This window comes from Pithys albifrons, chromosome 3, assembly GCF_047495875.1.
Source record: "Pithys albifrons albifrons isolate INPA30051 chromosome 3, PitAlb_v1, whole genome shotgun sequence".
Taxonomy (NCBI): Eukaryota; Metazoa; Chordata; class Aves; order Passeriformes; family Thamnophilidae; genus Pithys; species Pithys albifrons.
The window spans coordinates 73,622,863-73,694,951 of NC_092460.1; positions in this window are offsets into that span (position 1 = coordinate 73,622,863).

Sequence of the window (72,089 nt, forward strand, 5' to 3'; positions counted from 1 at the left end):
TTCTTTGACTTTAGTGGGTCTACACAGTGGGAAGCATTGATTAATTCTATACAACTTCATTCACTTTGCATCTTACAGTACAAACTCCAGACATAGATGTCATTCTCACTTGGTTGTACTTGCTACACAGAGAAAGCTACAAACAGTGTTTTAAGTTGTATATCATTAAACTGGAAAAAAATCTCTAACCCACTGGACAGAATGATTACATGGTAATACAAAGAAGTTCAAGTATCTCTACTGCCTGATGGTTATCCTAATGTCAGCCTGAATACAAACTCATAAACTTTAATTGAACTGGTAACTTACAGCTTTTAACTGATACTTTTATATAGAGAAGATTGAGTGATATTGGTGAACTTTGAACTCTAAAAAAATAAATAGTTCATAGAGATTAATTAATTCATTTAGATCATATCATGAAAAGGTAGCTGAAAAACTAACTTATTAGTTGTGCCTTGCTAGTAACATCTAGTATATCTGCAAGTTTCTCAATGTTGCTGTTCTGGTGTACGGAAACTCCTGCTGTAACACGATACTCCTTAAATTATCTATGATTCTGGTATTTTGCCTTCTTTTGTTTTCTAGGCTTTAGCACAGAAAGGATGGGCCCAATTCTGTGCCTGTGAGATCATTAATCTTTCCGAAATGGGAGAGTTAGTTGTGAATCAGCCCTTAGCCCTTTTTGTATAGGCACTGCAATACAAAAGAAAAGTTAATTACAGTGCTATGAAGTGTTTCTGAAGGGTGTTACAGATGAACATTTTACTCACCCTTTTCCTGATCTATTGGAAACTCAGCTTTTCAATTCTTCTAACAGATGATCTGCAGGAGGTCAGCTGGTCTACCAAGAGAAGTGATGTGTTCCTCTAGTTCTGGAGGTATATAAAGATGTTGCATTTCCTCTGCTTAAACCCCACTTTTGACCTTTGAAAAGATAGTTGTATTTTGTGAGTATAAGTCTCAAATTTTCAAAATTTTTGTTTGGTTGTTAGAAAAATAAAGCTAAAGGGTCAGGAAAGCAATTTGTGTTGTTTTATTATAAAGCTGGATTACACTGTATTTTGTTACTCGGTTATCTGAGGAATCTGTAAAGATCTTACAAGGAAAATTACATTTATGACTTCACAAGACTGTTGCTGAGTATGGAGAAGCAGAATATCAATATATCTGCTCTAACAGATGTGCAAGTGAAGACATTGCCTAAGTTGTTTTCCTATAATATCTTGAGGTTACAAAGCTACTCTGCATTGCTGCTTTCTCATGGTACCACTTTGGTAAACAAAAAGAAGAGTACAAGATTGATAACACAGTATACAGGAAAGACAAAAAAGAGGAAATATACCCACCAACTTTTCTATTGGGAAAGTGATGATACTCATAACCTTGACTGCACCCATTTTCTTTCTAGCCATTATTCTGTGTCTTTGTAGAACTTAGACTTTGCAATTGATAGAACCAACTCTTTAAAGATGCCACTTTCTTGTTTGGATAAACTGCTAATGTGTTGCAACTCAGTAAAGCCTACTGTATATCTTGTATATCTGATGTAACCTAAGAAGAAAAACAAGAAAAATCACCAGGACAAAACATTTCAAGGAAAAGAAAGGTAAGTTCTGTGTTTTCAATTCAACTGTAAAAGCCATTTTAATGAACTAGGAAAACAAATCAGAAAAGAAATCCCTCAACAACGTTAAGCAAACTGATCACAGAACATTTTTAATCTATGTTTAATGTAATTACACTTATAATCATTTGACATCCTTGACTTTAATTGGGATAGGAATATTCTTCTTCCTAGTATTTCTATTGAAGTCTTTCCTGAAGTGGTTATATTGATGTCAACTGCAAGTTGATTCAGCTGGAAGTGATAAGAAAGTTATTAAACAACTAACTTGAGAGGCAGGATCTAGAAAACACAGGCCTTTGCTTTGATAGCTCCAATTTGACTGAGGTGCAATAACTAGTCAATAACCTTTAGCAAGGATGAAAAAAAAGTTTTTAAGCTTAATGTGTAATTAGTAAAATTTCCAAGTGCCAATCTTTTTACAGTAAACATGCAATATTATTTTTTTAGAAAGTTTATTTTCCTATGTCAAGCAATTTTTTATGCATACAGATCCTATTTCTGCACTGCTTTGCTCCTGAAAATGTGAAAATTTCCTCTGCACATCAAAATTTTTCACAGCAGCAACTTTCTGTAATTGCTACTTTGACTCTAGCATAGAAAGTAATAAAAGACAGGCATAGCTAGAACTACAAAGATATCAACTATGTGTATTCAATAATGGAATCAAACAGGAAAACAAGTCATCCTTTCATTAACCTCATATATATCTAATGATTGTAATATACATTTCATGTTTGTTAGCATGCAATTTACATGAACTTCAAAATAAAGCACACTTCCTGCTTCAGAAATACTACCTTTTCAAGTTTGACAGGTCCTAGGACAGATAGTGTTTATGTTTGGAATTGCCATCTTATAGGTCTACAATCCACTTCACAGAACAGCTATGCAGGATTTAGAAATCTGAGCTCTGGTTTTCAGTGATTGTAAATGTATTCTTAAATACATGAGGTTTTTTATAGGCTTTAAAGAATGTTCCGTGGTTTGCTTCTCTAATGACATTTTTTTCAATAGACTAGCAAAACCTTAAGAGAAATATTAATCTGTAGAACCTGTGAAATTCAAAGATTAAGAATGTGACTTCATCTTAAAATAAATTCTCTGTTCACCCATGCCTTATCTCTGTAGCCAGAGGACATCTATACCATAATTTTCCAATGAACATTTTCACCCAAGGAATGGCATGTGTTAAGTAGTTCTGAAGCTCAAATAGTAACTCTTATTCTCTATTAGCTGACAAACAGCTTTTAAATTGGATTTTTATGTCCCACAGACCAAATTTACTGTGCAGAATGCTATGTAATTTCTAACTTGGCTATTAGTATATAGAAAATATGTTTATCTATCATCATTTTAAACAGGAAAAAATGTGACCTTCCAAATGCTGAAAAATATAGATGTGACATGAATTTATATTTAAGTATGTGTGTTTTGGAAAAAAATACATTCATATTCTGACAAATAACGATATATACTTATAGAAAGACTGAGATGTAAAAATTGAAGATTTCTAAAACTATGTCTCACCCACCTATTTTGCAGGATTTTGAAATTTGATGTAAATTATGAAGATGCATACACTCATTTTTACCTCTAGCAGTTCACAAAAAATCAGAAGTTAGTTTCCAGCTTGTAATTAAAAACTAGTGTGCTAAACAGATAAATGTTCTAAGCAGTAATTACTATGTAAAGAAAGAAATGCCATCTCTTGGCTGGTTGCAATAGTTATTTACTTACATTGCCACTGTCTTAATTAAAAAGAATATATTTGCATGTAAACACAGGTAGTTCACAATCCACATAACTTCTGTTTCTATAGGAGACCTGTGTGAATGAAAGAAATCTATAAGTCTTTTTAGGGAAAAACACCCTATATTCAAATTTTCTTCTGTGAATCTCTAGAGTATTCAGGGAGAAAAAATAAAAATATTTTCCAGTCACTCTGGTTTCTGCTTTACCAGGCCTACTTTTACTAGGGCCAAATTTCCGTATCACCTATAACAGTCCGACCTTACATAACAGAGACTGGTTTGGGAGATCCTCTGTGCACCATGCTAGAGCACCCCCACTGTGATTCATGGTGACCCTAGAGCTGGGCTTTGGGCTGTGCATGTTCAAGGATTCCTTTGCTTAGGCTTACTTACAGTCTGGCATGAGGTATTGGTTGGATACAAAAAAACAGATAATTTTCAACTCAGTTGAAAGTTTTAGATCATATTTCTAGTATATAGACTAGCCTTAGACATCTCATCCTCATCCATTTTCTCCTAATGCAGAAATGATTCAGTAGCTGCAGTGATGGCAATGCAGTATTTCTTAATGGCAAGCACATTCAAGCCACTGGTTAAACTGGTATTAATAGCCCTCTATTTTGTGAAGTCATGAAAAGCAGATGGTATATTCCTGATTTTGAACTTGCTAAAACTAAGAGTAGGATAATATTTAAGAACTGTTTCCTCAGGCAACTTCAACTGTGTGCTTGCATATACTTCATCTGGAAAAACATATTCTTCATCTATTTAGAGATTTTATATCTACATTAAAGAATTGTAATTTATTGACAAAGTGTGTTAAATTGAATTTTACAACATTTGAATATTTGAGATACAACAAAGAAAGTTATTACTTCTAGCCTGCAACCAGTTCTGGTTTTTTCTATGAATGTTGTTTGCAGGTACAATACTGAGCCTGTAGTGATAAAATTCTGTCACTAAATGCATAATGTTTTACAAAGTGTAAACTTGTTTTTTCCATCTCTACTCACTGTGTATAAAGAGAATTTGTGTTTAAAAACCCCTAACTCAGTATGCTTAAATAAAATAACACTGAAAAATTATTTTATTGGGATTGAAACTTTGGCATGCTATATTCCTTAGTTATTTGAAGCCTGGTAACAAGTCAGAAGGTTCAATAATATAAAGACAAGCCTTGACAAGTAAAACAGATTCATTCTACACTGCCAACATTTTGGAATTCCAAAATGCCCACAGGGACTCCTTTGTCTCCCATTTATTCAAGGACTCACATATTTCTATACCATTCTGTAAATACTGTGGTAAATGAGATATACTGAAGGTCAGAAAGAATTGAGTTCCAGGTCTAAGCCTTACTAATGCAACCATGTAGATCTGAATGACTTTTTTTTTTTAATTCTGGAAACACTATTGTCAAGTCTGTCAACATTTCACAGCAATAAAAATGACAACATATTTTTCCTGTGTTATCTTCTATGTGTTATTATGTGGAGGCTGGGACAGGTTTTTTGGTGGTGGGTTTTTTTCCTTTCCCTTTTTTGACACTATCTTGTTATATCCAGAGCTTTCTGTTTCTAGACAAATCTCCAACAATGCCATAAATATCTTTCAGGGAGCATGACGTCGGATTTTACTTGGTTTCCATTTTTTTTGCCTGCTATTTTTTGTTGTTGCCAAGACTATTGCTATTCCACTTTATTTCCACTATTAAAGTGCTTAAGCCTAGACCTTGTCAGCTGAGTTCTTATCTGATTATCAAGGCGTGAGAGGTTTTCTTTTTGAATGATAGTAATTTATCTTACTGGAGACAGAGCTTCCAAACTGTGAATCTTTGTATATATTTGAGTCTTACTGAGTTATCTCCAGCTTGGCTGACAATCAAACTGAGAAAGTATTTAGTAAGTTTGAGAAAAAATAGACCTTCTTCTTCAGAATGTTAACATATTTCCCATGACTCTTACTACTATTTGATCTTGTCATGTAAGTGTTATGCTATTATAGTGTCTACAGTGTAATTGAATTAAGAATTTTTCATTTTTTTGAAGAGGAAACTGCCATTTTCCACAATTTGTTTTTGCCATTCAAAAAACCATTTCTATTAAGCATTGCATTCCTTTTTTCACCATGTCACTTCAGTTTCTACCTGTAGTCTACTACTCCATTGTAATGAACTATTGTTTCATTTAGTGTATATATATATATTTATTAATGCCTGTAAAAGGCAAATATAAAGTGAAAGATATAAAATATGTATTTTAAAAATGTTTTAGGAAGAGTACTACAGCAATCAGTGCAGGTAAGGGAAAATTCATATAATGAAAATATTTCAATAGGGAAATTTCACAGACATACTTTACCCTGTACAGAAGTATCTGACTGAAAATAAAAAACATGCCATGAAGGTCATTAGTACTTTACTTCTCTCCTTCCTTTTATATCTATATAAATAACAGTAGAACTTATACAATATTGTTTTTAGATCACTTCCAGTATGTCAAACCTTTTTTCACATGATTTTATTTATTTGAAGGTTGTTCTGAACAAGGATGGGAGGCACAGACTTCTTTTGATCTGAATAAGAAAAGCCTAACAAACGGCCTAATGAAATGGTTGTCAAAATAAGGTAGAATAAAGAGTTAGACAGATAACAATCTGTCATCTTACATCACTTCAGATGAGAGGAGTCCTGCTTTCCCTACCAAGTGGACGATGCCTTTAGGATCCTCCCTTACAGTAAGATTGCTCACCTCTCCCTGAGGGGGAGGATTTGTGCAGCACAAGGCAGCCTGAAGGCTGTGCTGGACACAGTGCAACACAGTAAAATGTACAAATGTCAACCAGCTGTAATCATTGCATCCCATCCCCTTTATTGACATACCTTTGGAAAGTTTACCTTTCCAAAGATATTATAATTGCAGATTATATAAATAAAAGAGGTTTCTCAAGCCCTATGTAGAAGATTCAATAGATCACACCTGGCCCATTCAAGTTCCCTAACTCCTTGAGTGCAAGACTGCCAGTAGTCTGGTCTTTGTCTACTGCATTGCAAATAAAAAAAAAAAAAAGGAAAGAAAAAGGAAAAAAAACATTACATAGGTTTTACCAATTTTTTATATGGTACAGGACATATCTATCCTTATTATAGATTTACTGTATGCTATGACTGAAAGCTAAGACTAATAAGAGCTGATTTAAGTATGATTTTAAGGTCAGTCTCAATCCTGAAGTTTGTCAAGCAACTTACTGGAATTAGGGTACAAATAAACATGAAGAACAATAATTAAAAATGATTCAACATTTTAAAGGGACACCATAAGTGTGTATTCAAACATAAATCAGAAATTAAAATATTTATGGCATTGACTTTTGTTATGGGACTTCAGACCACCAAATTTTGTTCATATTCTATTACTTCATTTTATCTTGACCTTCTTCTTGCCAGCCACTTTCAATATCTTAGTTTCTTTGCAGCCATTTTCATGATCCCTACCATACCTGTTAAACTGGATGCTCTGCTCAAGCTGCAGCTTTGTAAAGTTCACTGCCCTCTACAATTTTAGCAGATTTGACACAGCCCATCACATGCACACTGTGAGTAACAATAATAGAACAAAGTCACATAAGATTGATTATAGTGGGTGAAATCAGTTGAAGTGTGCAGTGTTCTGGTGCTTTAAAATCACAAAGCTCTGTAGTAATAGATATATTCTCTGGTATATGTGAAAACAAGTCCATGTGGAAGCAAATTTGCAAGATTGGGAAAGAGTAATAAAAATAAAAAACTACGTTTCCAGTTAGTTTCTGTCAAAGAGGAAATCTAAAGAAATGATGGTTATAGTGTTAAAGGTTAAGGGTAGCAATAGCTGCTATTGTTGTCACCCCCCTCTGCTACTTCTTCAGTGGTAGAAGGATATGGACCAGGAGGCTGTGCAAATAACACATGGAGATTGACCATCTAGACTGTGCTTAGTGCTAGTGTAGCCAATGACAGAGTGAGCACTGACAAGATAGATATGTACAGCCTTGGCTTTTAGCAATCTGGGAGAAAAGTTTCATTCTGATGGAAGACATAGATTAATCTCCAAACACTGAAATAAATCAAGGAAATGGTGATGTTACAAGATATTATTACTTGTAAGTCTAGCTTATCTTTTTCATTTTTTCATACAAATTATGTAAATTTGGACTATCTTTTCTGAGGATAATGTAATAACAGTCATTATGTCTGGGAAAGAAATCTGAATCCCTATTCTAGGCCCCAGACATCGTAAAATCAAAATGCTCAAAAAGCTAGAATATAGGGTGGAAGAAGTCACAGAGACTATTAGTAGTTATATGCCTTCTGAAATATTCCTTCAAAGATATCCAGCAATGTGTTAATTGCTATCCTTCAAAAACCTGTAATTCTGTCTTTTCTGTGCATTAAATATCAAAATGCAAATGCAGTGCTTAAAAGCATTCTGCTCTAACGCTTCAATTATTTCTTGAAGTAGGTATATCTAATTGGCATATCTAAATTTTTTAGTCTAAAAAACATAGATTGCTATATATGTTTTAAACCTCATAAAAAAAAGTGACCTACTGGAATCAATGTAAATGGTGTACACATTCATTGAAGTTCCAGTGATGTAAAACTACCAATGAATTATATGATTACAGGAATTCTGGGGACTTGATTAAGATGATGCATGAAGATACCTGTAAAAGTAAGGAAAGTGCATGTATGTAAGGAATGGAAAATATTCTTGAGGACTTGGTAAACAAAAATCAATTGACAATGCAATGCCTAATATTTCCCAATTTCATAGAATATATAACGAACACCAGGTGTGTAAAGCACATTATGGTTTTGGCACTGTGAAAATTCCAATTTTCCAGCCTGTCTTTTCAGAGCTAATGTTTTGATATGTGTCAATGATCCACTGTGTATCCTCCAGTAATATTATAAAGTATACTGAAAATTTAGTAAAGGAAAAGGAAAAAGAACAATTAGGAAAATAGATAAGAAATTTAAATTAGATTATGAGGAAATGATAAGAGGAATAAGGAAATATAAAGAAAATTAAATGTATAAGGAAATATAAAGAAGACAACATCAACAAGAGACAGACAGGCAGGAATAGATGCAAAGCATCAAGGTATAAGCAGAGGTTTCAATTACATTTCATTACTTTTCAATCAATTGACTTTCTCCTCCCAAGTCTAGGGAAGACTTCTGACATCACAAAAGAAGCCAATGGTGTCCAAAGGCAGCTTTAACCCTGTGACTACATTTATGCCTGTAAACTAAGGTGTGCCAGGGTCCATCTTTTTATCCTGAAGCAAATAGGCATAGTCTTGTGCAGGTCTATCCTATAAAACTCCCTTATTCACTGGAAGAGGCTGGTCTTTTGAAGAATAGTCACTGATTCAATTTAAGCTCCAGGTGATGCCTAAACTTTCCTTGGGAAAACACTCCTTGGCCTAGGCTATAGAAGGACTTAGTACTTAATCCACAGGGTAACAAGATGGCCAGTTGAGCTATAGGGCCTGGGCTCTAGACATTTTTAACAGATTTGTGTAGATGTAGCTCCTATCTCTATGAAATCCCCCGCAAAAGTCACTTTACCACACTTGAACCTTATTTAGCATGTGACTGATTTTCATTTTAAAACAATTTCTTTAATTTCTGCCTTGTTATAATGTTGCTGAAAAGTTGTTTGATAGCTGAAATTACCTTTATAGTATGTATGATGTTTGATGCCCTAAAATCCAGATTAATGTCTTATTTTTCTACTTTTATTGGCATATGCTAAGAAGACAGAAAACAATTACTATATAATAAGGAAATGATGAAAACTAATATTAACTATGACAATAAGTGTTACAAACCGGTAGTGAAAAAGGAGTGACAAAAAGCTAAATGACCTAAATATCTCAAGATATTTAATCATGAATAATATTTCAGTAAAGATACAACTTAAAATCCTGACAATACAGGCAATTGATTGCATGCTTGTTTCTTATCTGTAATCTGCAGATGGTTTCTCTAGAAAAATTGTATTGTCTAGGATTTTTTGTTGTTGTTTTGAAGTCACCAACCAAATATATTCAGACTTCATACATAAAAAAGTTATCAATATCAGAAAAAGATCTGGAACAAAAGGTTATTCAGGTCCAGTGCCCAGCTTTCAGCAAAATTACTTTTACTCTTGATATGTTTTGATATTTATCTTCAGATATTGACCAGACTTTTTCTTTAACTGTAAACACATCACTAAAACTGAAACCACCAATATTCTTAGTTTCTCACATTGCACAAGCTACTAATAATACAGATAGCTACAGTAGCCCATAATTATCATTGTTCTTGATTTTATTATTGATAAGTATATTAGTAGATAAGTAATTATGAGAAAATCCCCAACAGTGAATGAATTATTTAATTCCTTGAGTACTGAGAAGTTGTTTGGGAACAGATTCCTGAAATCGAATTGTGTATGAGCTCTGTTTTTCTCCATATACAGCCTGTGATCCCAGGAAATGAACCTCCAGGAGCATCCCACAGAAGTGAATGAACCTCAGAGCATGGTAAAGTTCCAGCTGGTGCAATTTTGAGTAGCAGGATTTGACCTACTGTTGGTCACGTAGGAAAACTTACAGATGCTGCTTTAGAAGCACATCTTTCTGAGTATCATAATCTTGAAACTGGTAAAGTAGAACCAGGGTTAGAGGTACTTATGGTGTCCATCTTGCTTACCAAGATCTCAGTATTAACACACAAACATACATCACATGCATTACACTAAAGGTTCTTTGAAAATCATGGAACTTCCATAATAAGTCATTTTAAAATAAGGAGTGAGAAGTTTCAGGAGTATAACAAAAATGAAGAATCTTCTAAATTTACTTCTAAATTTGATTCCATATGAGGAAGGCTCAAAGGGATGGGTTTTTGAGGGGGTTGTTTTTGGTTTTGTTTTAATGAAAGTACTTTAGCTGTCATGCAGGCTTCAAAATTATATTTTCATTATATCAGAGTAAAGTGAGCCTGGACTTAGATTTTGGAGCATGGTGGGGAAACTGTGCATTTGTGCAATATCTGCTGGAAGCTGTATGTGGACTTGATCTGTCTATTTGCCTAACCTGTTCTGTGCATGTTTTACAGTTTTCTGGCAATTTCTGCAATGGGTTCTCCTTGCATATCCTTCCTCTTTGTCCTCAGCATTATACAGCATACTGAATATTTGTATCTATTTTATAGATAATAACGCATCCATTGGCTTGGTTTAATCACTGAATCATAATCCTTCTAAACTTTAAAATGTAACTGGAGGACAATAGTACCATATAAATCACAAGGTTGCGCATGCAGTCCTGCCCACAGACAGAATGAAGCTCACAAGCAGGCATTTTTCACCATTTCAGTTTCCTTTGTGAAAGTATTTGGTATCTAGGAATAACAATTTCACTGTGGACAAAGAAAATACTTCATTAGAGCTCTACAAAAAAGCGCAAAATATTAGCTATTAGATATTTTCATTGTTACAAATTACAGAGGATTTATCTTAAAATTGATATTGGACTAGAGGTATACTACACATCATGCTAAGGTTTTTAACATGTTTTAAAATGTAATGACTAGCACCTTTAAAATTTTACTTCCCTCCCTTCATGTATTTTATTTTCCTACAGATTCAAATGAACATAAAATGTTTTGAATAGATTATGTATGCATTTTTAATTAATTCATATTATTCAATTTTTGTTGTAGTTAGTACATTAGAAGAACAAAACACATTAGGAAGTATTTTCTTTTCCTTCTATAACCAAATCCCAAAGGTTTTGTGAGGCAAAAAGCACAGCTGTTATGCAAGAAGGGGAAAAAGTGGAAACTCAATATATTCTCAACTTTCAATTTTTACCGAAAGACTCCAGCATGGAGGAAATGAGAAAAAATGGTTTATTTCTCTATTCTATAAGTAATACATTTGCACATCTAGAATATATATTGATTAACATTTATCTGAGAAACAAGTGAGAAGTGATTTTCATCTTAAGTAGTTGTAGAAGTTGAATGGCACCCTTAACATGCTAAAAAAAAAAAAAAAGACCAACATCATACATAGGATTTCTTACAGTTTTACCTTTGCAGCTCTAAAAATGATTCATATAATAAAGTCATGGTCATTTTTTGATGCTAATATTTACTGTATTACTAGGCTTGCTTCTTGAATGTCTGTGTGCTCAGCTAGTTATAAAAATTCCCTCAACCCTTGGAGATGCAATATCTATTCAGATTTGGATGAACTGACTAACATTACTATTCTTTGACTAGCATGATTTTTCAATATGTTTCTGTGCAAGGAAAAGTTATCTTTCAATTTGTTATTTAGGGATTTAGATTTGCTATAAAAATAGCTAAAGGCAGAGTTTGCCACTATATGTCTGTTACTCTGACTGAATGCAAGAAATGCAAGAAATTCACACAGTGGGATCAAATTACCCTTTGCTTGCTGCCTCTTGACAAGCAGACTCATTAGGCTTATTCTTTGGGAGACTGTTCATCTCCACAAGTTTTCCTAACATTCTTCCTGAACGTTCTGTCCATTCTTACACTGTTACCTGGATGGATTCATTAAGATCTAAAGGAAATTAGTGATAGACTGGATCAAATAAAGGAGAAAAGTGAGATTTTTCGTTATAGACTGACAGTAGCACTTCCGAGCCTGGGACCAGAGCACAATGTCATCTACTGATTTCTTTGCAAAGTCTGTGAACGCTTAAGTGGTGTCATATATGGCTTATGGTGCTTCTAGTTTCAGGTACTGGGAATTGTCTCACTGCATGGCAAAAGCTGTCATAAAAGCCTTTAAGTTACACTGATCAAAAATGTTGCTTGTTTCAGGCTTGATAAGACTTAGATCATCCCTTGTGATAACCCTGCCATATTAATAGAAATTAATAGAGTAGGCAAGAATGGGTTTAGTCCTAGAAATCTCATTTGCCTTCTATAAAGATTTCCCTCTTCTGAAGGGTGGTAAGGAGATGTAAGCAATACACTATAGTTTAGATAAAAATTTCAGTGTGAAACTAATTCAGCAGCAATCCTCCCATCATGATCCTTATTTCAGAGAGCTGGATTGCACTTTCAGACTGTTGTCTGCCTTTTGTCAAGCAGATAAAGATCTTTTAAAGTTATTAGGGACTGCATTCTATTTGATTAAGTACTGTTAATTTTCCTGAAAATTCACTACCTTGCTATGGCAGACCTATATGGAACATACAAAATTGCAGAAGTGCAATCATCCTTTTGGAGTTTTAAGTTCAAGGGTTGTTGTTGTTTTTTGTTTTGGTTTGGTTTAGTTTGGTTTATTGTGGTTTGTTGGTTTTGGTTACTTGTTTTTGAGACCAATACAAGCAGAGTCTTTGAAGGTATCCCATATGCAGACCTATGGCAAAAACCAGCACTGCTTCTGGGTACCATTGGGGAAAAACACAATGCATTCTGGAAAGTATTGCTTTTGTAATAAGAAGTGAGAGATTCAGGATTCCTTGACTTCTATTTCTTGTTCTACATTGTCATCAATATCATGTCCTTTTATATAAATAACAAAATTAGTGCAGTGTAACACTTTGCATTCTGAGAAATAATAGACACAGTCTAATGAGCTGAGGGTTGTGCCAGAGGGTTGTATTTTAGTGGTCTTCAAAAGAGAAGAGATACAATAATTACAGTGAAGAAGTCATGGATAGCTAATAAAGGACTTGACTTGATAATTACCGTTCCCGTGTCTGTGTTAGAACGAGAGTGTCCTTTCTCTATAGCTTTTAGTTATAATTATATTGTGACATGATATGTCATTTCTGTGATATTTTTCTGCTCTAAAAGGTACACTGGAGACAGTTTAATTGCAAGTGTCACCAAATACATATTTGGGGCAACATGAAGGAGGGACTGAAGGCTGTTTACTCATGTCTCTAAACTGAATAGGAAGTAGCTATTTTGGTTATATAATTTATTTAGTGCAGGGGATGCTGTCTCTTTGGGAACTCAGTGAGACTTACTGGAGTGGTCCTCCAGAAAACTTTTTACAGGGCTGTAGTAGAATGAAGCAGGTGCAAGTTCCCCATACTTTGTGACATAGGAATAACATGCAATGTCCATTTACCCCAAGGTAATTTCCTACTAATTTGACATAAGAAAATTATGCAAAATTAGAAAAACAAAAGCATTTAACCCAGAGTCTCTGAATGGAATGTAGTCATGTGAATTCTCTTATCTAGTGAAGGAGGAGATCATGTCTTAGGGGAAGAGAGGAAGGAGGATGTTTGAACCAAACTCCCATTGGGATTGTCTGAAATCTTGCCTTTCACATCACTGTAGCCATTTACCTTCTTAACTAAAACTCTGTGAAACCTCTTCACAGCCTAGAGTTTATTCTTTTTGATACCAAACTAACTGTTTTTGATGATGACACCGGTGAAGGGTGATAACCACCATGTGCATAATCATTTGTTGTTTGTAGACCTGGCCTAGGACACAGGTCCTGATAAGTAGATCATTCATGCCATCTAGGTTAATATCCTTCTAAGGCAGTCAGGAACAACAGCTTCTGGAGCCTTTGTTCCACGATTGCATATGATATGAATTTCATTGTATAAAGTACCACTTATGTCACTCCAGAAAATAAATACTGTCTTCCTAGCAAGCAAAGACAACTTTGATCATTGTAGATAAATGGTTTGTTTCCAGCTCCAGTCAAATAGTGAATCTGTTTCAATCCTATTCAGTGAGTGATTTGTTTGTGGCCAAGTAGACCTTGATTCTATCTGAGTCCACACAGCACCAAGACTGTGTCAAAAAACAGCTGAGGGTAGCAAACACTGGAGCTGTGGAAAACAGCACAGAAGTTCAGAACTGAGTTAAATGCATAGAATAATTTCTCAGGTTGGAAAACAGCAGAAATCTCCTCATGAGTATTTTTCTGTGACAGAAATTGAGAGAAGGGTCAGGTAAGTAATGATTCTGTTTATAGAGAAACGAGTTAAATAATGACTTTTGTCTGAAGGCCTGGAATTGAGGTTATGGGTTACATAAATAATCGTGGGAATTAGCTGATTTTTTCTTCAAGAAATGAACTGATTATCTTCAGCTCAAGTGAGAGGAGGTGCAGCTAAAAGGTGCATTTTTTTAATTTTAAATCTCTTTTCCTTTCCTAAACATCTAGTTTGAGTATAAAAAGATAATTTTACTTTTATCCTGGAGTTCTTCTAGAAACTAAAAAATTATGTCAAGTTGTATTCATTTCCTTAGGGATACAATCTCTCAAGCAATGATGAATTCATTAAGGAAGTATGTCTCTGTCCGAAGTGAGGATTCAACAGAAAGTGGGAGTTCTCAGTGTGGGCACCTACCCATAGAGCTGGAGAGGTCTTCCTGGGGCTAATAACATGATTAGAAAGGGAATGCTCCTGCTAGTAGATAGCTGTTTGGTTCAGATCCAATGAGAAAGTGCAAGACCTGAAAGGTTTCTTTAGTGGTATTCTTTTTATTAAGTTGGGCCTTACTTCACAAATAAAGTCTAAAAACCATAGATCAGGATTTGTGACATCTATTTGCTTGCATTAATGTAATTTTCTGTTTGAATTGTTTCCTATGTATTGTGCCTGCTTTGTGTATTTTGTTTTCACTGATAAAAACTCTTATAGAGTCCTTTATATGACTTAATTTCACTTCATTTTATTTCTTTTATTTTCTAGCATATTATAAGGATTTTACTGTTCATTTCACATTATTTGACTAGAATAAAGGGGAATAGTTGATGATTCCACTATCTGCTTATCAAAGTCAGTAGAACTGCAGTGGAGTTTTACAGTGCTATACCAGTTTACATGGGTTGAAGATCTGGCCTCTTTTTATCTACTTTCATTCTGACAGTAATTAAGCTGTGAATCAGAATACTGCTCTTATCACAGTTGGCAAAGTCTATGGACAGTGAATCCAGGAATATAGCAATCTCCATTTAGTTATATAAAATCACTTATATATGTGTAGTGGTTTGGGATGGAATAGAATTAATTTTCTTCATAGCAGCTAGTATGGGGCTGTGTTTTGGATTTGTGACTGAAACTGCGTGGATAACAGAGGGATGTTTTAGCTATTGCTGAGCAGATGTTAGAGAATCCAGGCCCCACCAGCAAGGAGGCTGGGGGTGCACAAGGAGTTGGAAGGGAACACAACTGACCCCAAGTGACCACAGGCATATCGCAGACCATATCACATCATGCTCAGCATATAAAGCTGGGAGAAGAAGGAAGAGAGGGATGTTTGGAGTGATGGCATTTGTCTTTCCCAGGCACAACTGCTTATGGTGGAGCCCTGCCTCCCTGGGGGATGGCTGAACATCTGCCTGCCCATGGAAAGAGGTTTTGCTTTGCTTATGTGCATGGCTTCTGCCTTATCTTTAAATTGTCTGCATGCCAGTCCATGACTTCTCTTCCTTTTACACTTCTGATCCTCTCTCCTGTGTGGCATTTCTGTGAATTACAAATAAAGTCTTTTAATAAGTTGATGTGGTTTTGGTGATGCTCTTTTCCATAATCGGAAGATGAAGTAGAAGTGGTATTGAAGCCTGGGGAGGGGATATCTACTACTATACTTGTGAATATACTTACAGTGGTATCTTTTTAAAGTTTCTCAGTTATAATCCCTGATGGAATGGTTTTACATTATGTAACAATCTATATGCTGCACTCTCTTTCTTACACTCCTTTGAAATTCTTCCACATAGCCCTTTGCACAGGTTACCCCTTGTCACTTTAATTACTTTACATGTTGCCAGCAAGATGAACAGATCAGAGCCAATGTTTTCCCTTTCTGTCCTTCTCATATTGGACACCAGTGTTGCTTTTTGGGCTCAGGTGGAAAACATACTGCAAGGAATGTAGAATGCAATGAGAAAACTGCTTTTCCTTTGACTGCATTGGTATTTTTCTGCCCTCACAATCTGGGAACAAAATGGAACTGTGATTCAGAGCTGTTTTTCTTCTTTAAAAACATCCTTCACCCAAGGCCTTGGGTAAAGGCCAGTATATAGCCCTCAGGACACTGACATATTAGTTAGGTTTCTCTTAATTTTATTCTTAATAAAGCAACATATATGTCTGCCCTCTTCTGTCCTACTTTCAGTCAGATACTGCAGCTGTATCAAAGAAGTTATCTTTCCCTTCCTCTGTATAGTCCTGGTAAAAACACTGTTTTTCTTTTTTATTGTGAATGTGGTTAGAATATAATTTATCTTGTTTACTTGCTCTTGGAGAAATACTGGCTTCATTTTGGTCTTCATGTCATTTTCTGGCTACTAATATGGAAACAAACAACCTATCTGACTTCAAAAGGATATATAAAATAACAAAGATGAAAGACGGATGCTGAATAAACATATATTAAAGGCAAAAACGTGTCCCCTTCTACCTTCAAAAAATAAACTAGAAGAAACCCTGAAACCAAACACCATTTTTATTGTGTGAACTAATGTTCTATTAGTCATACCATTCTGAAAGAATGTAATTCAAATTTCTTAGAAGCTTCTTTTATGATGAGCAGAGATGGCAACTGCAAAGATGACCATCAGAGCGGGAAGGATAGTTACACACTCGTAAGTAAGCAATGCACGGTCCTGACTTAACGTAACATAAAACCACAGCAACTCTTCTGCACTTCAGGTATTGCTGCACTAAGGTTCACAGAACATGAATGGTAACAGCAAAACTTGTAAATCAGACAGACAGATAAGATGACAAGAATCTTTACAATACAAAAAGTTAGCATAATCTTCAGGTCCAATGTTTATTTTCCCACTCAATAAAATTTTACTTCTCAGAATTTAGCACAAGAATAAAAAGTAGTGTTCACCTTGAACTTCCACATTAAAAAAATTCATATCATAAAATAGGTGCAAACATAATGTGCAGAGTTTCAGATACATTTGGTTACAAATCTTTCCTTTTCAGGTCCTTTTTCAGATTTTTTGTAATTTATGTTTTTCTCCTGTCCTGTCTGGCCCTGTGAATAGATAAGTGACTAAGCAATTTGAGAGAACAAACAGGCACACTAATTGTGAAAATATCTTAGAAGTTTGGAAAAAAGTTAGAAAAGAAAATGAAAACATATAATGTTGTATGAGCTACCAAATATGGAGTACAGAGATTAGTAGATATAGCATCAAATCTGAAAAAAACTCCCCACATATTATACATGAAAATTTGCATTCTTTTCATGCTATAATTCTGATAGACTATTTAATTTCTAATAATATTTCAGTCATATTTCAGTCTGATATGGACTGCCCACTTGTTTTAACATCTTGATGAATTACTTGATAAATGTTAGAAAACAGTAAAGTCTCAGTTTTGACTTCCTTGTTCTTAAATTTAATTAGAAAAAGTATTGGTAGAACAAGCTTTTAGTAAAGAGGCCCTGTCTGCAACGTCAATATTGTATTGATCTCTTCCATGCATACAAAATTATGACTGTTACTATTACTGTTTTTCTCTATTTTTCTTTATTTTATGATAGCAAGGTTTTATGTTTCTTAAGATGGAATGGAACTTTAAAGGTCATGTGTGCACCTACATTTTATCAAAATACAGAAATATTCAAAACCTACTTAAATTCTCTGATATTTCTTAAAATAATCTAATATAATTTGTGCTCAAAAATATTTTTCTCTATTTTTTTTGTATCTTTGCACATATTTAAATTACAACAACCATATAAACTTCCTGTGGATATTGAAAGGTAGTTAACTAGTACAAACAAAAAGAAGGTAACAGAAAAAGACAACAAAAAAACCAACATAAAATTGCAAATTGAATTACCCTGAGCTTTGGCATATGGATAACAAATATTTTGATTGCTATTACGGGACATCTATGACTGTCATTCCAATTTAAAATCTAGACAAAAGGGGGAATCAATAAAGCTGTTCTGTATGACTATACTGTGCTAAGATTTTGTACTCTGTGTGGTTTTCACTGCAAGGAAAATACTTGCCCTGACTGTACTTAAGTAGTGTTGGTCTCTACATAAATAACAATAATGAAAATTCCTAGATTAAAATGGGGAGTATAATTTACATTAGTTAATGAAAGTTTTCTCCTAGATTAATTTGAGTTTATGTTAGTCACATAAAATTCTGACACTTAATTTCAAGTTACACACATAGATACTTTCTATTGCTATCAAAAAGAAATGTGAATCTTCAGGCAAATATCCATACCATCACAAGGCAGATGTGACTTAGAGATGTCCTTCCAGTAACTTTGGTATGTGTAGTTTAGATTAGACATTTGCTTTCCAAAGAATACATTAGGTAAACAAATGCTAGCCATCAAAAGACTTGTTCAGCACATCTCATACTGTTATATTTAATGACTCATCTCAGGATTTCACTATGTAAGAAGCAAGGTGAAACCAAACCAAAACACTGGAAGCTAGAAGAATGACATCATCTTTCCACTTGCATGATTCACAATTTATTAGGCATTATACTTACCTGCAGTTCCTATTAACATCTGAACCACTTTGGTGTCCTGGTGAGGACAGAGGAATATGCAAGACTCATGGAACAGACTAATGAGGAATCTTGAAAACATGAATAACTTGTACTCATTTCTTCTAGGTGCCACCCAGTAATCTCCATCTCTTTATCAGTATTTCTGTAATACTTTATTGTCACTGAAAGTAGCTTTAGACACAAAAGAAAATAAGCAAAACTTTTATTTGATATTCAAAAGACTAAATATATTAAAAATAGCCACTATATAAAAATGATTGAAAGAGTAATACATACTGCTCTGAAAAACAAAATAAATGCAGATGTGTTTTCTACAGTTTTCCAACTTGAGAATAGAGTCTTTACAGTAAAGCCAAAACCCTGTCTAACGCCCTTATTGCATTTGTAGTGTTGGTGAGTTTTGTGTGTTATACCTAATGAGAAACACAAATACACAGGGGGGGGTCATAGGTAATTTCTCTTGATTTTCTCTTGACTTTCATCAGCATTTGTTTCCACATAGTTTGTATTACCATGCAGTGTCTTTGGGATAACAGACCTATAGGAAAGCATGAATAAAATTGTCTATAGACTAGATAACAGGAGGTTGAAATAAGTAAATGGATTTCACTGTTAAGTAAAATCCTTTTGAAATTCCTTTGACTGTATCAGGGCTTAGTGTTCACAGCCACTGACCTTCATGTAGTCATTCAATATGGTTGAATACTGATTTTAGAAACATCTACCTTCAAAAAAACTTCAAGGAAAATAAGCACAATTTGATACAACATCAAGGTAGGAGACAAAAGTAGAGAAAAAGAAAACCTTTATATATTAGTTGTGGGTATGGCTGCATCATAAATCAGGGATCAGAAAAAGAGGGTCAAAGTAGCTGAAACTATATAATATTTTATCTAAGACAAAATATCCACTGCATTGTTTCAGCACTTTCATGTTCTCTGACCTCTTTATATCCCTTTGCTCATACTGCCCACCCTGCTGCACATATCTTATTTGGAGCAAACCTCAAAGCACATTCTAAGAGAAGGTGGTTCACTCAGAAGTCACACTTCCAATAGTCACACTACAACTTTGTAAAGAAATACCAAAGCTAGGATGCAGCAGTCCTTGACAATTTTCAACAATATTTTCTAGTCCTAGTGTACTCCACAACTGACAAGAGGACTGCAGTCAAAAACTCCCGAAAGGTTAATAATAGAAAATGCACCAGAATCAAATGAATGACAGAAATTATTAAAAGATGATGATAGTGAAGTCCTTACACTATGACAAGTTCTAAAATGTGACTATAAGTTAATTAAAGCATCATCATTTTTCTGAACATTGAAAAACATGCTTGTTAAGAAAAGAGGCTTAAAGTAGATGTATCACCAAAAGGAGATTTTTTTTTTAATGTGAGATGCAATTTTAGGCACCTTCACAAATTAGTTACATTTTGTCATCTCCTGGTCTAATTACATTCTGCATGGTCTAATTACATTCTCTTAACTATCTTTGTACTACTCTTACTGGAGATGTCCTGACAGTAAATATTTCTTTGTAAGCATTTCTTTTAAATATCAAGAATTCTTCTCTAGAAATATTATTGTACTGTATGGAAAGAAGAGGAGGAAAAGAAAGAGAACAAACAAAATGACATGGCCTGATCGTTGTTTATGAGAATATTTTCCCACCAGCTTTCTGTGGAAATAAGATTTGCATTTTGCCTTAAAATGAGTCAGACTACATTGCTTAGCACATATTCTCCCTTGTCAGACATTCCACTGATGCTTCATTCTGTAGACAGCTTTAATAAAAGACATTTCATCCTTAGCATGTTGCTGAAGTTATGCGTCATTTTCTCTCGATTTCAGATGACATTTATGCAAGCAAGAGTCCTAGATACCTTGTAAGTACATAACTAATAGGACTGTTAACTCTTTTCTTTCTGCATGCTTTACAGAAATTTCTACATCATGTTTTCTGTTGTGGAGATCATTTGTTATACCTGAACAATATTTAAAGATATGACAGTTGCAGAGTTTCCTCTCCTTTCTGGGGTTGCTCAGAGGGTCCAAATACTCCAATACATGGAAATAAATTATTAAAAAGAATTTTCATGTTTCTTTACATGAGATTTTTATCCATTACCGTATCTAAAGCAAACTACATACATGATGTTTTATATGCAGTTTTGATATACGATGTATTTCCAGTCACCTTTTAAAAATAACTGTATGAGTGTTTGGAAGCTCACAGGAAGACACATCCTTAAGGTTATCCAATGAAGGGCCTTTTCACTGCAAGGGGAAAATAAGCAAAAAGGGAAGCACAAAAAATTCCTACAAACATGCAGAGACATAGAGCTCCAATACATGAAGCATAACAGAGGCTGAGCCAAAGACAAAAATCTCCAGTTACTAGTTTAGGAGCCATCAAGAAACTCCAGGCACAGTCCTGGAGAGGCTCACTCTGGACTTTGTAATTGGTAAGAAGTGGAAAACAGGAAAAGGAGGATTTGGAATATTCAAGGTGTGGGCTCCCTGGGCATGCAGTGTCAACAACTGGAGGCAGCAGGATCTCAGTGCTAGAGACTAGAGTAGATGGGGTTCTTGACCCAGCCACTCAGCTGGGAATGGGGTATGTTCCAAGTGTCAGCTTCTGGATGGACTAAGGTAGAGTGAGAAGAGTGAAGGGCTCTGACCTGGCAGCTGGGGAGGATCATGAGTCAGAGCCCATGTGCCAGGTGCTGGTGGAGGTGCAAGTTTCTTTATGTTCCCCAAACCTGATATGTGTCAAACTGTGTGTTTAGTTGACTCAAAAACCTCAAGCTGGACCAGAGACAAGTAGGATGCCCTGGGTCTAGCAGGGGTATCAAGCAAAGGCCTGTGTTGATATTTGACAAAGAGTTGTGATTATGGGCTGCCTATGAAATGGGTGTGTGAATATGTGTGTGTCTGCTAGCAAGCACTTAGCTGGACTAGCTGCCTAGTAGGAACAGGTAAGAGATACAGGATCTAGGCTATGATGTTGGACAGGCAGAAGGGCTATGCCAGTACTTGAAGAATCCATGAATGTACTTGTGAATCTAGAAAGTGTTCCATGTGTGCCTTCACTAGTGACCTGGCAGGCTTTGTTTGCTGCTCCTTCAGCTATCAGCAGGTGACTCAGAGGGGAGTTGGAGGCGGTGCTTGCTCGTTAGCAGGAGAGTGAGAAGGCTTTAAGAACATCTCTAGGGAGCGCAAGCGACCCGGAGCGCGGCGAACAGGAGCGGGCAAACAGGGGCGTGGCACGTCTGTGAGGGCGTGGCACGGCAGTTTGCACGGCAGTTCGCACAGGCAGGGCAAACAGGCAGGGCGCAGAAGCCTAGGTATTTCTGCAGCTTTTTTTTTTTTTTTTTTTTTTTTTTTTTTTCTCTCCTCTGTTCATTTGTTTCTTTGTCTCTTTCTACCTTTCCCCCCAGCTTAAGGCAGTCATGCCCCCCAGAAAAATGAAAGCTGTTGCTCCTGTTACCAGTAGAGGTGTGTCAATACAGACTGAACCCTCTAAAAAGGATGCAGCCACTCAGGCCTCCGGCTGCATAGACTGTCTGAGCCTGGACCTACTACCAGAGGACAGTATGAGAAGTGCCTGCATACGATGTGAGCAGGTGAACGATTTGCTGGGTCTGGTGGCAGAGCTAAAGGAAGAGGTTGATAGGCTCAGAAACATAAGGGAGAGTGAAAGGGAAATTGACTGGTGGAGTCACACCCTTTCCACCCCTAAGGAAGCCCAGCAGGAGGTGGTGAAGCCCAGCCCCTCCTGCCATCAGGCAGACGGAACAAACCATAGGGTTGGGGATGAATGGAAACAGGTGCCTGGTCAGAGAGGCAAAAACACCCCCTCTCGACCCCTTTCACCTGCCAGGGTGCCCTTAAAAAACAGGTATATGGCCCTGGACTCGGGCAGTCTGTTGGAGGACAGTCAGGAGGAGGATCTATCTACAAGATCTTCTGGTTACCCCCAGCCTACCGGACGGGTTACGACTACAGGTAAGAGAAAAAAGAGAAGGGTTGTTGTAATAGGTGACTCCCTTCTGAGAGGAACTGAGGGCCCTATATGTCGGCCAGACCCGTCCCACAGGGAAGTTTGCTGCCTTCCTGGGGCCAGGGTGAGGGATATTACCAAAAAACTTCCTAAACTTATCCAACCCTCAGACTATTACCCACTGTTGGTTGTCCAGGTTGGAAGTGATGACATTAATAAAAGGAGTACCAGAGTAATTAAAAAAGATTTCAAGGCACTGACCCGATCTCTTCAGGGGACAGAAGCACAGGTAGTAATTGCCTCAGTTCCTGTGCTAGCTGGGATGAATGAGGAGAGGTTTAGGAAAGCCCAGCTTACCAACAGGTGGCTTAGGGGATGGTGCTATCGTCAAAATTTTGGGTTTTTTGATCATGGCGCGAACTCCGTGTTGCCCAGTCTCATCAAAGCAGATGGGCTTCATTTATCTAGGGAGGGCAAAAGAACTGTAGCCCATAAGTTGGCAGGGTTAGTTAGGAGGGCTTTAAACTAGGTTTGAAGGGGGAAGGGACGGCAACTGGGCTCTCCAGAGACAGGCCTAAGAGCATAGAGCCTGAGTTGAGAATGAAATCAATGGCCCAGCTGAAGTGCATGTACACCAATGCACGCAGTATGGGAAACAAACAAGAGGAGCTGGAAGCCATAGTGCAGCAGGAAAACTATGACATAGTTGCTGTCACAGAAACGTGGTGGGATGAATCACATGACTGGAGTGCTGCTATGGGGGGCTACAAGCTCTTCAGAAAAGACAGGCTGGGAAGGAGAGGTGGAGGGGTGGCTTTATATGTTAGAGAGTCTCTTGACTCTGTTGAAGTTGAGGTCAGCAGTGACAAGGTTGAGTGCCTGTGGGCCAGAATCAGGGGCAAGGCCAACAAGGCTGACACCCTTGTGGGTGTCTGTTACAGACCACCCAACCAGGATGATGAAGGGGATGAATTATTCTACAAGCAGCTGGCAGATGTCTCAAAATCTCCAGCCCTTGTTCTTGTGGGTGACTTTAACCTGCCAGATATCTGCTGGGAGCTTCATACTGCAGAGAAGAGGCAGTCAAGGAGGTTCCTGGAGTGTATAGAGGACAATTTCCTTCATCAACTGGTAAATGAGCCTACCAGGGGGAAGGCCCTGCTAGACCTACTATTTACAAACAGAGAGGGGCTGGTAGATGATGTAGTGGTTGGAGGCCGCCTGGGGCATAGTGACCATGAAATAATAGAATTTTCAGTCCTCAGGGATGTAAGGAGAGCCACCATTAAAACCTCTACCTTGGACTTTCGGAGAGCAGATTTTGGCCTATTCAAAGAACTGATTCAGAGCATACCCTGGGAAACAACCCTTAAAGGTAAGGGGGTCCAGGAGGGATGGACATGTTTTAAGAGGGAGATTTTGAATGCACAGCAACAGGCTGTCCCAGTGTGCCGAAAGGCCAGCCGGAGGGGAAGACAGCCAGCTTGGTTAAATAGGGAGATTCTGCAAGAAATCAGGGATAAAAAGAAAGTTTACAGACTATGGAAAAAAGGGCTGGCTACTTATGAAGAATTTACAGATAGAGCTAGGTCATGCAGGAAAAAAATTAGGGAAAGAAAAGTGGAATTTGAAGTAAATTTGGCTATTTCAGTTAGGGATAACAAAAAGTCCTTTTATAAATACATTAATAACAAAAAGAGGGGCAAGGAAAACCTCCATTCTCTGTTGGACTTGGAGGGAAATATAGTTAAGGAAGATGAGGAGAAGGCTGAGGTACTTAACACCTACTTTGCCTCAGTTTTCACCAGTAAGACAGGTGGCCCTCAAGACAACTGGCCTCTGGAGCTGGTAGACAGGGAGAGGGAGCTGAATACCCCTCCTGTATTCCAGGAGGAAATAGTGACCGACTTACTGAGCCAGCTGGATCCTAACAAGTCTATGGGACCAGATGGGATCCATCCCAGGGTGATGAAGGAGCTGGCAGAAGAGCTTGCCAAACCGCTCTCCATCATCTTCCAACAGTCCTGGCTCTCTGGGGAGGTCCCAGATGATTGGAGGTTGGCGAATGTCACCCCAATCCACAAAAAGGGCTGCAAGCAGGACCCTGGCAACTACAGGCCTGTCAGCCTGACCTCTGTGCCTGGCAGGGTTATGGAGCAGTTCATCCTGAGTGCAATCACACAGCACCTTCAGGGTGGACAAGGGATTAGACCCAGCCAGCATGGGTTTAGGAGGGGCAGGTCCTGTCTGACCAACCTGATCTCTTTCTACGATCAGGTGACCCACCTGGTGGATGAGGGGAAGGCTGTGGATGTGGTCTATCTGGACTTCAGCAAGGCCTTTGATACTGTCTCCCATAATATACTCCTGAAAAAGCTGGTAGCCCATGGCTTAGACAAGTGTAGCCTCTCCTGGATTAAGAGCTGGCTGGAGGGTCGGGCCCAGAGAGTGCTGGTGAACGGAGCTGCATCCAGCTGGCGGCCAGTCACCAGTGGTGTTCCCCAGGGGTCTGTGTTGGGTCCAGTCCTGTTTAACATCTTTATTGATGATTTAGATGAGGGGATTGAGTCCATCATCAGCAAATTTGCTGATGACACCAAGTTGGGAGGGAGTGTCGACCTGCTGGAAGGCAGGAGGGCTCTGCAGAGGGATCTGGATAGACTTGAGAGATGGGCTGATTCCAATGGGATGAAGTTCAACAAGGCCAAGTGCCGGGTCCTGCACTTTGGCCACAACAACCCCCTGCAGCGCTACAGGCTGGGCACAGAGTGGCTGGAGAGCAGCCAGGCAGAAAAGGACCTTGGAGTACTAATTGACAGGAAGCTCAACATGAGTCAACAGTGTGCCCAGGTGGTCAAGAAGGCCAATGGGATCCTGTCCTGTATCAAAAATAGCGTGGCCAGCAGGACCCGGGAAGTGATCCTTCCCCTGTACTCTGCATTGGTGAGGCCACACCTTGAGTACTGTGTTCAGTTCTGGGCCCCTCAGTTCAGAAAGGATATTGAGATGCTGGAGCGGGTCCAGAGAAGAGCAACAAGGCTGGTGAAGGGACTGGAGCACAAGTCCTATGGGGAGAGGCTGAGGGAGCTGGGGTTGTTTAGCCTGGAGAAGAGGAGGCTCAGAGGTGACCTCATCACTGTCTATAACTACCTGAAGGGAAGTTATAGCCAGGTGGGGGCTGGTCTCTTCTCCCAGGCACTCAGCAATAGAACAAGGGGGCATGGGCTTAAGCTCTGCCAGGGGAAATTTAAGTTGGATATCAGAAAAAAATTTTTTACAGAGAGAGTAATCAGGCATTGGAATGGGCTGCCCGGAGAGGTGGTGGATTCACCATCCCTAGAGATCTTTAAATGCAGATTGGACGTGGCGCTGGGTGCCATGATCTAGTAAATGAGCTAGAGTTGGACCAAGGGTTGGACTCGATGATCTTGGAGGTCTTTTCCAACCCAATCGATTCTATGATTCTATGATTCTATGACCTTCAGTCCAGACCATTCCTGTACATGGGTGCTATTAAATGTTGCATCTTGTCTGTGCCTGGTTGTGTAGCAGGTGCTGTCATTGTCTTCTCTGTTTATGTTCATGTGTCTGTGTGTGTGTGTATCTGAGAAACGCTCTCAGCAAACTAGGGGAACCTTCTAACAAGAGAGGGGCTGCTGCATCTGTCAGTCCAGAATAGGGACTACAGATGCCCTTCATGCCCCAGGTTGGGCTTCAGTGACCAAGAAGAAAAAGATCCAGAATTACTGAAAGGAGCAGCCCTCAGCACTAAAAACTGATGTGTTTTCAAAGCATGCTTATTCCATGTTTTGCTTTCTGACAGCAAAAGATATCATAGTTCTCTATCCTTATACATTACTTATGTGTTTGATACTGTATATATAATTCCTGGACAATTTTATTATTTTGAGTCCTTCACATATTCTTGGATGTTTCATTTTACCACTTCCGAAGTTTCTCATCCCTTCATTTCTACAATACAGTAAGATGATCTTTGATACACTTTAGCAACATTACTCCTTTTCCTCCTGTAATCTTCCCTGTTTCCATTATGTCTCTCCATTTTGGGCTCCTGTTCTACCTTAAGCATAAATAAATATTCTTCTCCTCCCAAATAATGCCTTAATTTCCATGAAATAGAGTTTTCCTGCTTCTCTTTCTAATTTTTTTAACAGTTAATTAGGAAGGTATATAGTGCGTAAGTTTCTTCTTTGACAAATATTTGCAAATATCCCAAATATTTTAGACAATATGGATGATTCCAATCACCATATTATCTTTGTCCTTTCTCTTTTCTCTGGGATCTTTATAGCAATTGTTTAAAAGAGGCTTTTTTGCAGTGCAGCTCCATTAAGTATGTGTAGTAAACCTCCATGTATACTTGAAAGCCTGCAGCTCATGCCTCTGGAATGAGCTAAATCCAGTGCCCTGCAAAACAGTGATGATAGAGATATTAACAGAAGAACAATTTATAAAGATTGTCTCCCTTCGAGTTCTCATCACAAGAGAGAATGAGTTGGACCAACTAAATTAGCGTAATAATAACAATGTAATTCTCTGTTTCAAACAACTGACAAAACCAAAATGCTTGGGAAGTTGAAAGAAGATGAAAATTGCTATTTGTACTGTATGATAACAAACTAGACTGCATTTTTGGAGAAAATGTTTCCTATAACTGTTACTACAAATTCATATTCTATCTATAAATTAATTGGCATAACTGTCAATGAAAAGGACAATTAGATGGATCTCATTTAAATGGAAAGTGAATCATTCTACATAATACATGTACTGTAACTCTTTATATGCATAGAAAGTTAAAATAGCAAGAGACAGTTAAATTGAAATTCATAAGATGCGGAATGAACAAAGAAGGAAGAAACATGTTTAGATTTACAAGACTTTTTAAATGGCAAATAGAAAGAGAAATTACCCAGTCACTGGATTTTCTAGAAATTACACTTTAAAGCCTTTGAGAAGTCAAGAGTTTTTTTAAAAAATGGAAATATCCCACTCCAATGACAAAAAACTCATAGATATTGAGAAGCAGAATCAGAACATCAAAGTCTGATTTATTTTTCTGGCTTGGTCTGTTGTGTTTGTTTCTTGTTGTTGGGTTTGGTTTGGTTTGGTTTTTTTCATTTGTTTTTTTTTACAGATTCCAAACCAGTTCCTTACAATAAAAAGACTGTGTTAAAATCATATATTTGAACTACAGTTTCTGTATTTTCATATGTGGCCATGGCAGTTCCATTGCTACCTGCTTGATTAGATTTCCTGAGTGTCATTTTTCATTGTAATTATTTGTTTACATGTAAGTAGTCCTCAGAGGTCTCAATCCCTATCAAAATCTCAGTGCCAAGGATATTGCAGTACAGACTACTTTCAGATGAACTCAAAATTGGAATAAACAAAAGATAGGATAAAGTAGATTCATTTACAAACATCTGAGTCTGAAAATAGGCAGGTTTTCTAACCATGCAAATATAGGTATCTTGGAAACCATCACCATCTCTAAATATAGTACATTCGCCCTACACTCATCTAGAGACTGAGTCCTGGCCTCCAGGCCAAATAATATAGGCCTGGGCCTCACTGGTTGGAGTTTCCTCTGCCTCAAGTGAAGTGATGCATTAGTAATACATGGCACCTGTCTGAGGTCTTTTCTAGCTCCCATGTGGTGCTCTGTGGCTCACACACAAGATAATAGTGATTTTGTTCACACACACAAAATAACTATTATTGTGTGCTTTCTCTAGTTGAAAGTGTTGTAATAATACATGGCAAATTTGATGAATCCAAGTTACAGAATGGGTTGCCTGAATTTCTACCAGTCTGTTACAGTCAGGCTCTTGTTATGTTCCAAAGGAGCTGATTGTGTATGCAAAGGAGGAATTTATTGTCAGTTTAAGAAAAGTCTTATTTTATACAGGTGAAGTGATATATCTGCTTAAGGTTTCTAGAATTCATCCTGTTAGGGACACCTGTCACTGCCTGTCTGGCATTTTAGATCAATAGTTTCAGTCTGTGAGGGAGGGCTATGGCAAACTTTCAGCACTTCAAGTTCTTCATGGGGATGAGGATGATGTGTTGAAGGTTTCTTTCTTCCCACTCCAAGGTCTGCCTTGCATCATTTTTACTGTTTTCCTTTACACTTTTGACTTGCAAGTTCACAGTACTTCAAAATTCACATCCATGATGACTATATGTAATGTTTTGAACATGTTGTATACTTGTTCTTTGTTCTGTGTTACCTTGGTTTTACTCAGCTTCTGATGTTGCACTCTTTTTGTGACAGATGAGTAGTTCACAGCCCAGGAGCCATCCAATTTCATTGGAATTACATAGGGTTATTTTTTCCCTATATTTATTGTACACATTTGGCTGTATTCAGTTTTTCTCCTGTAATAGACCACTTCAGAAATACTTATCAGAGAATGTAGAAGGGTGCAGTAACATTTAAATAACTTAAACCTTTTCCTCCTCAGTAGCCTTGATTTTTGAGTGAAACCCATATCAAAGTTAGAAGTGTTCAATGGCAACCTATATTAACTACATTAAGCTCTATTAACTCATTGGAGCAACCAGTTTTGGCAGATGTGCTCATCCAGAAAATAGAGAACATAAAATTCAATGGCTTTTTCCCACAGCATCAGACAAATTTAAGCCAGTCATAACATCAATTTACAGAGAAGTGGCAGACTTATAAATTACTTGAGCTTTATAGGCAACATGAAGCAAACATATGGTGTAAGGTATTTGAAAAGACAGTTATAAGTCCAGTAAAAATACTACAATAAACTTTCAAACAGTTTATTCTGCGGTACTTTTTCAATGCTGACAGGCGTTCCTAACTTTTGAGTCATCTTTCAAATACAATTCAATATATTATCAATGGATTTCTCAGCTTTCTGAACAGTTTTTGGTGCAGTCTTAACTGGTTTTTAGCTCATATTCAAATATACTGTTTGATTTAAAAAATTAATTCAAGATTGCTAGCCACAGAAAACTTTAAAAAACATACTCTTGAAAATCCACAAGTTGACTATGTAAAAAACTTTATAAGCTATTTGCTGCACAATTAGACAAAATAATCATTAATGTATATCTAGAAGACTAATTACATTGCTGTAAATAAACCTGAGCTAAGAAGCCCATTAACCTTTTTTATTTTGGTGATAGATCTTTCCCTCCAACCAGTAGCATTGTAGACTATTGACCTACTCTCTAAGCACTGCATGGGTCCTCACTTAACAGAGCTACTGCTCACCCTTTGCTGTGACCACACCTTCACTCCTTCCACCTCACTCAGGTAGGCCACTCATTTTTTTCAGAGTTGACACAAAAGCTTCATTCTTTAGGAAAATACAGCAAATGGCAATCATGATATTATGTATGAGACAACAAACACAACGCAGGAGGTCTTGAGTGTCAGCTCCAATGGTAATTAAGGTTTTGCAGTCTTAGCAATGAATTAGCCTTCAATCTTACTCATAAAGGTGATGGTGATTAATTGAGGATTCTGGGTATTGGTGTGGGCTACAAGATACATGGTTTTCTCTACTCTCTCACCTACGTACAGTGACTAATGATAGTATGTTCCTAAATATCAAATTGTAAAAAAATATTTTATCATCTTTAAAAAAAACAAGAAAGTCTTGATGATAGTTTTTACCAAATACTATAGAGCTATAACATACTTTTGTGAATGCCTTGGTTTAATGTACTTGTACTGCTTTTTGGGTTGATGCAGCAGTCTGTGAGGAGGTACTGTAATTTACTGAACCAATCTGGATTCTTTAGAGTGAATTTACTAAGAGTATGTTGTCATCTTACTTCATTAATTTTTGAATTAGATACATAAACTTTCTATGATATGCTTTATTTATGAAAACTGGTGCTCTGAATCTCTATGTCCCTTTTTAAACTGTGAATCTAAGTCATGATGCAAGTTGATCTGACAATTTTTCCATTCCACATATTCAAAGGTGAAACCTCAACAGCTATCACTGTTTAAATACAAGTTTATGATGATTAGTAAAGTCTTTCCATTACTCTTTCAACTTGATTTCCATCACAGTCCCCATATTGGCATAGACTATAGTGTATTGTAGGTTTTAATAATTATAATAACAACTGATTCCAAAGAACTGTGCATAAATAAAATTTAACAATATGGCAGCTCAGTACAGATCAAAAAGAAGAAACAGAAAAAGCTTATCTCATTGAGGAGCATAAGAAACTCAATAACAATATGAAAGCAAGGTCTACCTGCTTGTTATTTTTCCTCTGATGTAAGTAAATACCAGGAGAAGAAGGTGAATGGGATAAGGGTATATGATACTTCCCCTAATACTCTTCCAGTCTCCACTACCTTTGCCTTAGGATTCCTGAAGTAGATATATTTTGGGCAAAGTATGTTTTTCTTTTTAAAAGAACAAAGACTTCTTGTTGAACTTCACAGAAACAGTTGAAGGATTTGGCCTTTCCCATCACTGTTGCTGTTTGCTGAATGGAGGAAAACTAGTTGATTTCACTGCTCAGCTTTTGAAAATCTTTGATTTTTTAATTTTCTGTAAAAATTTAAACTGAAAATTGTCACTAAACAAGATGCTTTCTATCATTATATTCTGCCTGAGAGTTAACTGAAAAATTCAAAGTATTTGATGTATGATTTATTAATGTTTATTTTTATAAATAAAGCCTGCAATATTCAGTCTGGTTTTTGAATGGAAATGGTGAAGACAGGGTAGTAGAGTCAAATTCTTATTCTGTATTCTCTATATTCAGTTACTGTTCTCTGCAAATTCTGGGTGGTAGCTGGTAGTAATTGCAGTAGAATAAATGAGAAAAGCTAAGTAGGTTCAGTTGAAATATCTAATTAACTAACCTATTTGGCCTAGCTTTGATAAATCCCTTCCCTAACCATTTTTGTTCATTCCTCATGAAAAGCTTTAGCAAAATCTTGGGCTCTGAAAGAACCTTGCTCTTACTGAATGCTCAGCTGTCATCCTTTATATTCATTTAGCTTGCCTTTTTTACACTACATTATGCTTCCGGATTCCCTTACAAGTGCATTCTGCTTTAGCAAATTCAGTGCATATAGCAAAGGGTTGGTAGTATCCTGGAAGTTGATAGGGATTTAAAATGTGAAAGTGTCTGTAATTGTACCTTATTTAGAAAAGAAAAATAACTAGAATATCTGAATTCTGCATCTCAGATAAGCAGAACTTCCTGGAAAAAAAAGTGGTGGTGACATGTTCATGACACATGAGCAGGCTGAGGATGTCGATAGGTCAAGGAGATCAAAGCTGGACAGTTATCTGTAATTCACTCAAATGGCTGTTAATTATTGCATCTCAAAGGTATCCGGTGTTTGTGGTCTTCACGATGGCAATATGCCAAAGGGTGTGGCCAGCTTGTTTGTTCTCTGAAATACTGCTGTGAAAGAGACTCAAATCAAGAACTAAGGCTGCATTTTCTTTGGTAGGATATGTGAAGCAGGATAAGATTTCTAAAGTCTGTCTAAATCAAACTTCTTCACCTTTTGTAAAAAAACAGAGTCAAAAAAAGAACATATAAACAATTTGACATATGAACAATGTCTTGCCTTAAAAGCTTCTTCAGGTTGTTAGAGGTGGAAATCTCATCAATCATAAAAACTAAGAGTGAGGGTATAACAGTAAGTACCCAAATTTAAGAAAAGAGAGGAAAAGCTTCTCAATCGAGACATATAGTTTTTAACAGTGTGCAAAAAATCGTGACAGAAACTCTTCTGGTTTTACTTTGTGAGCAGCTTTTGCCCCATTCCCTTTTTACTTTGATCAATGAGATTTACTCTTCTTCAGTAATGCATTTGAAGAGTGCAACGTAATAAAATTTGCCGTAGTTTTATATCTAAAACTATGAAAAAACTTGTGACCTCTAAACACATTCTATGAAATAAATTTACTTACATACTCTTTATTTTTTAAACAATTTTAGAGAAATATACATTTTTTTATTGTTAAGTATGAATACTAGTTAAGTGATATAGAACAAAACAGACAATTCTGTTCATAAAGTCCACTAACATTATGAGAGAAAAAAACCCACACATTCAGGTCTTATGGCCACTAATGTTTAATTATATGTTTATTAGATAATCCCTCTTTTATAGAATGTTTGTAATATTTAGACTTGAGAGCCTGTTGTTCAAATGGTTGGTAGATAACTTTGGCAATTAAGATGTTCGAGAAATAAATCTAGGTTCTATCATTAATGGGTTTATATGACAAAATGAGCAAGATAAGCATATTTAGAGATTAATAAGATTTCTCATTTCTTACATTACACTCTGGAGAACTTTTGAAATAAAGTTTATAATAATTTTTATTAGTATGAGATAAAATAGGATATCAGGTATATCATGTTTGAATTTTTTTATATTTTTGAGAAATTTTGTCAGAAAATACAAACTTACTATGGAGGGTACTGTTTTATTGACAGAATTAGTGACACTTTTCAGAAAATGAAAAAAAAAGAAAAAGAAAGTTACTTAGGGCATATAGAAGGTGTGTCAGTTCAAAGAAATCTGATGCCAAATTTCCTAATTGTTCTTTTCCTGCTTTCCCCACTACATTGCAGTGCATCCTGATGTGTATTACTATGAACAGTGTGAAACACTACATACATTTTTCACTAGAGGAATATAAACTGTCACTGTCATATGATTTCTAATAAAATGCCCAAATATTATTTTATTAACAAAAATAAATACATTGCAACAAAGGTGAGAAAATGTCTTTGTATCCCAATGAATGAGCAGAGCAGAAACATGACAGTGTCTGTTGTTAATGGGAAATAAAAGAGTGTTTTGGGCTAGCAATTCTGGCTACTTTTAGCTTCCTGTGATTCCCATGCTACAATCATGGAAAACCACAAGTTAATGATAGCCTTCAGGTGGTTACAGCCTGCTCTAGTCAAATCACCTAGGGAAGATCTTCTGCTGGCGAAGTTTTTTGTGTTTTTTTTTTTATTAATACATTATTTGTCATGTTGCAATAAATAAACCAAAGAACAAGGACATCTAATTTTAAAAGCATATTAAAGAATATCTTTGGTTTCCCTGTCTACAAATGAAAAAATTACATTCTAATAAAAGATCCAATGAAACTTAAAATATCTTTTCTGTATGTGCTTGAAACAAACGTCCTTATATTTCTCCTCCTACTGGGAGGGGAGCAGTGGTCATGGCTTTGCACCTGAGGAGAGCATTTGACATTGTTTTTAGCTTCAGCAGCAGAACATCTTTGTTCTCCCTTATCAGACAGGTACTGTATGGTCTCAGTACCACAATGTCCTCCCATTCTTCTGGGATTTGAATGGATGGGAGCCATGGAAGTCTCCACATTGTTCCCTACTCCCTTCTGTTCCCCTGAGCTGATGATTATTGTTTTATTGGGGAGCATGTCAACCTCAGTCCATTAAGGGAGTTGCAGCTGCTTTTTACCCTAAAATTCTGAGTCCTCTCTAGGTTTAACTCTATCCATCATCCCACAAGACTCTTATCCATTCTTTTTTCATAGCTCTGTGTCTTCTAAGCAAATCAAAAGTCAAAATAACCCAATTAGCTATTAAAAAGATTGGTAGTGTAAATGACTTCATTTTTTTAATCTAGTTATGACAATGTCAAGCATCACAAACAAAAGAACACACTAACATTCTCCTTGGAAATGAGAAAAAAAACCAAAACATGGAATTCATTATCCTTCTCCTGGGGCAATCAATAGTAATGTATCTGCCAATCATTTTAAAACTATGACCACTGTACAGTCTCCCTAGGCAACTTTTTAATTTATGTGCAATTATAGTACAGATGTACTTTCCATATCTAACATAAATAAGTTGCTAATATCTCCCAAGATTTTTAATGAATTGTAGAAAGATTCCTTTATTAATAATTCTGTTATAATTTAATGGTTCTACTTGTCATCAGGTCATAGTTTTTGCTGTATTCCCTTAGGGAACCAATGCCGTACAAATTCTAAGTAAATTAGTTTAAATGAAAACAAATTAACAGTGAATCATGCAAACTGACCTTTACCTGTTAGCTGTAATGCAAGATTATTATCTGTAAGTCAGTAAATACTGCAGGATGAGTGATTCATTTAAGCCTTATTCACATTAATGAGAAGTGAATTTTAATTCAGCAAAATATCCTTAGTGGATTTCCTGGTATGAATATTATGAGTAGAAAGGAGATATATGAAAGTCAAGAAGTTGAGGAGGACATGTACTAGAAAGGATGGAAGAGATACAGGGCAGAACACAGCTGCCATACTCAAGCTTGCACAGGCCTGTGTGGTCTTTAGGGGAAGTGGAAACACATGTCTAAAGCTCTTATTCACAAACAATGAATGATCTGTCACAATATATCTAATTATCCAGCACTACTACTGTTGAGCACATTGTGACTACTCTGTCAAAGATGGCATACCCTAAAAATCACAGGCATTTCTGACTTTAAAATATGTCCCCAGAAGTTGTGGGTCCTAGCTGTGGCAGACAGATGTGGCTGAGTGCTTTGTGAGTTAACTGCCATCCAGTGAATTCCACCTCTGGGTGAAAATAACAGTTATCAGTGGTGCCTGAAAAATACAGGAAGATTTTAGGTACTGGATATATGTCTTTTTGAAAAGAAAACAGACATGTTGTGTGACAATGGTAAATATGCATATAATTGGTATGAAGAAATGAAAGGCTCAATAAAAAGTTAAGCCATGATCACTACCGTTCATTAATGTTTTTATCAATAACATTATGACATGACTGATGCAGGTGACATGAGTCTGAAGTGCAGCAAGTGGAATAAACTGGAGTTTGACTAGAAAGAAGAGCTGAAGCTCAGCAGTTTTAGATGGAAGTTTATGGCACAGCTAAACAAGTGGGTCCATCTTTCCATACCCATGCAAAGAGGATAAGAGCTTCTCTCTTTCTGCTTAGATGAGTTAGAACAAACTACTAATTCTATGGAACATCAGTTATTGATGTTTTGTGCTTGTATAGTGCCCTGCGAGTCAGAGACCTGATTATGAAGGTCCATGGGTGTCATTATAAACAACAAACAAACAGTAATAACAGAAAGAATGGTGATATAAACAAGAAGACATTTTTTCCCAGGATGTAGGAGAGAGTGTAACTTCATATCTGTCAGTAGGGAAGACTGTTTTTCATAACAAATAACTTGGTTGTAACAAAAATTTGTTTCTGTGCTGCTAGTAGGCTGGGAATTCTAAATAAATTTATGATGCTCCTGAGAGAGCTTATTTGTTATTTGAACAGACTTAAGGCTTTCGTTTTGGAGATTCTTGAATTACGAGGTGTTCCCAAAAATGTAGTCGGGCATATTGTTAAAAAATAAGGCAAAAAATTAAGTTATTTATTTCATTTTTCTAGCCTATGAATTTCTGCCAGTAGTCAGAAGAAGTTTTTATTAGTCTAGCTGTCCATACTCCTGCAATTTCCACTGCTTTTTTCTTTTTTTCCCCTAGGGAAATTTCCATTATGTTTTTAATGTTCATCTGATGATGACTTTCTATTTTTCATCTGCTGCTGTCTTTTTCACATTTGATTCATACTCATAGCCTTCAAAGATCTCTTAAGTAACATCTCTTGCTTATTACGATATACAGCTGTCAATAGTGCACACCATCATGCTATTCCCTAAAACTTGGTGCTATTAATTTGATCATATTTACATATCTAGTTATTTCTAGTTTTTCAGAGTCAAGGAGAAAACTTGCTGTTCATTTCCTCTACCAGATTTAGCACATCAGACTCAAGGTCCAGAGAAAGACATTTACTGGATTAGAACAAAAGAGAGTGGATATTTAAATCATCTTCTGCTTAGTATTTGAGAAGTTTTGAGTTCATCCTATCCTAAGACATGCACATACTTGCCCATGCGCTCATTTAGTTGATGTCAATGGGTAGGCATTTCAGTGTCAGAAGCTTTAGAAAAGCCTTGTGTATGTCCAAACCACTTAACTGGGGCTATTTAGCTTTTTCACCTGTACTTCTTCAGACAAAAATGTACACTATATATTTAGTCATACTATTCCATATGCACATGCCATCTACATCATGTCTGCAAAAAGAGTACCTTATAAAAACCTTGTCTTGGAAAAGTATGTCTGAATGGGCAGCACTTAGTCATAATAAGACTGAGAGTTGACTTCTCACACACAGAAAGTACCTGGGCCTGTTTTGTCCTTTACGAAGTTTGTGCTCAAAATAATTTGAACAGCCTGACAGTTGCCAGTTCTTAGTCCTAGGATTCATTTAAGAGAAAGCATTCCTAGTAGAAGAAACAGATACAGGAATTTTCCAATTGACATATCAGCTATCAACTCTGCACATGTTACTGGATACTTAACACTCATTATTAGCCTTCAGCTGCTATGATGAAAAACGGAGATATGGTGGTGTGTCATAGTTTTGTCCTTGCTTCATTTAATTTTACCAAGACCTGGGACAAAGTAGTCGAAAGTTTACTTTGGAGTATTTTTATGTGCTGCAAGTAAGTGGAAAACATAATTTCATAGTTTCTGATACTCCATGAAAACAATAGATTCCTCCAAAGACATGAATGTTTTCATATTCAGCAGATCGAATCACCACCTGATTTATGTCAATCTAAGACATTGCACTGAGGTATTTTCCAAGATGATTTAGCAAGCTCTGAGAGACAGCACTTACTTCCTCCTTTGATTGTTGTATTAATTTCTATGCTATTTCTTTCTTCTAAAAAATCTAACCTCACTGTTACTGCTTCTTGATTGCGAAGCATCAAACAAATCTAATACAAATAATAATCTATCATTAGCAATTCATCTTTACCAACATACTTCAGATTTGTCTGAAGTAATGCTAGATGACAGCAGGAAAATTTCAAGAATAAAACTAAAAACTTTGGAGAACATAGCTGGCATCTGAAGTCACAAAACTAGGGAACGTGACTTTATCCCACTCTTTATTTCCTTTCCTTGCTAGGAAAGAAATTACTTTCCCTAGAAATTTATGAGCTGTATCTAGCATTGCTATTTTTTCAGTTATAGTGGTATGTCTCTGAATGATGCAATCTATACTTGCATGAGTTAAACTCATTATCCTTCAACTAAACGTCTTTACTTTCTATGCTCCCTATTTTCCAATTTGTATGTTCATTTATTCCCTTAAAATCTATTTATATTAACGGTAGAATCCTAAATACAGACTGATCAAATAATTTTTCAGATAACCTGCCAGGCTAAGATTTATTTAATTTAATGCCATTCACAACAGCCTTTTTTCACTTGAATTCCTAAGCTAGCAAGATAGCCCTCTGAAATACTGGCAGCATGTATCAGGGTGCAGGGAGGGCTGGAGGATCCCTGGTCGATCTCTATGTGTTGGGCTCTTGGAATTGCAGGAACTGCCTGCGGGGCAAGTGAGGACTGATGGCCCCAGGCAGAATTGAAATGGGTTCCTAGGCTATGAGCAGGAGTGGAAGGAGAGGGAGAAGGCTCAGGGAAGGCTCTATAGGAGAGTGAATCAGGAAGGTCTAAATAAAAGATCTGATTTACACAACTATTCATGCCCCACAGTTGCTAAAACAATCCCCAGACCCCTCCCCCCACAAAAAAAAAAAAAAAAAAAAAAAAGAATTAGCATAACTGTCCTTTCTGGCAGCAGAGATTTTTGATCTATTTCCTGAAATTCCTAGACTGTATTGTGTTTTCAAGGAAAAACTCTTAATGATGTAATGCCATCCGTAGTAGTAGCTACCATAGATGCCTTCTTCTGCCAATGATCCTTTTCAGTATTATACTGATTTTTCCTCTTGTCAAAGGTGTACAGTGAATTCACATTAAACATGTTAATTGTTCTGGGGATAAATGCCCTATCTTTTATGGATTCAATTTTTCCTTAAGAAGCCCACCAAGTGTTAATGCTATTCTTTTGGTTTTTAGCAGTGGAGTACAATAGAGCTGTATCTTGTATTCAGGTCTCATAACCAAGTAACAGTACATTTGACTCAACATTACCTAATTATCACAACTAAAGATTGTATCCAACCCAGGAACAGTCCACCCTCCAACCACCTTTGTGCCACCCCCAGAACCACCTTCAGATCTGCCCCTTGAGTTGGAGGTCTCATGACCCCTCACTTCAGACATCATCATCACCTTCATGCCACTTTCCACTATTGGATCTTCTCCAAGGTCCCTAGGTCTTCTATCTAGTTTTGACTATAATATGTCAACAACCCCCTGCAGCACTACAGGCTGGGCACAGAGTAAGCAGCCAGGCAAGAAAGGGTCCTTGGGGTACTAATTGACAGGAAGCTCAACATGAGCCAACAGTGTGCCCAGGCGGCCAAGAAGGTCAATGGGATCCTGTCCTGTATCAAAAATAGCATGGCCAGCAGGACCAGGGAAGTGATCCTTCCCCTGTACTCTGCATTGCTGAGGCCACACCTTGAGTACTGTGTTCAGTTCTGGGCCCCTCAGTTCAGAAAGGATATTGAGGTGCTGGAGCGAGTCCAGAGAAGAGCAACAAGGTTGGTGAATGGACTGGAGCACAAGCCCTATGGGGAGAGGCTGAGGGAGCTGGGGTTGTTTAGCCTGGAGAAGAGGAGGCTCAGAGGTGACCTCATCACTGTCTCTAACCACCTGAAGGGAAGTTCTAGCCAGGTGGGGGCTGGTCTCTTCTTCCAGGCACTCAGCAATAGGACAAGGGGGCATGGACTCAAGCTCTGCCAGGGGAAATTTAAGTTGGATATCAGAAAAAAATTCTTTACAGAGAGAGTAATCAGGCATTGGAATGGGCTGCCCAGAGAGGTGGTGGATTCACCATCCCTAGAGATTTTTAAACACAGATTGGACGTGGCGCTGAGTGCCATGATCTAGTAAATGGACTAGAGTTGGACCAAGGGTTGGACTCGATGATCTCGGAGGTCTTTTCCAACCCAATCAATTCTATGATTCTCTGATTCTATGTCTTTGTTATTCTGTCCTGGTACATGGGTCCCAAGCAAGTTGTTCTGGCTGTTATCTCAGCCTTGAGACAGAAACTCAAGAATGTAGCACAGAGGTAGAAACTATTAGCTGTTACTCCAAATGTAAGAAACTTAAACATCTATATCATCATGGCCAGGCTTTGCAAATGAAGATTTGGGAAGGCCTCTACCCACATGGGTGTATCCTTCGAGCCTGTACAGTGGATTTTTTAGGTGAGGCACAGCGTGCATGGAACTGGCCCCACCCTTTAACTCCTAAGATTCATCTGCCACAGCCGCGTGAGCTTGGACAGTGACAGTGAAGTCCTCAGGACTAGAACCTACAGCCCCCGGTATTCCCAGGAGGTCTCCCATCCAAGTACTAACTGGGACTGACCCTGCTTAGCTTCTGAGATCTGACGTGATCGGGTGTCAGGGTGGCATTTAATTGCCTACAGCTATATAAAATCAACAAATTTAAACATATATACAAATATATAAAGTCCTACCGCATCAGTACCAGTTTAGTCTATGAACTGAATTTTCTGGGAAGGCATGTCCAGATGTATAAAGAACAAGAAGGTGACATGGAACAGTCAGCACAGAGGTGGCAAGGGTAAAATTGTGCTAAGTCAGCTACAGTGCCTTTTATGATGACTGAATCTTTGAGTGAGGGTAGAATACTTGAACTCACATGGCATTCTTGTAGTTAAGTTAGAAAGATATGGATTGAATGGACAGATTCAAAATGTGGCTTGACTCGTGAATAGAAGTCATAGCTATAAGTCTAACTGGCACCTCTTAAAATGTCCTGCAAAAGCCAACATATGAGGAAAAGCTGAGGAAGCTGACTCTGTTTACCTGTTAAAGTGCCATAGTCTTCAGCAGACTAAGAGGATCTGTAAAGAATATGGAGTCAGAGTATTATCACAGTTGCATGTTAAATGGATGCAACAGAATTTTTGGCAACATACTACGTTAAAAATATGTTCTTGAAAAAATATGCCCATGAAGATTATGGAATCTGCATCATTGAAGATTTGAAAAGCTCATCAAAACATGCTCTGAGCTGCCTCATTGAGCTTCAGAGTTAGAAGCCTGCTTTCAGCAGGTATTAGAGTTGCAGGACTTTGCAAGTCCCTTCCACTGGCAAACCTAATTCCCTATTCCCTATCTGTTCTGGTGTGCCAAGATCATGCTTGAAGCCTGAGATTCCAGAGTGCAACTTAGGAAACTCAGCACAGCACCTGGTACTTACGAGATTTGGCTATTCCTCCACGCGTGAATCTAGTGAGCCAATAGGTTATTCTGAAGTCTCTGAATGTATGTGGGTATATCAAGAAATGGTGAGAACAGCAGATTTGAATCAACATGTTGTATGCAACTTCTGACCTTATTGTGCCTAGCGCTGTTAGGAAGATATAAGTGAGACTCTTTCGTCTGATGTGCAACAAAGATTAATCTTTTTTTGGTTTTTATATCTTATGTGCTTATTATCACTTGATACTGCAGAGCTGCAGCAATAACGCATGATCATCATGAACAGTTAGTTACACAGAGAAATTCATTTGAAGCTCAACTTTGATAGCAATTGCTGCTTTTGAATACTGTTTCTTTTAATCAGAGCTAATACTATTTAATCTGAAAACCTAGTCCTGCTGGCTATCAGCTGATGTACAGTCACACAGAGTAGTACAGAGCTGAATATTTCACATGGAGAACAAAGCTTGAGTGTAAGTACTAAGCAGTAATTCTTCAAATCTCTGTAGGAAGGAGTTTAAGGTGCATGCATCTGAGAATCCCCTGGGGACTGGTTTGACATTGGTGTATGCTAAGATGTAGAGTCAGAGAAGCTCAAAAAACCATTTTTGATGGGTTAAAGCTCTTTAATACAGCCAAATTCTCAAAACTATTAACTTCAGAGAACATAATTAAAGATGCATACTGTTAATCTAAAGTATACCCAGGGTTTTTAAATGCTATAGTATATCAGAGGGCTAACAAGCATATTTTAAAATGACAGGTTAAAAAAATTAATATTCAACTGTCAACCTTACACATTCCAAGTTAATCTGCTGGATCCAACCACCTAAATTTTCCTTACTACATCATTACTCCATTTAAAAGTGCAGTTTACTTTTTCCCCCCAGTATTTTCTCTCCAACTCCTCTGTTTGAACCAAAGGGTTTTATCAGCAAGAGCAAAATGAGTAGATTCAATTCTCTTCTATATCTGAGAATAAAGAATGCTAGAATTAAAACCAAATGCAAATAATCTACATTAGAGGACAAGACAGTATAGCATATTTCAAATGTCTCTGTCATGATTTAGAAATTATCAAGGAGGGCTTTAACTGGAGTCCAACTCATTGATCACTGCCATTTTCATCACAAAATACAGACGCCTTTCAAACAGAGAGTCTGTAACCTAGCAGTTGTTTTTATCCATATTAAAAGTCTTGAATTACTGCTCTTGCGCTGGGTGTGAACACCCTCCCCAGAGTAATGACAGCACAAAACCGGTGGAGTGAGAGGGGATTCTTCAACTTTACAGTTTAAACCACTGTTATAAATAAAAATAACAACAACAACAACAACAACAAAAAAACAAAAAAACAACCAACCAACCAAAAAAACCCAACAAAAAAAGGCATTGTAATATAACACAGTTAAGATGCTAAGGAGAGGAAAAGGCCTTGGTAAGTTGTATGCTTCAGGCATCCCTTCATTGATGTTAGGAAGAATATCCTGATATTTGCTCACTGATGACAGGGAAAATTTCCTTGTGTCCCTCATCATCTTGGAGGTATGTCAGACATGATTAGAATGGAAAGAGTAGTTTCAGTGTCCTGCTCTAAACTTTGGTATTCATACACTGGGTTGGATGACATGTATTCCTGATCAATCCCAAGGAAATGATTTACTACCCTTTTCTACAGCTTTTTTCACAGTCCAGTTTCTTCAACTTTACACCAGCTATTCTACTTACTCTTTCCCTAGGGATTTCAGTTTTGCTGACTTTTTATACCTACTTGTTATTCATGATGTGGTTGCCCTGGAAAATTCCACCTTGGTCAGCAACTCTGTAAGGCAATGCCTGTGTTTATACATAGTTTTTCATTTCTGCCATTTCTCATGTTGTTGTCATCTTGGTTTAGCCACCAGTCAGGCTTGGCCAGTTGCATTTACTCTTTTGCATCTACTCTTTTGCTGTCTGTAACACCTATATTTTCTCTTGCTGTTTCATTCTTAGTGTAGTTCAGGGACCTTTTTTTTTCTTTATATTGCAAAACAAGTAACAGCCCATAAACACTGCTTGTTTATCTGACCCTTAATCTTCACTAGATATATACTTGTCCATAGAAGGAGGCACCGGAAAATAAAACACCATTGTCATGAAAAATACTACCTACTGGCTTCTGTTCAACTTTTACAAGAAGAAAACTAAATGAAGCCAGGAATCTGCACAGGAGGATTTTTGCACTACCCTCTGATCAGCTCAATGTCTTTCCCTGAGATTATGAAATTCTCTTGTTTCTGTACCTACCCTACAAGGTCAGTGTCTTCTGTTCCTAGAGTCACCTCTGAAATCTGGTTTTGAATTGTCTTAGGAATCTCAGGTTCTCCTTCTGACCTCACATATAGGTCTTTTCCCTTATGGTGTCAATGTGCTAAAACATCAGGATTCTTTATGTGAACTGTCACATCCTTCAACGAGAACCCTGTCTTCACTTTAGTTTGTAACTTCATCACAGTACTCCAGAACAAATTGCAATTCAATCAGGATCATGCTATTTTCCCTGTTTTCATCACAGAGATGTAGAAAGAAGAAAAAATATTTATAAACTTTATGGTGGGAGGGGTGTTTGTGTTGCAAAGCAAGGGAAAGTATGTAAAATAGTAGTAACCCTAAGACACAATGTCTGTTATTGATAAGGATAGCTTTAAATTGCCATCCCATAGTAATAATATTTTGTTTTCCTCTTTTTTGTACTCCTTGCAGTTTTTAAGAACAGGGATGACATTATGCATTGGTAGGTACATATTGAATGAAGGAGAGTGCTGACAAAGCATCATTGATATAGTCTGTGATCAAATGGAATAAAACAATTAATATAAATTTCTATTTTAACGGACTATTCAAGAAGTTGCAAAATAGGTAATACTAAATGACAGAGAAAAAGAAGACCAGCCTTTCATTTACATCCACTGATAATCATTAATGAAAAAACACAAACTTTTTTTTTTTTGGCAGTACTTTCATTATGCAAATCAGACAGGACAAAATTCATCTTTGTCCTCTAATTCTTGGCAGCTTCTACTTCTAGATGTTGGAGAGAGCTTCAGATGGCCTAAACACGTACCTTTCCATTAGTTCTGGTAGAGACATAATGACTTATAACCATTGAAGTCCACCATTGTGTGTTTGTAACAGGTATAAATCAGAGCACAGACTGATCAATTGATTTTTCCTCCCACTTCTTTGTCAATGCCTTGTGATTTGAAGAACTTTCCATTTCCCTATTCGTTTTTGCAGATATAATCTGCGTCAATTTTAGTCGCTCCTGTTCAGAGGTATAACAACTTGCTAACAGTACATAGCTAACAAGTTATTTAACATTTTCTTTTCAATCAGAGCAATAATGCATAATAAATTTGAATCGTCAAAAGTGCTAATATTAGCTCATTGTGTAAGAATTTAGTTGTATTTTATATTTAGACAGTGATGCTGTAATCTAAATATGTGTAGATGAAATGCTATAATCTACAATTAATTTTATGTGCTAAATAATAATTATGTAATTTATAAGCCCTTGAATGAACTCAGGTTTTATTTCTAATCTGTATAAATGACCTGTCATTGCTAAATATCAGATCATTAGTGGAGATTTATAGAAATAATATGGTGATTTTTTATGGTTCTCTAAGGTCTCTAGACGCAGTTTATGCCCTGACTTCAAGCGTGAATTATGTCAATAATTTGCTTGAACTAAATAATTTATCAGTAGAAACAAAAAGATTGACAAACTGGGTGCTGTACTCTGTATAAATTGATCTGCTAATGGTAGATCAGAAAAAAACTTCTATTAAAAATTCTTTCTTCAAGAAAGCAATATTTGCACTTAGCTTAATAAAAAATATGGAAGATATTACTCAATATACATAAAAATGAGTTATGGTTATCAGCAAACTAGTGTTGAACTGGGTTTGTGTATTGTTAATTTATTATTACTAGTAATGATTGATCTGCACTTAAGATTAGATTGATTAATTTCTTCAGTCAGTTACAGAGTCACGTTTTAGGATATTTCATCTTGCATCACTATTTCACACCTCTTTGCATTCTTTTTGCATGAAACAGTCAATGAAATGCAGTCCAATCCCACAGTATTGAAAAAAAAAATTTCTATGAACATGTGGAACAAGTGGAAGCCTGCATGTGCAAAAAGCAAACCAGAAAATAACAAGGTTTATTCCCTACTTCCCACCAGCAGGATTGTCCAGCCACACCCCGAGAAACAGGACTTCAATAACACATAGTGGTTTCTTTGCAGACAGCCATTGGAAACAACAAGTACTCTCCTTCCTGCACTTTTCCTTGGCTTTTATATCTGACCTGACACCATATGGTATGGAATATCCCTTTGGCTTGTTTGAGTCAGCTTGCCTGGCTGTGTCCCCTCCCAGAATCTTGCCCTTGACTGGGGAAGGAATGTTACAGTGCTGATGCTGTGCCATCACTGCTCAGCAGCAGCCAAAACACTGGTGTGTTATTAACATCCTTCTAGCTACCAATGCAAAGCACAGCACTGTGAAGGCTGCTATAGGATAATGAACTCCAGCTCAGCCAGATCCAATACAATACCTGTGCAGAAAAAGTTTTAGTACTGAATGTTTTACAGTGATGTGTCTGGAATAAAATTGCAATGCTTTATAATTTTGGGTCATCCCCTATGTAAGGGAAAAGTTCCACAATTTTTTTTAATTTTGGTCAAATATTTTCATATTTGTCTGCATCTCCCATAGACTGCCACATCTTTAACACAGTAGTCACAAATATTAAACTCATTCATGGTGCAGCATCACAGGCTTCACTTTGTGGTAATAATCAGAAAAAGTACTCATGGTCCTTTGTTGACTTAATCTGCTGCCTTCTTTTATGCTTTGACTTGAGCTGCAGCAGTTGCTAGTTAAAACAACTTGGGACATGCACTTCTAGGTATCACACCCCTACTTTCACTATAATACACAGAGACTGAGAGAGCCTAAGCATCCTCAGATGAATACATCACACTTCAGATAAATAATGGCCCTGTTCCTCTTCAACCTTAAATTCGTTTCTTAAGGAACAAAAGTTTCTGTGATTCTGAGAGATTAATTTTATCGGTACATATATTTTCATAGCTCTAGGAAAAGAAAAAAATATTATTTCATTTGACAGGTTTGGCAATGCTATGAAAATCCTTTTCATACACAGAGGACCTGCTCTATGACTTGATATTGTTTATCTCCAAAATAAAGAACATTTTGACTAGGTCAGTGACACCATTTGATAAAATATCCAATTTTAAAACACTTATATTGGAAAATTTATCCTTCTTCTCTAACCTCCCAGGGAAGTCTTTTCCTTGGCCTAAATTTCAACTCATCCTTACATTAAAGCACGGCTACTTTGCACTCAACCATTTCCTAGCTGTGGAATGGAATGACATTAAAGCATAGTTCATTCTGCATAGCTATCAATAAGGAACATTTTAAGGTAGTGTTAGACCTCTATGAATCCTTGAATGTCAGTATATAACATATGCACAATTTCAAAGCACAGGTAAGACTCTGACAATTTTATAGTACTATTGGTTTATTAACCTTGATATTCAACAATCCCATCTGGCCTGATGGAAAATAATCAATCTTTGTAGTTTATGATAGCATAATATATACTTTTGGACCTGTTCAGAATAATATAAATATGCATGTACACTTACAGGATCTTGTATATCATCTGAGCTTTTAGGATCTTTTTTTTTATTATAATATTAAAATTACATTAAAATATGGAATCTGAAAATGCAAAACAAGTCCACAAATTCAGAAAGTTTTGCAATTCATTGCTAATACTAGCATTAGCAATATTTGGCCTCATTCTCCCAATGCGGTTTACAGGCTATGTGCCACTCCCGTCTCAGTGTCTGGGGAAAAGACCCTTACATACTCCAATAGCTGACACAAGACCCCACTCTCTCCTGCAGCTGATGCCACCAACCATGGCTGACTCCAGCTGTTGGCATGCAGTTCTCTCACGCTGATTACCCCAGTAACGGTTGCTAGTCCTTGCGGTACTCACACATATGGAAAAAAAGAGTGAGATTATAAACAGTTAAAATATTTAATAAAATAGGACAGAATATGGTGATAGATGCAGGACTCAGTCAGACAAGAATATTGACTGATAATCTTTTATGGGCAATGGGCCATATCAAACCCCCTTTTCTGTCAATTCCTCCTTTGTTCCTCACCAATTACCTTCCCCTACACATTATAGAATCATGGAATGGTTTGGATTGAAGGGGACCTTAAAGATCATCTAGTTTCAACCTCCCTGCCATGGGCAGGAACAATTCTTACTAGACCAGTTTGCTCAAAGACTCATCCAACCTGCCCTTGAACAGGCCAGGGTTGAGTCATCCACAAATTCTCTGGGAAACATGTTCCAGTGCCTCAACACCCTCACAATAATAATTTTCTTCCTAATATCTAACCTAAACTTTCACTTGGAGGGCATTCTCCCTTGTCCTATCACCATAGTTCCTGATGATGAGTCCTTCTCTGGCTTTCCTGTAGGACTCCTTCTGATATTGGAAGATTGCTACAAGGTGCCCATGCAGCCTTCTCAACTCCACGCTGAACAGCCTCAACCTTCTCAGTCTGTCATCATATGCAAGATGCTCTAGTCCCCTTATTAACTTCATGGTCCTCCTCTATGTCCTAAGGTCAAGGCTACTAGAACTACACACAGTACTCCAGGTGGATGACATCTGGGTCTCACAAGAACAACATCGAGGTGGGAGAATCACCTCCCTTGATCTGCTGGCCATGCTCCCTTTAATATGGCCCAGGATTCAGTTGGCCTTCTGGGCTGCAAGCCCACACTGCCAGCTCATGTTGAGTTTTCTGTCATCCATAACCCCCAAGTCCTTCTCTGCAGGGCTGCTCTCACTCTCCATCCAACCTGTAGGTGTGCCTGGGATTGCCATTACCCAGGTGTAGGACTTTTCACAAGTCTCATTCTTTCATTAGTTTGCACAGTCCCACTGAACACCATCCTCCAACCTTCAACATCCCAGCCCCTCAAATCTGCAACCCCATTGGTCACAAATTCTGTGTTTGCCTGGAGTTTCTTGGTAGTCCATCGCTAATTTAGTGCAACTGATGAGTTTTTGTTTTTACTGTCTCTTGGTTGTGTCTGTCAGGTCTGCATGTCTCTGTTTTGTTTGTTTCTTATTCCCTTTATTACCTGCATTTACATAGAAAAAGTCCCCAATCAGATAATCTTAGCAAAGCAGACACTCACCTTTTACATCTTTACAAATTCTGCATAACCTTACAGGTCCTACTGGTGAAGCCATCAGAGCTCAAACTGAACAACTGTAGCACAAAATCTGAAATAACTTTGATTTAGAAGGAAGTACTGAAGTTCTTCTGGTATTGTTTGTTTATAGGCATGATCCTCAATACATACTGCAGTAGCAGTAAAAAGAAACATACTGCAATTATCTAACGTAATAAAGGGATTTGCCTTGGTTTTGGTTTGGGGTTTTTTGTCCTTAATACAACTCAGCTTAAATCAGTGAACAAAGCTATTTTTGTAGCAACTCAGAAACAGCTGGTATTACCACCAAGGCTTCTGTAACCTACAAAGGCCCAATATTCAACACATGGGGTTTGCAACACCCTCCTTTTTCCTCTAAGGTAAACTGTCAAAGTTGTTGATTTAAGATATGGGGCAGTTAACAAGCTTGTATCTGAAGACTGCAGAGTAAAATGGGGTTCAGAAAGAATCAATATTTCTTCTAGATAATAGGAGTCAAGGCCAAGTCACACATTAAACCAAAACAATTTAAGTATAAATATCAATGCGCTGCCTGACAGGATGCCAATAAATGTGCTTTAAAAGCAAAGGTACACAGCTTGGTCATATAATTAGGAATAAAGTACCAATAAACCAAAGGCACTTAAAAACACCAAAAATATCTTAAAGCAACAATTGACAAAAACACTTCAGAGAAACTGAAACCCAGGAAGAACACATTTAACTCCAGCTGAAGATCAAACTTTGCAGGAAGCTTTCAAAATCTCACAGGTTCGGTTGCGAAAGTCTTATTATCTCCAAGACAGGTATAGATCAATACTAGCAACATTTGCAAGACTGAAACAGGTTATACCTAGGAAAGGAGATGGTATCATTTTAATGAGGAAGTAAAAGATCATATGGAGAATCCTTAAGAAGGAGACAGTGAAAAGTCATTTCCTGTACAAGAGATTTAATGGTTTTCTCAGAATGAATAGTGTAAGACAGAGATTTGAGTTTTTCCCAGAACTAAAAGATTATCGAGTTTTTTAGAATTTCAAGTTTTCTCTGAGAAGAAATATATGAGAAAGATCCAGTGAATTCTAGAATTATTTTCTCTTGGTGTATCTATATTAAATTAAAACCATATAGACACACCTATCAGAGCAGAAGCAGCACAATAACTGACATGTCATCCACAGGATGACATGACTTTGTAACTCTGATTACCATGCACCTTTTTTTACTGAGGAAAGGATGGAAAGAGTAAGTTCCAGTACAGAGTAAGTCAAGGCAGAACAGCATTCTGCCAGTCTGAGTGAAAGACAGATGACTCAAGACAAATATATCCACCACTGCTCATTCACAATGTATCCTGCAGTGCTGCTGCAATCACTTTCAGCTTGTGAAGAAAGTTCTATGAATCAATGAGTAAAACAAATTATTTTAAAAGCAAAATGTGGGATTTTTTTCCAAAGGTCTGTAATGAAAAAAGAAAGTCTGTTTTGTTCCCTTAGCATAACTTAATGTTTAATTGGTTTGAGGATGCAAACACAATTGCTCGTGATTTACATTAGCCGTGAGGGAGTCATCACCAGTATTGTTGATGTGAGGGATGGAATCAATAAGGTAATACTAACAGATTTAGTTCAAAAGGGATTTATCCAATTAGTACTCAAATACATTGAGGTGATCACAGGACAGCTTTTGATAAAGGCTTGTTTTTTTCAAAAAATTTCACTGAACTGTCAGATTACAGGTGGGCTCATTCATCAGTGAATTGAAGTCTCAAAGGGTTAAAGAGGACTTTCAGACAGATATAGTATTTTAAAATTCTCTTGTTTACCTCTAAGGCAAAGGGAGTTAAAAAAGTGAATGTACAAATTTTAAGTGAGAAGTGTAGACACATGCCAAATATCTGAGGTTTAATAACATCTTTGTCAAGAACTCCTAGTATCTCTCCATCACTTCCCTTTTGCAAAGTATAGAGAAAAATTCATTACAATCTCTTTGGGTTAGAATAAAGATGCTGAAAGCCCATTTGTCTCTTTAAATTTCAGTTACCAAGGATGAGTTGTTTATTGATTGTAAAACTGATTAGTTCTGGCACATCTGAGCTCAGGAGCACAGAGTGAGTTGGTCATTCAGCTACATCTGCATAGAACCTCCCTCTCCAGGGGAGTCAAGACCCACTGTTCTTTGTATAATGCCTCTATTGCCCCTGGATTCTGGATTTGACCTCTTTGTCCCAGCTTCAAATAAAGTCAAGAGGATGAATTAATATTACTGCTTGTAACTATTTTTTTTTAGGATTATTCCAGTCACTAAAACCAGGGTATAGCACTATAATATTTTAGTACTTTTCTTCACTGTAAAAAAAACACTATGCATCTTTGGACTCACCTCCTTGACTCTAAGACACAAATAAAGACATTTAACTTTCTTCAGGATAGATTTGTCCGTTGTCAATCGCAGGACAGCAGGAAAGACTGCAATAGCAATAGCTGAAACAGAATAACTCTGCTTCAAATTAATATGAGTTATAACACATTCCAAGTTTCATCATTAAAGATCTGGTTTCTGACAAAAATTATTAATTTGTATTTGAAGATTAAGCTTAATATTAGCTTAAAATGGATAAATCATGGAAAAATAATCTGTTTGATTGATTTTAAGCCTGTAAGATGCAAGTAATTTCTTGCAGAAAGGCAATGAAAAATAGTTTTCCATGTTCTTTAGGTAGAAGTGGAGAGAAAAAGAAGTAGCTGATATGTAGAAACATAAATGTTTAGAACAGAACACAAACCAAAGTTTTCTCATATTTCATTTTTACATATAAATATAACATAAGAGAAATTTACAGAATGTTCTGTTTAGGTATCTAGAATAGATGACCTTGTTGTAGTTGTTAAAATTTGTGGTGAAGGTTTCTCTCCACTGGAGACTTGGAGAAATCCTTGGGTTCAAGAAAAGAATGTGACTTGCATGTGCATCTTTATCTTAAGTATACTTTCAGGAAGGAAAGTGGTCCAAGATACCTTTTGTAATATTTTTGTTTCTACAGCCATTGCAAATGCATAATGAACACTATGGATGCATACAACTAAAAATCTATAAGGTAGTCACAGGTAAGGCTATAGTATACAGTGTATGGTCTCTCAGCTTGAATTGTTTATTCTATAAAGCCTTTTACCATCACATTTTGTTGGGAACTTCTAAGAAATGGATCCCTTCTAAGGATCCTTTCTCTTTAGGAGCTGAAAAAGCTAGCAAATCTTCAGATCATGGGGAGTATATCTTCATCATTGTATGGTCTTTCCTTTTTCTGTCTAAAAAAAACCAAAAAAAACCCCAAAAAACCAAAACCAAAACAAAACCACAAAATCCTATGCAACATTCAAGGTAAGATAGATATTAACTTCAGGTTAGGCTCTTAAACTTCAAGCAGTGCCAGACATAATGGTAGTCTTACCTATAATGTTAGGAAGAAAAATGATGTTATGTTTAAGAAAAATTTTTATGCCTGTGGGACAGAGCTAAATTTCAGAATTCATTTAGAGTACATTAGTTATGGATTTGAGTCATGTCATTTAATTTTAGCTTGTCTAAAAGTTAGACATCCCATGCAACTAGAGAATCTTGGTTCTGCCCACTGTTCAAGAGATGGATAGCTAAATGTAGAGTGTGATTCATACCATCTTAAAATAGTCACTTTTCACTGACTCGATGAATGTGAAAGTCAGTTCTAAAATGACAAATTATTTCAAAATATTTTCAGTTCAGCTTGTTTTAGGCTAGAATCTCCCTCTCTTTCATTTAATTTACAAAATCAAGTATTGCAACATTGCCTTTCCCTTGGAGAAAGGACAATGGGACCAAAAATACCTTAAGGATTTAAAATATATGAATATACCTGTTTCTAAGTTGAACGTGTGATTTTCGTTCTGTCCTGCTCAGATCCAATTATTTCTCAGATAACATATATGAACAGGTATTTTATCTGTGGACATGTATGATGTTTCTAAATACTGTGATTTCTTTAGCTGTAAAGTATTATAAGAGTTCAAAACTAATTCATATCCTGCAAGCTTGTTAGGTTTTTTTATACCTTCCTTGAACTATCTTAATTCCTTGTGTTCCTTCAGGCTGCTTGCTACAGATCCATAATGCCACATTTCATCTTCTTCTAGAGAGTAATTTTTTTTCTCTGATCTCTGCCATTTCACTAGGATGTCTAATCACTCAGGTGCCTCTCAGAAGGATCCATGAAAACCAGAATGGCAGACTTCTACTCCTGCTAATAAACCCTACAGGTTCTAAAGAGCTGTTGCACCAGTCCAAGACTACATTTTTAGTTCTAGTGGCTGTGCTCCTACAGCTTGGAATTTGGCCATCATATTCCATTTTTTATGAGGATTCTGGAGACTGTCAAGAATATTGAGTTATAAAGACAGATTATGACTTCTTCAAGTGGCCTGGGAGGTTTTTTTGTGGATTTTGTTTGAAAGGTATCTTCAGATTCCACCATATTTGTTCGAGGATAATTAATTTGAAGCTTTTAGTTTTTTGATAGTTGAAAAGCCTTAGATAAAAAAAAATCCTCTAGAAAAAAAATATTGATAGTAACTCCAAGTGAATGAAGTCATATTATTCTCATTCTTACACTGGATTATAGCCAAACATTCAATTTGTTTCTAACTGTTTTACTTGCTGTTGAAAAAGTCTGGACATTTTAAATAGGAACATTTTCAAGGTATTACTTGAACAATTATTTCAGACTATTACTAGAAGCAAAAAACTGAGTGATTAATATGATAGGAAAGCTTTCACTCATAAGATGCAAAAATCCAGTCAGTATCCAGGCTTTCTTCTGCTTTATTTTTCTCAGTATCATGCATTTGGCTCCACTGCTTGAATTTAACAATTGTGAACAGCTGTACATGAATAGCCCAGGATAACAAAATTCATTACTTGGACCAAATCCAGCGCCAATTAAAACCAATGAAAAACTTCCATGTGCTTCCAGGAGCGCTTTTATCCTTGAACTAAACAAAGTTTTGCCCCAAATGGTATGGGAATATCAGGAGTCAATTCCTGAGACTTAATTCAAAGACTTCAATTGTTTTTGAGGAGATAATCTAAATCCACTGAGGAGCTTGTGTTTGTTCTTCTGTGTGTATGTGGCTTTTTTTCATCTTTGATTTTATAATGTAGATAATAGCATTATTAGTACTTACAAAGTCACTGTGCTCAAACTGGCACAGGATTTGCTTTAGGACTTGCTAATACATGCTTAGGTTGAGCTAAGGAAAACCAGATGCTTCCCTATCTGAAACAGTCTATATGTATGGGTCATTCATCCATACATACAAGTAGAGAATGTCAGCATATGCATTGCTGCAAGGAAAACAGTACTACAAAGCCTGAGCTTGCTGCTCCTTACAAGGTTTCATTCTGTGTATTTTTCAAAAACTATTCTTCTATGGGAGAAAGCAGGATTCTCTCATCTCTGTTTACTAGACGTGTAGATGCATACACCAAAGTCATAGACAAGGCAGCCTCCCTGCCTCAGTCCAACATAATGCTAGTATAACAGGTAATAGTAGATTTGACTAATATGCCACAGGAACTGCCTCTCCAAATGTACAAGCCCTTGCTGCCTCAGCAGCTGCAAATCTGAATAAGCAACCGATTTGCTTAAGTAGTTTTAAGCTTATAAATGGAAAATTATGGGACTGTTTCCTAAGAGACAATGCAATCGCAAGCAGAATTTGAGTATTTGTACATGTCTTTTACTTGTCTTTATTTAATATTGTGTATTTAGCTTAATGGTGCAAAGTGTTTTTATTCAGGACTTCACTAGGGCAATATGAGTGGTTCTTATCTGTCTACATGCTGAACATGTGCTATTTTGGTCTGATTTTACTCTGTGTTTCACCTGAGCCACAGTGCAAAAGAGATTTTAAGTAAGGTGAGGATAAAGAGTTATTTTACATTTAAGCACATTATTTGGTGCATATTTTTCTAGATCCTACAGTAAGATCAAGATAATACAAAATGATATTTAGTCTCAAAGTCTGTTGACTTGCAAACAACACTACTCCAGAGTGATGCTAATTCTCCCATAGAGGCTAGGATATATACGCTTTTATATAGATACACCCATACATACCTACACATTGGCTCTAAACAAATAAACCCTGAGAGAGAATACCACTATCACCTCCAAGAATAGTTTTCTGGTTTCTTGAAGGTTTGATTTGTATGGTTTCCATGCAAATGTAGACTGTTTCATAGGAAAGAAAACTGTGTGAGAATGTGTACTGCAGTTTAATGCCTGTCTCTGTCTGTTCTGTGTAAATTAAAGAGCAACATGAAAGCTGCATTTTTTAAATGACAGTGTACATTGTTAAAATGCTGATATGATGGAGCAGAAAGTGACAGAAGTAGGGAAGGTAGAAGACTGAGTGCTGTAAATACTAAATTCAAAATAGGGATGGGAGTTCAAATGTGAGATGTTCTAATATGTCTTTTTCAAGCACATTGTTTTTCTCTTTACAGAAAAGCAAGTAGACAGAGGCTTAATGCCTCCTATTCTTTTATAAACACAAAGTGACACTAAGAAAACATCTGTCCATCACTGGCAGAAAAAGTCTTACTGTATTTATTTACTCCTGTATCATCTTTTCTAAGGCAAATAAGGCCACTCAACCATGAAATGTCCTCTGGGAGTAAGGAATGTCCTCTGGTACAAGTAATGGTGGAATAGGACTTTTTGTTTCCTGAGTTCTATAGATCCACAGTGGAAACAGAGAGAGCAGCAGGGCACTTCCTGCCTGTGTTCTTCAAATCGTCATCTTTTTCTCCATGCATGTCAGGTTGAGATAGCACAAGCTTGTGTGGTGAAGTAGTGCAGATGTATTTTCACAGTGCTTTTGAGATACTTGCTTTGGTTTTCTGGCCATATCACTTGCCATTCCCTACAGTCCTTTTCCTGCATTGTATCCTTTTACTTCCTACCCTCTTACTTCCTAACTTGACTGTTACCTGTTCTATGTTGGACTGTTTCCAGCTTTGTTTTCTTCTCTTCCTAGTCTATCATCTTTCCCTCCACTCCATGTACACATATTTCCACATTAATTGAAAAGTCTGGCATTCTTTTCATACTTTTGGTGATATCTGTTGTGTTTGGGTTGCTCCCTTCATTCTCCATCCTGTGCATCAGCCACACACATCATATTACTTCCTCCTTTCCATCTCAACTCAGAACCTCACCTCCCATATCTACATCCTTCCTCTACTTCTTGCTTGATGTCTCTAAAAATGGCCATCACATGCCTAATACCACCACATTCTGTCTTGTTCCCTCCTGTCTTTTGGTCTCCAAGTGTTTTGGAACATTTGCTTGCCTCTTCAGTGGCTGTTGTTTACTGAACCTGCTTTTATTCTTGTGCACTATGTTTGTATCACAATTTTGGTTTAATTTTAGGATATTTGTCTTCCATTTCTCTGTTTTTTCCACCTTTCATTTCTACCTGTACATTTCTTCTCTTCTGAACAGCACTATCCATAATTGTTTCCTCTTCCATTTTCTATTATAATTTTCTATTCCTCAGATAGCTCCTCCCTCTTGCTCTACTGTCTTGACATTCATCAGTAAACTTGACTTCCCTGTGTACTTAGAAACCATTCTTTCTTTCCTCTTGTCTGTAGCCCTGATTCAAGTTACTTATTCCTCCAAATTGTGTTCTTCTTTTTTCACTAGCTTAGCACATGTTAATCTTCCTGGCTTTTCTAGGATGTTCAGCATCTTTTATTTATGGCCAGAACACCAGTGAAGGAAAACAGAACTGACACTCCTTAGGTAGGATCAACTGCACCATTCAGAAAAACCTAAAAGGGTAGCTCAAACATTTTCATGACATTGAATGCTTAATTCTATAAAGCTTTGGCTCTCAGCAAAAGAGCATGATAAAGCATCTGGCTCTCCCTTGTATACTGCACATATAAAGAATTAGAAAGCTGGATGTGTACTGAATAATACCTTTTGTTCAAAGAGATTAAAAGTTATTTGGACACAGTTATATTAATCCTTTGTGTCATTTTGGTCTCTTTATTTTGTCATATTTTTGTAAGATCATGGATATTTTCAGCTCATCTCATTAATTTATGTTACTTGATGGTAAGTCTTAACATTATTATTTTAGTGAAGGGGTTTTTTTTGCAAAAGTCATTCTTCAAATTTCCATCTGTTCCTCCAAATGATGGCTACTGATATCAGCTTTACTGAAGGAAATAACATGCCAAAAAAGCCTAATGATCCAGTTATCAGTATCTAACATTCTTTATCAGGAAAAAATCCCCAGGTCCCTGTATCACTGATTAAAAGCTTCCTTGCTCTCAGTATCCCAATAACTTTCTTTGAGAGGACCTTGAATAAGCCAAATATTTGAGGTGGATATACCAGCAACTTTTTATTAAAGTGAACACTTTAAACCAAAAAAACCTGTATTCTCAATATCTAAATTTGTGCTTTACTACCATAAAACCAAAAGACGAAAGTAAGATTTTAAATGCAGAACAATCATTTCTGCTGAGGAGACAGATTTTAAAAAAGAAAACATCTTTTGCTAATGATTCTACCTGGAGTTGGTACAATTTCTCCTTTAGGGCGCTTTCAAGTGCCTGTTCATCTTGTACCAAAGTGGTCACACCCTAGGAGGTGCAATATTTTCTTCCTCCTGAGGACTTCAGATTGCAGGAGGCAGAACAAAGCAAATAGGTGGTCTTCCTTCTGCTGCTCAGCCACAAAGTGTTTGATACTGCATGATATATAATAATATAGTCAATACATGGAAAACAAACATATCCAACAGTTCTTCCATCAACTATGCAGAACAGTGCTGGTTCAGTGCATCTATAAATCCATGAATTACTGGGACTTGTTATCGACAGTCCACTCTCTAATGTATATTCGTGCAACAGCTGTGAGGTATGCTTGCCGTTATGCTCTTCCTTCCAAAAGAGACTCAAAGGGAGTCTGTGGTTGCCACAGATCTGTCTGTGCAGGGCTGAAATCCATTCCTCCTGCTGCTTTATTCCACCATCAACCAAAACTCCAGATGGAGGGGAGGCTTCACACTTAGAAAGCAGAGCTTTGCTTCCTGGGCCAAATATACCAGGTATTATGTTCATTTAAAATCGAAGGACATGTTTCAAAAACTAAGTCACTGTGAAAGTACTTTCCATCTACTTCCTGCACATAACCCCAGCAAAGCAAAAAGGACAAAAAAGGGCATGCCTCTGGTAGGGTGTTCTGTAACATAAAACAACCCTCCCCAGCATGCATTAGCTGGTTTATGAGTCTGTCATTATGAGTCGTTAGCTGTCTGCCACATGCTCTATCTGCCATTCTGTTGTGTATGAAGCTTGCTTCTGAGGGGTAAACAAAAACAGAGCTGAAAATCATGCAGAGAATAATTTTCTCATAGACAGAATGTTCATGGACACTGTGGTGATAGCCAATAGAACCTTGCAAATTATTTTTCAGACATCTGCTAATAAAATTTTCTGGTCACTGGATTTAAAATTTTAATATTGTTACTACAGTAACTATTTGTTTTCATTCTTTGTGTTTCATATTAAAAAAATGTCACAAAAAACCCCCAAAGCAGCCTGGCTCAACCCAAACCCCCAAATGTCAAAAAACCCAAACAGCTTCGTTCAGCTAATTAGAGAATGACAGTGCCCTGTTCAGTATCAGTGGAAAGAAAATATAGACATAGAAAAGAAGACAAGTTTATTTCTAATTCATATTTTAAAAGGAGAGGGAAAATTAAGCTAAAAGGAGTAGAAGGTTTTTCCAGTCCACCATAGATGCAGAGAACATGGCCCACCTACCAGCAGTGAAGTATACAGCTGCAAAAAGAAAATGAGTAATTGATGAGAATTCTGGAAACACAAACTATTTCTTGTGTAGCATACATACGCAGATATTACCATATTACAGTTTATCCACAGAAATGGTACAGGACTGAATTCAATTGCAGAAGCAGAGAACAACCTGTTTTTCTCTAACGAAAGAGGTGTTTGTGAAAAGCAGCGTCTCGTCATCTCTGTTAGTGTAGTATAAACTGCTAATAAACAAATTCAGATATAATCCCTGAAATAAAATAAAATCGAGTACTGGAAAACAAACTTAACCAAAAACATACATCAAAGAATCACACTACAGATTCTATGGGAAATAATACAGTGACATTAATATAGCAGTGTTTCTCTGAGAGAGCCTCCCACACACCAGGTGACTGCTGGCTATGTTCTTTTTTTTCCAGAATTCAATTGGTCAAGATAGGACATGGAGACAATAAAGGCCCTGTTTACATGTCAACATATATATTGGTATCTTAACATGAAAATGAATCTCACTCATCCTGTGCCTGGGAATGGTGCTCACCAAGTATATCCACACCTTGAAGTAAAAGTGTCAAGAATTTTCCAGCCAAGTAGAGCGGTCAAAGATGGTTAAGAAAGCAGAAACAGTATAGTCATTCATGAAAGAAAAACCACAATATGTACAGTAACAATTTTCAAGAGCACATGCTTAAACAGTATTTCCCACGAAATTTGTAACCTATCCTTACAGAAAGCAAAAAGTCATGTACAATTTTGTTTGGAAACTTCAGAAGTCAAACAGCTTTCCTTTTTGCACTGAGTTGTGCCAAATGTTAGGCTCTGTGAATTAAAAGAATATATAAAAAAATCACTTGCTTCTGAAAATACCTTAAAATAACATGGTAAATAAGGAAATGAAGATTCTAAAGCAACAAAACTGTCGGTTATTTATTTGGGGTCAAGGTATTCTAATGAACAATGTGTCCAAAACCAATTATAAGTTAAATGATAGCATTTTGGATTCAAGGTAAAATGCAGAAGATAAATTAATTTGAAGTAGTGTTGAAAGTGCATGCTAAGGTAACTAGATGCATAAAAACAGCAGTGCAAAGCAGACACTAAAAGCCATGCAAGTCAATACAGTGTGTGGAAGGATCAAGGAGGATAAAGTCAGAACAAAACCTGTGCTGGAAAAGATCTTCCTCAAACACATATTGCTGCAAAAATAGAATGGACTACCCCCAAATCAATTCCCATTTATTTTAAAGCTGACTATGTATGGAAACCATTTTAATTACAGTTCTCCACTCATAGCCATGAAATGTCACACAGGCAAGACCTATAAACTTGTTTACTTTTAACAAATATTTCTCTGAAACTGCTTAAATTTCAAAAAGTCCAGTTAGGTTCCAGTGCCATAATGGAAACTACCAATCCTTGCTCTTTACTGAATTGTTTCTATTTATCTATGAGAAAGGCATAGGTCATTTCTACATTTCCTGGTCATTCTTGCCCTTTCCAAAAGCAACTGCACAGGTAGAAGGTAGAAGGATGACAAGTAAATGGAGGAATTATATAAATGGAATAGTCTCTTGAAATTTCAAGTTTCATGACTTCCTCAGGGTCAGAGTCCTTCAGACACTAAGGGTAAAAGAATTCTCCTTTTTCTTGATCAAGGAATCATCTGCACTGGCACAAAAACTCAACTGCCAGCTTGTACTGACTATCTTCTGTTCAGCTAGTTCTGATAAAACATTGAAAACATTCTCCCTGATTTAAGGCTATAGTCTTTCTATCTCCAGTTGTCTGTTCGTTCATTTTACCCAGTTTCAAAACTGGAAGCTGAAAAGTTACTTTAAAGCTGATGAATTGGTGTGGGGCTCTGTTTTCATTCATCCTGAGCCAGTATGTGCTCACAGTACTGTACAATGTCATTATTCTGTACCAAACTGAATCCAGTCTCCATATTCCAGCATACTATGTCAATGTATAGCAGCATCTGTTATAGTAAATGAGGCTAAAGACAGACGAAGATACACAAATCTTATTATCTTCAGTAAATGAAAGTGTTTCCCTAACAAAAGCCTATCACTATGTTGTTTGGGAAATTACCATCACAAATCCATTTGTTTGAGTTCAGCTCTGGTCTGTGGGATATGTACATAAAGCAAAATGAACTAAAGAAAAACATGCATACTTTCATTGATAAGATGTTGCAGCCTGCACCACTCTGTCTGCTGAGCTGATTGTCCTGAATGTAAACTTCAGTACTTCAGCATTTATTTAGCAGACAAAGCTATAAATAGCTTTTGGGTTACTATACAATAATGACTGAGGGAAGTCTTCTTTAGCATCCAGTTCATGGATGTAGTTTTTCTTGATTAAAAATTACAAAATATGTTGCTCCTTTGACTGCTTTAAATCAGAATTTTCAACTTTTCCAGTTTTCATTACTGTGATGACACCAGACTTATCATTTATCACCTATGGATTTGTGGTCATAATAATGTTTTGGTTTTGCTTTGATTTATAAATATCTTTCCAGATTCAAATTTTAGACATTGAAAAAGGAAAAGGCAATTAAGGAAAGCATTACTCTTGCATATGATTTCAAGGTAGCCTCATAGTACTGAGCATCTGATACTGCCATGTAGTATCCATTACCACCTGTGAGGGCAAAGTGAGACAAACTGACATAAACTAAAATACTTCTTCTTCTCCTCAAAGCGAAATCTTAAGGATAGCTCTGCTAATGTAAATGAAAAGACTAAAGAGAATGAAAAAAAATTCCCAATAAAATATGTTCCATAGCACTTTCTTTGCTATGTCTTAGCTTTTTGGTTTTCTAGTGCCTGTATCTTTGATGATACTCAGAAAAAAAATTCTTAGCTTGCTTGAATTTCATTATTTCAAGCAATTACTTTGATTTTTTCTTACATTTTATTTTATGTATGTTCTGTCAATCACTGAGAAGATTTTATGTTACTTAAAAATATTATGCTCCTGTCAGTAACTAATACAATTAAAGTCTCAAAATACTGTGGAAGCTAAGTCTTCCAGTTCTACTTACTTTATAAGGAATAAAATGTCTTTGCAAGGATTGAAAAGTGTGTCACAAGCAAGAATTAAAAAGTTAGTATAGTTTAGTCTGCAGTTTCTTTTTTTGCCGCTTAAAAGAGCAAAACTGGCAAAAAGACTGTAGTCAACCACAGTAATCTTCTTATCCCTGTTTTTCAGTAAAGAATTATTAATATCTTACTGGACTTTTTTTTCATAGAAAGATCTCTTTTTGTAATCGAGATTTACATGGGAAACTGCTAGTAGAAATAAAAATATAAACCAATCTCAAAGCAAAAATTTTAAATGTTCTTTCTACTAAAACAATAAACAAAAATAATATGTCTATATACAATATACATTATTATGTCTATTTGGTCTAATTCTTCCAGAAAGAAAACTGAAAAAAGTCAGGTTCAGAAAACTGCAAAAAAGTGGATGAATATTTCACTACTCTAATTTATGTAGAAATATTTGAGTAAATAAATTATCATAAAACTTGATTTTATTTCATAACTCTGAGGTTGTATTGTGTGGGTGCAGACAGAGCTGGAAGACACTTTAAGGAATCAGTATAAATTAAACATTGCCCTGAAAAGCCTGGAATCCCAGTTATGAGGAAAGACTGCATGAATGCATTTTGACTTTGTTAAGTCAGTGACAATTCCATGAGTTCTTACATAAAAGAGCTAAAATGCAAGGTGCTTTCTCACACATAGTAGGTCTTTTGCTTTGTAGGACTTTGCCAGTCTGGACCTTGAGCTGGGTATTTTTTCTATAGATGTAGCTGATAGTAAGGAGGAAAAAAACAAATGATACAAAACAACCATCACAGGATTTTGCAGGAGTGTCATCAGCCCTAATACTGAAGGTCTTAAGCTATATTTTAAAACAAAAATCACCTAGAGGTGCAAGGTACTCAGGACGCCCTAATGTAAAATAAAGCTAATTTTTATTTTAATGTAAATTTTATTTTAATGACAAAAAGCTTTAAAATACTAATTTTCAGGTAAAGTTCTAACTGAATGTTTTACAAAAAGAGCATCATAAAATTTTCTTATGCAAAGCATGATATTTTGACCCTTGCACATTTTTTAATTACTGTCACAAATAAAAAATTATTTGCCTCAGAAGAAAATAAAAAAGTGTGCTCTGATTATCTGTAAAGCTTCTTAATTATAATTAGTCCTGTTCCTGATGTTGCCTAAAATGGAATAAAAGAATAGATCCTTTAATGAAAGTGTTTTCAGGTGCAGCAAAAATAGACAGGTGCACACCCAGTATTGGGTTCTTCAAAATTTATAATACTTAATTATCACACCTAATGGATACATCCAACCTGAAAATTGCCCACTACTTTGGAGCTCCTCCAAGGGTTTTGGGTCTACTATCTTGCTTTGACTAAAATATATCTTCCAGATGTATGTCTCCGAAACAAGATGTCCTTGCTAAAATATTTTTCCTTAAAAAAAGCATAAATAGAACTCCAAGAATTTGCCAAAAACCATGATAAAGGGGTTTTAGTAGCTGTCCACTGCTACCTTAAGTGTAAGAAACTATATGACTGTATTAAAAAACTACAAATATATAAAAAAATATTAAGGATCTTAAGGCTTCATTGGAACAGATCTAAATCCAGTGTATTGTCATGCAATATTCAGGTCAGCTTGAAGTTTAGCTCATGGAACAAACAGGTAACTTGAAGTAGGCTCTGAAATTGAGGATAGATGTGTAGCATCAGGTTTGGGTGATGATCTGAAATCAGGAAGATATAACTGAAAAAATGTTATTAAATTTAATTGGACCTGGGGCTAACAACTGTATTGTGCAGTGAAAATAGATATGGAAATATTACTTACTTGTTAAAATTGTTTTAATAAGATTTCTTTTATCATCTAACATTTCACAAATTTAATTATTTTAATTACAAAATTCCTGAAGGAATGAATTAAGATTCTCTTTACTAAAAATACAGAATGCAAAATGATAAGTGAAAAACTGAAGGATATAATTGCATAAGCTGTGGGTGATATACTTTACTAGTGCACACAGGACTGGCAAAGGAACATTTAAACTTCACTGGATATTCTTGCTAGCCTAGGTTAAGAATGAGAATAATTAACAGAAATGTTGAGGTTCTGGTAAGGAAATTCAGTTATTCAAGTTGTTCATGGATCTATAAACAGAAATACATGCAATTTTAGCTTAAGAGCCATAGCTACAGAAGCATTTTGTATTATTATGTACATCACTACCTATTCACTCCCTTTTCTGAGTAAATTTTCAAAATGTCTAAGGGGCCAGCCAATCTGCCTCATTACTAAGCAGATTAATCCTCACTGCCCCTTCAGTTCCTCTAGAGATATCCTGGCTGGCCAGCAATTAAAAAGAGCTTTCATGATTTTGGGTATGCAGCCAGCAAAGGAAGTATACAGCTGTGTTGGTATGGCTGGCTTCCACCAGCACCTCCTTTCAAATAAAATGAAAGTTTCACTTTGTATTTCCTAAAATGAGGGTCAGTACATTTAACAGCAAGTAATAGAAAACTCATTGTTCTTGTCATCACACATAGGACCATACTTTATCTGTTTTTCCTAATTGACAGGAAGACAATGGAAAATTAAGAAATCAGTGGAACACACTCAGACATTATTTTGAAGGAGAAAACTTCCCTAATTTTCTGCCTTCTCTTTTATTCTGTACAAATACACACAAAATAAGATATTTTCATTCAGAAAAGGAGAAAGGTGAGCCACTTGTTATTTTCTACTCCAGTTTTCACACACAGAGATTGTGTATCCAACCCACAGAATAGACAAAGAGGGTATGTCAGGAGTCTCAACACAGCAGGCAGTAGCAGCCACATTGCAGCAAAGCCTCTGCCCTGGTAGAGACGTAGCTCTGAATGAAGCAACATGAGAAATCCTCATGGAGACATGGTTCCATGGAAATAGCAGTCTGTTCCCCCAGATGCTAATCCTGCACTGCCTGGATTATGGATTACATGCACTGTGCCCACTCTGCTCTCCTCTGAGCAGAATGTGAAATGTCCCTGTGAGGCACATCTCAAAGACAGTCTGGTTCGAGGGTAAGCTCTCTCATTTTCAGACATATTTTTCAGATGAAGAAATACTGACCTCAGAATAATATTTGCTGAATTCTATTACCAGACAAGTCTCTCCTTTCATGGAAACACTCACTGGACAAGTGGTTGACACTTGCAAGCAGGTTACTTTAAAAGATCATGAGATAATTAAGAATTTCACTTGTGAATTATATTAAAAATATAGTTTATGCAACATGACTTTTTAGTTCCCGCTTTACATTGCAGTCATTATGCATGTGAAATTTTAGCAGAATTTCCTCACGCAGAACGTTGACAACATAAAGCATAATTGTAATGTTTCCTGCAATAAAACATAAATCCAAATCTAAGTGTCACAAAACCCGGAAAATGTACTGTTGGATAATGACTTCTATTCCTTTAAAATGTTCAATACAAATAAAATAATAGATCAAAATGAAAATCAATATGGCTATATATTTCTGAGTGCATTTTATTTTCATCTAAATAGTAAATGGAATTAAAAATAAGGCTAACTGCACACATAGCAGCATATATAAACACATTGGAAAAGAAAGCAGATGAAGCACTAGAGAACATTCATGTATAACAAGTTCCAAGATGACTGATGTGATTGTCAATAATTGTAATTTATAAAATAAAAATGTTACAGTGTGGCAATCAGCATTTATTCTGGTTAAAAGCTTCCTAAACAGAGCCTTAGTCAGAGAAAATTTGAACTGACTACAACTGAGTAGAAAAGGCATTTTAGAGACATGAATTGTTAAAAACAAAAAGATCATCATATTTATCACATATATGTGTACCATGCACAAACGTTTTTCATTGAGTATAAGCAATTCTAGAGTATATAAAAGTGAAGAAAAATCTATCTACAAAAATTCTATAGGTAAAGTTCCAGATCTTTAGTTAAACAACTGACCTGAAAGTTCAATCTAACATACATTGCAAGCTTTGTTTGAAGAGCAAGCAGCCCTTTAATATGAGGTATAAGGAAGCGCCAGGGACAGTTTTCCAAGATGACCTACCCTCTCCATTGACTACTGACATTTTGACTTATGCTGTTTGTGTATGTGGAAACAGCAGTGTGAGTCTTTGTTCAGCATTGACCAATGGTGTAAGATGATAGCGTACAGTGTCAGCACTGCTCTTGTAAGCAGCTGGTCTGCAATGACTGAGATGAATTCAGAATCAGATTTTGTATTCTGGAAGATGCATAACCAGTGTCAGAAGGTGAAGAGCAGTCTTGAAAAATTATTTACCACAGGTAAAAGTAAAAACAGTAAGTTTTCAGTACAACAATTAGCTAAGTTGTTTAGAGCATGGTGCTAATAATGCCAAGGTCATGGGTTTGAACCTCGTATGGGCCATTCACTTAAGGATTGGACTTGGTGATCCTTGTGGATCACTTCCAACTCAATATTCTGTGATTCTGACTCAAGGAAACACCAGCTATACAAAGATACTCTGCGCATGATGTACTGAGATACAAACAGACACAATGAACAAATAATGCATAGGGTCCCCCGGAGGAAAAAGAAGTTGCTTGAAATATTATAGAAAGAAACCAAGTTTTGTTTTAAAATATGCAAAATAATTTTGTGGCAGCAGAGGCTGCTACTAGCGTTTTGAGCAGCTTTTCCTCATTTTTATTCTTCTGTTTTTAAGTAGATGTCGCATTGGGGGGTACGTGGTGATGTTTTTCCTGAGGGAGTTCAGCAATTTCTTTGTGGTTAGCTAATGTATTTACTTTTTAGGTGAAGTTTTCTTGGTTGGGTTTTCTGCTTGTTTGTTTTTCCACAGCTTTTCTCCTCCATACCCAGCACAGCACCCTGAAGTTTCCTTGGAATTCATTCAATTATTGGCCTGATTATTTTAGTATTTTCTTGAGTGTGCTTTTATTAAAAATTGAGCTTTCAATTACTATTTACAGCTTCTAGTGACTGCCACAAGTAACAGATTTGGTGGGTTGTTTCGTCATGGGAAAGTTGTTTTTTTTTTAAAGAGACCTACACTCTTGGTCTTTCAGTGACTGATGACCCCTATCTATCTGCAGTACCTGTCTGATCACCTCTTTAGCTGATAAGTAGAAGGATGGCCCACAAAGGCAATTAATAGACAACAGAGCAGTTTGTTTAGCTGAGGATGCAAAAGAGACACAGAAACTGTGTTCCAGGCAGCTAAAGCAGTAATTCAAATAAAAACTGGGGCTCTGTATAGAAAACAATAAATATACAGCGGAGGAACTGGACATCACACACAGATCATTGTGACTGAGTGATTGCCAATTTATTACACACCACACACAGTTTATATAGAGTAAAAGCTATGTTCTATTGGTTAAACTGAACCTCACACCATATAGCTGCAAATCTCCATTGCTCATAATCCATATCTCACATGTCCAAAGTTTTGGAGAACTTATCCTAGATGTTTTCAAGAACCTCCAGTGTGCTATGAGAAACCTGAGGAGCTCCCATGAGAGGCCTCTAGGGAGTAGCTAACTCCTCCAAGCAGCTGTGACTTGTTTACTCTTAGCTGCCTTCAGTCTCACAGGGTTGATATATAGATCAGAATTACTCATTCTTGATTTTTCTGTACCTACAAGCTCTGCCCTCAATCTTCTGCATTCCAAATGATTGCCTCACAGCCTTATTTAATCACTATGAGGGAAAGGTATAATTAGAGAGTACAACTTGCTTGTGAAAACCAAGGAGTAAAATATTTGAGCCTTTTTTATGTTGCCTTTCATTAGGTTGACTGCCTTTCCTGGATTGTATTTTGCAACTAGCACACCTTTATAATCTCTCCTTTTTTATTTTGCTTCTCCTTCTATCATCTTATCTTCAGCTGAGTTTTGTAGTAATATTGTCCTCAAATACCCAAGAATACTACTATGCTCCTTCCTCTTCTTTATCTCTTCCTGATTCTGCCTTTTTTGTGCCCATTTTTTGTTGTTCAGTTCATCAGAAAACTCCTTTTTTTAACCAACCAGGCTATCTGCTGAAATTTCAAGTCCCTCAGTACAATGAAGTTTCTCTTTCCCGATAATTTTAAAAATTTATTTAAAAACATATTATATAAACCTTATATAACAAAGGTATAAAATACTAAAGGAAAAAAGAAATAGGGAGGTGTCACATGAAAAAGAGGAGAAGAAATGCAAAGATTTCTTATCCCATTTGTATTAATATAAAGTTATTTGCTATGTGTCCTTGGAAGCTTTATGAACCCAGTGCTGCCTGTCGAACAATGGACAGAACACAGGCTGGAAAGATTTTCAACCTTCCTATGAGGACCACACTTTAGCAATGGAGAACTTATTAGCTATAAGCGTCCCAGAACATCAAAGCTTTATATAACCCGGGTTAGCCTGTCTGTGTCTCACCTAAAGAGACAACACTGGGTAGCAAACTGCCTGAAAAGGTCTTTGACACCCAGTTTATGAGACCACAAGAAAAATAACTTTCTCTGTACCAGCTCCCAAAATAACTTCTACTAATACAAGTATGTGGCAATGACTATAGGGGTTGCTTAGTCTATGATAACATTTAGCTGCATGATTGTATTTAATTGATGACAAAAAAAACCAAAAGAAACCAGCACAAAACACCTTCTACAGGCAACTCCAGCAGTATATCCCCCACGACAAACTTAGCTAACAGAAGTTACTAACTAGAAAACACAACAGCTCAATACCACATTTAAACACACTCAGTAACCCAAAGCAAAAGCAATAGGAAAAATATAGCCACTTCCCATTAACACATATATACCTGGTGAGTTATAGGAAATTATAATTAGTAAGGCACAGGAAAACAGAGTAAGAATTGGTTGCTCACCCCTGCAATGTCTGATGGGGTGAGGAGGAGATAGGATAGCTCAAGGTTGTCCTCCCAGAGATGGTGGAAGTTTTCTCCCCAGTTTTTGTTCATATCCAATCTCTTTTTATACCCTTTTTCTTTAGGTAGGTTGAGTGATTATAGTCAATACTTTGGGGGTGATAGACAGATGCCTGAGGGGTGGCTCCTTGGGTCTCCACAGGGTGTCACGGGGTGATGAAGAAGGACCATGTCATTTCCATAACACTCCATCTTCAGTAATCCCATCAATATGACTCAAGCACTTTCAGGGAGACACTGGAGGCTCTTTGTCCCCTGACAATGGTTCCTGAGAGCACCCCTCCAGGGGCTGAGGTGTTCCCCTTAAACCATCAAGAGGTTATCAGGGCTATCACCCCACAGGAGGATATTCAGCTTAGTTGGAAATCATTCTGCTAACCATCATTTCCAAGAGAGCTAGTAGAAAACGGCAACGGTGTGGATCTGTCCTAGGGAGCAGTGGAGACTCTTCTGATTGATGGTGTATGGCCAACATAGACCCTTCAGATGTGTCAGCAGAATTGATGAACATGCTAATGCTTAGTCTTATAGCTTCTTAAATTTTAGACCTATGTGGTCTGTGAAAGCCAGGAAACAATTATTTTACAGTTTCTGAAACAAGTTGCCCAGAGAGGTTGTGGAGTCTCCCTCACTGGAAATATTTGAGAACTGTCTGGATGCATCCTTGTGCAATGTGCTCTAGGATGACCCTACTTGAACAAGGAGGTTGGATCAGATGACGCACTGTGGTCCCTTCCAACCTGACCCTTTCTGTGATTCTGTGGGAAATATGCTATCAGGGCTGTCCTGTCTGAGATCTGTATACTGAACCATGTGATAAGGAGAAAAAGAAGAAAGGCCCTAGATCCCTTTGCATATTTGTGCTGTGAATTCAATGAAATCTAAACAAATTACAGTAAAAGGTTTCCTTTAATTGAGGAATCACCTAAATCATATACAATAGATTACACACATGCATAGAGTAATTCCAGTGATTTTCAAAGGGTTATTTTAAGGTTTAATTTGCCACAGTACATGCAACAGCTCATAACCACTTACAAGTTTAAACAGTAGAGTGCCCTGAATTTATTGGGAAGCTACAAATGGTCCCTCAGTGCTCATTAGCAAGCTATAGTTCCCCCAGCACAGGTTTCTGAAGCAAGAGCATTATAGTTCAGTTTGCACATAAGGTGCTGATTTATTTAGTAAAAACTAATATTCAGCATTAATTTATGTATTCAGTAAGATGAGAGGAAGAAATGTTACAAAGCAATGAAAATAAAAAGGCAATAAACAATTTTTTGTGTAAACAAAATAAAAAATAGCATAACAATATAGGAGTATTTCCTGAATTGGCACAATTACCTGCAACCATCACTTCCTAAGTACAAGGCTTAGAGAATGGCATTACTGACTTTCCCAGTTCTGTGAAACTGATTAGTCTTAAGTGCATTCTAAGAAATTGCTAAGGTTTGCCACTCTCCTGGCAGTTGATAGGTTAGATGTGAGCTGCTCACCAAAGACCTAATTTAGAAGAAGAATTAAAAGGCTGAGCATGGTGACAGTGGGAAAGAAGTGAGAGTTTAATGAAAATGCAGCAGAAACTTTGTGAATTATTTAAGAAATTGACAAAACTTGATTGGACATGATTTTAGAGGGATTTCCAGAACAGGGCCACAAACATGCAGAGTGCTGCTGTGGTGAGCATGCTTGACCTGACTCATCAGGGATGACCTCAGGCAAAACCCCTGCAGAGTGGCTCCATTAGCTCATGCAACAGATTTCTCCTGCCAGTTACACAATGAGAGGGCATTATTTTCATAATGCTTTCCTGTTCATACTTATTTCTTAACAAGTGACTATCTTCATCTATTGTATTTCTTTCAGTATAATTAGAGCCATCACCATAAAATCTAAGGTTTCTTGAGAACAAAGTGTCTGCAATACAAAAGCATGTCCCAGAGTGGTTCTTTTGAAGACAGGTAAACTGAATACTACTTGTGAAGTCTAGAAGTTAGTTATTGTATTCCTCTTTCAGAAGTGGACTGGAAGTGCTTAATTGCATGGAGGCTGTTCACAAAAAAAACCCTCTTTCTTGATATGAACATGTAGATCATTATACAGCCCTTGAGGAAATGTGTGTGTCTATTTATGAGGTGCTATGATTGAATCCCTTAAACAGCAGCTAATATTTATTATCTGAGAAGGTATTTATAATAATAAAAATATATATTTTATTATAGTAAAAATGATGTGTGTTTCAGTATAATGTTTAAATTACGTTGGACCTGACATGGAATGCAGAGCAGAAAGTTAAGTCTCTAAATCTTTCTCTTGAACAAGCAGGAAGATTTAGCCATTCAGAAAAGTCACTTAAAAACATATGTTGAACAGACAATCTAGATGGAAATTCTGTGTAGAAGAGCATGCCTCAGCCACCTTATTATTTCAATTCTATTTTGAAATGGGAACTCAGAGTTCTGGACTATCTGTCACAGACCTGAGAATGGCTTAATGACTTTTCTTTGGTATATAAGTGATGGATGTGTTAGCTGCCTTTCCCATAGTTCTTAACTAAGGTGCTGTAACACTCCTTTAGCATCTTTGGGTTTTCATCTTCTGGGGCATCTGCAGTAAATCTTGTCTCCGCACCAATCAATGTATTCCTGCCTTTATCTTCACAGTGAGCTTCTCTTGTTAAGTTATACTGAAGAAGCTTTAAGATGACCAAAAGATACAGACCTCTAGTGGAAAATTGTAGTGGACTTTTTAATTAATTATCTTGAAAAAATGCATCTGTAATACAAACGTCAAAGAAATTGTTTCTCAATTATTTTTTTTTAAATATTGTCACAAAGCTCACTATCAGAATTTTTCTCCAATAAGTTCTGCTGCATAGAATGTTCATGGCAAATTATAATCAGCAACAATGTATTAGCAAAATAAACATAATTGTACCTCAGGTACATAACACATCCATCACCAAGGCAGCTAATGATCATAACTATATATTTGAAATGGTAAATGACGTTGTATGAAGTACTCCATTACAAAGAAGCAATCAGAACAGAAATAACAACATGACCATTTTGAATTAGATACTAAAATGGAGTTTTACATTAAAAGAAACAAATCAAAACAGTGTGCTTTAGAAGCAAGTTAAAAGAAGCAAGGAAAAATTAATAGTCCAAGTTGTTGGTGGTTAGTCAGGTAAACCATTTCACAAATATCTAATATATGAAAGACTAAAAGTAATATGGATAGAATATCAACCTAAAAATAGTGTAGCAATATCGTGGTACTTTTTGTGTCTAGAAAAATCTTGCTTAATAAAGCAACTTTGATTATGAGTGAAAATAGCATATATCTGGTAGAAGAAAAAACTGCATGATTTACAGTATATAATAATTTCCTGTTTTTCTTGTAGTTATATTGCTGAATAGTTAATATTTTGGTTTTTGTGTACTGGTTATGGAATTCAGTCAAATGAACAGAAAGTTATTTCACTTAGACTATCCATTCTAATGTTTAGTTCATGGAATTACTGAGTAGTTAGGGTTGGAAGACATCCTTGAATGTCTTCTGGTCCAAATACCCTCCTCAAGCAGGATCACCTAAAAACAGTTGTTCATTAC